Source organism: Cannabis sativa, chromosome 6 (genome assembly GCF_029168945.1).
Source record: "Cannabis sativa cultivar Pink pepper isolate KNU-18-1 chromosome 6, ASM2916894v1, whole genome shotgun sequence".
NCBI classification, from domain to species: Eukaryota; Viridiplantae; Streptophyta; class Magnoliopsida; order Rosales; family Cannabaceae; genus Cannabis; species Cannabis sativa.
The window spans coordinates 63,819,307-63,891,395 of record NC_083606.1 but is presented as its reverse complement, the minus strand read 5'-3'; the positions used below and the strand labels follow the sequence as shown (position 1 = coordinate 63,891,395).

At 32.5% G+C, this 72,089-nt stretch overlaps 3 protein-coding genes across 4 annotated transcripts; 1 reads left to right on the top strand and 2 right to left on the bottom strand.

Moving 5' to 3' along the window:
- The first annotated feature begins 41,170 nt into the window (after positions 1-41,170).
- LOC133039001 (uncharacterized) lies at positions 41,171-42,273 on the top strand. Its single transcript, XM_061117771.1, has 4 exons — positions 41,171-41,430; positions 41,510-41,686; positions 41,788-41,898; positions 41,986-42,273. Exons 1-4 carry the CDS (start codon positions 41,300-41,302, stop codon positions 42,257-42,259), a joined length of 693 nt encoding a protein of 230 aa, XP_060973754.1. The 5' UTR covers positions 41,171-41,299; the 3' UTR covers positions 42,260-42,273.
- A 1,966-nt stretch (positions 42,274-44,239) lies between these two features.
- On the bottom strand, positions 44,240-49,968 carry LOC115694829 (glycosyltransferase BC10-like). 2 transcript variants are annotated; one of them, XM_061117391.1, is made up of 11 exons: positions 49,767-49,968; positions 48,527-48,995; positions 48,328-48,426; positions 47,397-47,497; positions 47,189-47,260; positions 46,991-47,081; positions 46,389-46,469; positions 46,153-46,212; positions 45,918-46,040; positions 44,654-44,692; positions 44,240-44,510 (listed from the first exon to the last, which is right to left on the bottom strand). In XM_061117391.1, exons 2-11 carry the CDS (start codon positions 48,875-48,877, stop codon positions 44,382-44,384), a joined length of 1,146 nt encoding a protein of 381 aa, XP_060973374.1. In that variant the 5' UTR covers positions 48,878-48,995; positions 49,767-49,968; the 3' UTR covers positions 44,240-44,381. The 2 variants fall into 2 exon arrangements, with proteins under 2 accessions (XP_060973374.1, XP_030477779.1); XM_030621919.2 differs by lacking the exon at positions 49,767-49,968 and having other exon boundaries at positions 48,527-49,077.
- Positions 49,969-56,688: 6,720 nt separating this feature from the next.
- Positions 56,689-58,587, bottom strand: LOC115724822 (peroxidase N1). The gene is made up of 2 exons (XM_030654169.2): positions 58,074-58,587; positions 56,689-57,415 (listed from the first exon to the last, which is right to left on the bottom strand). The coding sequence occupies exons 1-2, from the start codon at positions 58,473-58,475 to the stop codon at positions 56,831-56,833; spliced, it is 987 nt and encodes a 328-aa protein (XP_030510029.1). The 5' UTR covers positions 58,476-58,587; the 3' UTR covers positions 56,689-56,830.
- Positions 58,588-72,089: the final 13,502 nt, after the last annotated feature.

Sequence of the window (72,089 nt, the reverse complement as noted above, 5' to 3'; positions counted from 1 at the left end):
CTAGGTCCGGGGTCAGATTCACGTTCAGGTCAGAGGTCGGGTTCAGCGCCAGGGTCGTGGGGGGATTTGGGTCCGAGTCTGATCGAAGTCCAAAGTATTGATTAAGAAAAAAACTGTTTAAAAAAATATTGAAAGTGATTTTTTTTTTTTGTTTTTAAAATTTTGATTCTCAATTAAAAATTTGAAAAGTAAAACAATTTTAGAGAACATATTTTTAAAAAATAGTTTCATTTTTTCAATTTTAAAAATAAAAAACTGATTAAAAAAATGTTACCAAACGTCACCTAATTAACTTTTTCAAATCTTATATTAGAATAATCTTTCGGTCTTTCATTTTATTTTAAAATGTTATAGTCATTTTACTAAAATATAGTGTTAAAGTCATTCTATAAATAATATTTCAATACTTTAATTTAATTTCACTGAAATTATTTATCTTAAATCTACAAAATGTTACGTATATATTATTTCAATAATTGCATTAGTTAATTAAATTAATAATTAACTCTTGCAAAATAATTAGAATGCATGTATTCAAATAATGCAATGTATAATCTAAAATAAGATTTGTAGAACTTATATCTTATATATTATTAATTTTGTTTTTATACAATATTATCTTATTATACAATTCAAAACATATAAAATATTATATTACATAAATAATTAATTTGACTAAGTTATAATAAACGAGACACATGCAAAAAATTTCTAAAATATATACAGAAAGAGTACTAGAGAAGTACATAATTTTATGCTACAACAAATTAATTAAAATAATATAAATGATATTTTCAGTTGTAATATCGAACGCTATATGTACGTAAAAATTACAGAAAAGAAATAGTACATAGATGATGAAAGTGTTAGACTATAATGTAATATATGTAATATAGTATATACAAACGATATGAAATGCGGAAAATAAACTGTAATCATATCGATAATATATGTAATGAAAGGATCAATATACCTCCAGCCATTGATCTTTGAGCTTCAATCCCCGCGATAGCTTCGGTATTGGAGTTCGGGCTTCCTCGCTCTCTCAGCTCTCTTTAGATGGAATTTGCTGAATGAATTCAGAATGAGTCAGAAGCTCGGGGACCGAGACCCTATATTTATAGGTGAGATACTCCATCAGTATCTGCGCCACATTAATTGTCAGAATATTTTGACAATTAATTCAGGAAATCAAATCAGGTAATGAATATAGAAATCTGACCATATATAAAATATTACATAATTGATTTTGTCCAGATTCAATGAATATAAAATATTCATTTATCAGAAAATCAATTATTTATTTATTTCCTTAAATAGAAAATCATTTCCTTAATTAGAAAATAATTTTCATAAATAAAATATTCTAATATTTTCCCACTTGGTCAGCATTTAAACTAAAATATTCAAACCCAACGTTCCTCATTATATAATAAACATACGAATCATAGCGACATGTCCTCATTATGAATCGAGTACTATCTTCCATGTATTACAATACATTTACTATATAACAATGTACTTTATGTGGCAATGTACTTAAGTGAATAAACCCTAAACCTTATGTTTATTCAGGTCCTCTGAAATTTTTCTCAAATGTAAAATTAAGATGCGCATAAATATGAGAAAAAATCAAAATAAGAGTTTCATTGATAATAACTTTATTTGTACAAATTACATAAGGGAACCAAGTCCCATGTTCTCTACATGATCCTTGAATTTATGAGGTGGCAAGCCTTTTGTCATAGGATCGGCAATCATCAATTCAGTGCTAATGTGTTGAATGACCACTTTATTTTCTTTAACACGTTCTCTAATAGCTAAGTACTTAATGTCGATGTGCTTGCTTCGACTTCCACTTTTGTTGTTCTTAGCCATGAAAACAAGAATGAATTGTCACAGAACATCTTTAGTGGCCTTGCAATGGAATCAACCACTCTAAGGCCTGAAATGAAACTCTTTAGCCATACACCATGTGATGTAGCCTCAAAACAAGAAACGAACTCAGCCTCCATAGTAGAAGTAGCAGTCAAAGTTTGTTTGTTACTCCTCCATGACACAGCTCCACCAACAAACATAAACACGTAACTAGATGTAGATTTACGTGAATCAGTACAACCAGCGAAATCTGAGTCTGAGTAGCCAACTACTTCTATATTGTCAGTTCGTTTGAACATCAATTTGTAATCCTTAGTACCCTGAAGATACCTCATAACTTTCTTTGCAGCTTTCCAGTGGTCTATCCCTGGGTTACTCTGAAATCTTCCTAACATTCCGACAGAATAAGCAATGTCGGGTCTTGTGCACACCTGAGCATACATTAGGCTTCCGACAGCAGAAGCATAAGGAATGTTCTTCATTTGTTCTCTTTCAAAATCATTCTTTGGGCACTGGCTCAAATTTAATTTATCACCCTTCACAATTGGAGCAACGCTCGGTGAACAATCTTTCATATGAAATCTTTCTAAAACTCTGTTGATGTAGGCTTCTTGAGATAAACCTAAGATACCTCGGTATCTATCTCTATGAATCTTAATGCCTATGACATAGGATGCTTCACCCATGTCTTTCATCTCAAAGTTCTTTGAAAGAAATTGTTCACTTCACGTAGCAACCCTTTATCATTGGATGCAAGAAGAATATCGTCCACATATAAAACAAGAAAACAGATTTTACTCCCACTTTCCTTCAGGTATATGCATTGATCCATGACATTCTCTTCAAATCCAAAGGAAGAGATGACATCATGAAATTTTAAATACCATTGGCGGGATGCTTGTTTTAATCCATAGATGGACTTCTTGAGCTTGCATACCAAATCCTGACCTTCACTAGAGGAGAATCCTTCTGGTTGTTTCATGTATACCTCCTCCTCTAGATCACCATTCAGAAAAGCAGTTTTTACATCCATTTGCTCCAGCTCTAAATCAAAATGAGCAACTAATGCCAAGATGACTCTTAGGTAATCTTTCTTTGATACAGGAGAAAAAGTCTCCGTATAGTCAATTCCTTCCTCTTGAGTGAATCCTTTAGCAACAAGTCTCGCTTTGTACCTCTCAGTGTTGCCTAATGAGTCTTTCTTAGTTTTATAGACCCATTTACAGCCAATGGCTCTCACCCCATTAGGCAACTTTACAAGTTCCCAAACTCTGTTGCACCTCATAGAATTCATTTCATCATCCATAGCATTATACCACAATTTTGATTCTCTACTGTTCATAGCTTGTAAAAACGTTTCTGGATCATTTCCAATTCCAATATCAGATTCTAATAAATACACAACATAGTCTTTGTAAATATTTGGTTTGATAGGTCTAGTAGATCTTCTTAAGACTTCACCAACAGGCTCTTGGGGAGCGACGGTAGTTCGACAAGTTCAGCAGGTTGTTCAACAGTTGCAGGCAACTCTTGAACATCTTGATCTACTGGATTATCATTACCAACTTGTGGATCTTCAGTGATTGGTAATGGTTGTTCAACATTCGTTTGAACTACAGGAGTGTTAACCATTATCAATCTTGCTTTTGAAGTGGAAGGTTCTGAAGGATCTTTCTCAGGACCTAAGTCCTTTGATTGATCACTCCCACTGATCAAGGCATTCTCAAGAAATTTTGCATTCCTTGATTCCACAATTCTTGTGCTATGAGATGGACAATAAAACTTGTAACCTTTAGACTTTTAGCCGTACCCTATAAAGAATCCGCTTATGGTCCTTGGGTCCAGTTTCTTCTCTTGTGGATTATATATTCTGACTTCAGATGGACATCCCCAAATGCGTACATGATTCAAACTTGGTTTCCAACCTTTCCATAATTCAAAAGGAGTTTTTGAGACTGCCTTTGTTGGAACTCGGTTTAATATGTACACGGATGTCCTTAATGCTTCAGTCCACAAGGATTTAGGAAGGTTAGAGTTGCTACTAAGCATACTCCGCACCATGTCCATTAATGTTCGGTTTCTTCTTTCTGCAACACCATTTTGCTCGGGTGTACCGGGCAAGGTGTAATGGGCAACAATCCATTTTCTTCAAGAAACTTCGCAAATGATCCAGGTGCTTGTCCATCTTCTGTGTATCTACCATAATACTCACCTCCTCTATCTGATCTCACTATCTTAATTTTCTTGTTGTATTGTTTCTCTACTTCAGCTTTAAATATCTTAAAGACATATAATGCTTCACTTTTATTATGAAGTAAGTAGATATACATGTAGCGTGAGTAATCATCTATGAATAAGATGAAGTATTTCTGACCATGTGACTCCATATCTGGACTACATATATCAGTATGTATGATTTCTAATATTTCAGAACTCCTATGGACACCAGCTTTGACAGACTTGGAGGTTTGCTTTCCCTTAATGCAATCCACACAAGTATCAAAGTCAGTAAAATCTAAGGTATTGAGTACCCCATCTTTTACCAACCTTTTAATTCTATCAATGGAGATATGTCCCAATCTCCGGTGCCACAATGTACAGGAATCCTCTTTCATAACACATCTTTTAGTGCCAGCGTGAACATGCATAACATTATTAGTGGTATTATTTTGTAAATTAAGGCAGTAAAGACCATCAGACAAAATACCATTTCCAACACATTCAGATTTATAATATAAATTGAAATATTTGTCTGAAAATGTAAAGGAAAAACCAAAGGGTATAAGTCTTGAAACTGAAATCAAGTTTCTAGAGAAACTTGGTACATAAAAGGTCTTTTCTAACTTTAAAACAAAACCATTACTTAAAACTAAATTGCATGTTCCAATAGCTTCCACATGTGAGCCCATCTTGTTTCCAGATAAGATGCTTTGCTCACTTGCCACTGGCTTCCTTAGATTTTGAATATCCTGCAAGGAATTTGTTATGTGAATTGTTGAACCGGAATCAATCCACCATGTGTTAAGATTAACATTAGCCATATTAGATTCATAACATACTAAGGAAATTGGATTACCTTTGTCATCCATCCATTTCTTGAACTGGTTGCACTCCTTTTTCGCATGTCCCTTTTGTTTACAAAAGAAACATTTGATGGAATCTTTCTTTATGGCAGCCTTGGGAGCCACGGGCTTTTTCCCTTTGTTCTTCTTGAATGGCTTGCGTTTCTTAGGTTGAGTGGTCAGGTGAACACTTTCTCCTTGCTCCTGTAGGAGCCTGGCTTCCTCTTGAACACACATGGTCATCAATTCATTGATAGTCCATTTTTCTTTATGTGTGTTGTAGGAAATTTTGAAAGGCCCATACTGTGGAGGAAGATTGTGAAGGATGTAATGAACCAGGAAGGTATCAGGAATGATAACGTCGAGTTTCTTCAAATGAGCAGTGATGTCCCTCATTTTAGAAATGTGTTCTCGAACTCCTTTAACACCGGTGAGTTTTGTGGACGAGAACTCTTGGATGAGGTTGATGAACAAAGATTTATCTGAAGTGTCAAATTTCTCATCCATCACTTTGATAAAATCTTTCACCTTCTCAGGTGGCTCCACCGATCCACGCATTCCCATAGGAATTCTGGACATAATGAACATGATGCAAAGACGATTAGATTGCTCCCACTTTTCACGTAGTGCAATCTCAGCAGCAGTGCTAGTATCAGTGATAGCAGCTGGTTCATCTTTCCTTATTGCATAATCCATGTCAGTGCAAGCTAGGTGGAGAAGAACTCGTTCCTTCCAGATTTTGAAGTTGTCACTCCTAAGCTCAGGGATTTCACTAGTGATTTCAGCATATTTAGAGGTGGATGAAATAGCTGCAAGAATAGGATTACAAAAATTTAGATGTTAAAAGAAATTGAGGCTTTAATGAATTCATGTTTTACCAATGTAGAAACATGATGAAGATGAAAATTTTATTAAATCTAAAATTGCCTGTGGGCTAAATTTTAAATCTAATAAAATTATATGAACTTTATGATAGATTTAATGAAGTATTTAATTTAGAAATAATGGAGGAATGAAATCTATCTTTAATTAAAATTTGTGATAACACTATTAAATCAAATCCTCATAACTCCCTATGGGGTAAATTAAGAGAATTTAACTTAATATATTATCCTAATTAATTATAAAAATATAATAAAATTCCTGTGGGGTAAAATTATTATATCCAAATAATTAATTACAAGTTTTGTCCATTAAGGTGAATTTTAATTAATATATAATTTTATATAATTAAAGATGCTGTGGCTACTCCCTAATTATTTAAAATTATATTTTCACTTTAGACATTAGGTATTGGGCTCTACCTAAAAGTAATTTCGTTATTAACATAATAGACAATCACTGAGATTAGTGCTCCTAGTGTGGTCGTCCGAAGATCATTAAAAACTGTTCTAGATATGAGCATTTGTCTCAGGTTCATGTTTTCTTATGTCAAACCACAAAATTACTTACGTTTTATTCATATTTTATTCATTTTATAAAGTTTTATGAATATTTTACGAATAATTTCATGAAGTTTTATGAAACTTAATTGCTAAATAAAATATTCAACCTATTTTAATGTTTGAATATTTCTAAATATATCTAGCACTATAAAAAGAATTTATGTATAACATTTAAATCATACAAATCTAAATTAATTGCATTAAACATAAATTTGTCAAATAAATACAAAATAATACAATTAATGTATCATTATTAATTAAATGCTAATTCCTTAATATGAAATTAATGGCAGATTTTTTCAAAATTAATTTAGACAATAAATTGCATAAATTTGGTAATATATAATTAAATGCACAAATTAGCACAATTTTTACATGCCTAAATAAATCATGTAATAAATTACCAAATTAAACAAATTTTCATTTTCAATTTATACTAGATATATGTATTAAACAAAAATGGAAAATTAACTAAATGCAATTTATTGAATAAATTAACACAAAAATAGGAAATAATTAATATTCCAAATAAATAAAAAATTATAAAAAATTCGGAATTTCCCCCCCCCCCTTTTTTTTTTTTTTGAAAAAATCACACTGCCAAACGACATGTCGTTTTTGAAAAATCAAAACGACACGTCGTTTTTTCCAAGTTTGAAGTGGCTGAAAATGCATGCAAAACGACACGTCGTTTTTCCACAAGGGGCAAAAACGACACGTCGTTTTCTCTCTGAAGGGCTGCTCACAAGACGAAAAACGACATGTCGTTTTTCACAGTGTGAAAAACGACATGTCGTTTTTAACAACGACAACCGCAACAAAGCCTTTCAAACGACACGTCGTTTTTGAAAAATGACACGTCGTTTTTTGACAAACAACACGTCGTTTTTGACAAACGACTTGTTGTTTGCGTATATGTAATATAGCATATACAAACGATATGAAATGCGGAAAATAAACTGTAATCATATCGATAATATATGTAATGAAAGGATCAATATACCTCCAGCCATTGATCTTTGAGTTTCAATCCCTGCGATAACTTTGGTATTGGAGTTCGGGCTTCCTCGCTCTCTCAACTCTCTTTAGATGGAATTTGCTGAATGAATTCAGAATGAGTCAGGAGCTCGGGGACCGAGACCCTATATTTATAGGTGAGATACTCCATCAGTATCTGCGCCACATTAATTGTCAGAAGATTTTGACAATTAATTCAGGAAATCAAATCAGGTAATGAATATAGAAATCTGACCATATATAGAATATTACATAATTGATTTTGTCCAAATTCAATGAATATAAAATATTCATTTATCAGAAAATTATTTATTTATTTATTTCCTTAAATAGAAAATCATTTCCTTAATTAAAAAATAATTTCCATAAATAAAATATTCTAATAGAAAGTTTTTAAATTTATAATAGGGCAGTCCAGTGGCGGACTCAGAATTTAATTGGAGGGTGGGCGTAAATTTTTTTCATATATAAAAATATTCTAAAAAAATAAGTAAATATAAAGAAAAATACAATTCAATATTTTAATTCCCAACTAAAAAGATATTAAATATCAAGCACTAAAAACCTCCTAATAGACAAAAAAAAAAAAAAAAAAAAGCAATCTAAAACGATATTCAAAATATATAACATACTTAATATTCTAAAATTTTAGCAAATATATCAATTTTTGAGCTCATATCTTTAAAGTTGTCCTCGAGAAGTTTTCATTTGAAAACGATGAATAATAAGCTCGTTGTCAATAGCATTGTATACATCCTTTTTGAGATATACTGTCAAACTATCATTCAACTATTGATCTCCCATTTTGTTGCGGGCAATTAAAATAATTAATTTTTTTAGTTAAGAAGTAAAAGAATTTTTTTTTTCAGCATGGGCTTAAGCCTACACTGGTCCTTCATTGAGTCCGCCAGTGGGGCAGTCAGTGTTAGGTGTCCAAGCATATAGTTCATTTGGTAAGCCGTATTAGATCGTATTGTAATGTATAATATTACATTAAATTATATTTTATATAATATTTTTATGTAAAACTATATGTGTTATTAATTTTTATATGGACACCTAAATATATAATATTTTAGTATAAATTAAAGTTTAACATAGTATTATATAATCTAATTCAATATAATACAATACAATACACACGACGTTTCAAACGAACCTAGTTCTTTATAGTATTTATTAAATTAACATATAAAACCCGACCGATATTGTAATGTAGCAGCAATAAGATATATGTCATGCTTGACACTCGGGCTAGCTCTAAGGGTAGATAAGTTAGGAGTGCGTTTCCGGTCTATGAATGCTTAAGACCCTAAAATTGTAAAAAAAAAAAATATTAATATATAGATAAAATATTAAATAAAAAAAAACTATAGCAAAAATTGTTTAGTGTAGTGGTAAAAAGTTTTACTTTAAAAAAAGAGAATGGATCAATTTCCAACTTCTACTTTTTTATTTTTTTAAAAAATATTTAATGTAGTTATGAAGAGTTCTTAAGAGTTTTTAAGAGTTTTTAAAAGTTTTATCATTACACTAAAATACTAGAAATATCATTTTCATAATAGTTAAATTATATATAGGGGTTCTAAATTATATACCTTAGGACCGATCGTTGACACTTTAATAGCCCTTTAGTATTTTTCTTAAAAATATATGTATGGTTGCATATAGATTAGCCATAGAATTTGTTATTTCAAATAAAAAGGATATAATTTGAAATAAAATAAATTAGGGTAAATACCATTTTGGATCCTGTGTTTTGCAAAAGTTACTAACTGGTCCCTGTGTTTTGTTAAATGACAAAATGGACCCTGTATTTTTCAAAATAGTAAAAATAAGACCTTGAGCTTAATTTTTGACAACTTTTTTTTTAATATAATCAACTTAAAAACAATTCCTAATACGAACAGATACAGAAAATATAAACAATTTTGTGATAATACTTTTAGATCGGATTATAATTAAATTTTATTTTGATAAAAAAAATCAATTTAGGGTCCTATTTGTACCATTTTAGAAAGTATAGGGTCAATTTTGTCATTTAACAAAACAGAGGGTCCAATTGATAACTTTTGTAAAACACAGGGTCTAAAAATGAATTTACCCAATAAATTATTGAAAGAATTTTCTAGGGAAACTTATGGCGACCTGCTATATACTATATTGTATTACTTTTTTGGGCCCCTAAATTTTTTGAGTAATTGTTCTAAATTATATTTCACACAAAATACATATCTTGTCTCTTTTTCTGAGTACTTGGCATACAATGAAATTAAGACGTAGCTATTTTACATACCTTGCAATATTGATCGCCAGTATAGTTATATTTGGAGATGTAAATTAAAAGTACTAGTAATTCTTTGAGAAGAAAATCATTGTTTCTTCTATATCTTTTATATTTATATATATATATAGAGGCGGCATATAGCAGAAATACTTATCTGGATTGTATGATATATATTTGATTTAACTTGATGATGATATGTTTGTTCATTACGCACACAGAACTAGTCAAATATAACTAATAATGTCGTTTTTCTCTGATTTTTTTTTTTCGTTTAATAAAATGTGAGGTTTGGATAAAATGATGCATGATTTATATTTATATATTATATCTCACGTAATTATCAAATTATTGTCACAATTTTCAACGATGATATAACTCTTAAAGTTGGATTATATATATCAATCTGTTATAAATATAAGGCTGGTACACTTGTCGGATGAAAGGTCGTGCATGGCGAGCTAGCTAATAATATATAATATATATAATACAGATAATTAAAAAGATGACTATCACATATAAATTAAATTATTTATTAAATGCTAGTTGAGGGGTTGGCTTAAGCTGATTGGGTAATTTGGGTACATACAGTAGTGTGTTATATAATGGTTTTCTTTTATATAATTATTTGAATAAACAGTGTATAACCATATAAATGTCGGAGAAAAATGAGTTATTAGTACTGATAAGTGTTGTTACCTCATAATTAATTATTGTTGTCCCACCCAAATATGAAAAACAAGTAAGATGTATTATCCAAAAGATAATGAAATAAATCATTTTACCCAGTAACGTACGTAAATTGGAAAACATTATTATTAAATGAAAATAAATATAGTTTGTTGGTAGTTATATATAGAGGGTGTTATAGTTGGATATATTAACGGTGTCCAGCATCTTTTAAAAGTAACACCCTAATAATTAGATGGAATTTAATACTTAATTATACCAAACAGCAGTATAACACGAAAAAGATGCTAAACACCGGTATCTTTTCACGATTCTCTTATTATATATTATATATATATATATTTATGATGAGGATCGGGCTTCACTTTTTGATGATCGTAATTAAAGAAAATTAATTAACTAAAAGTGTTAATTATATTTTAAGTATGTTTATAAGTTATAATTATAATTTGGGTTGATTACATGCAGCATAAAACTTTGATTGAAATCTCATTACATATTTGACCCACCCCCACTCTTCTACTTTGGATGGCCTCTCTAGCTATTATTGTGTATAATTTGTTCATATATTTAAGAATTGAATCAAATAATGTGACACTATCCCGAAGACCTAGGTACCACTTTTTTTTTTTTTGGGAAATGTCCTACGGTACCACTTGTTAGATGACAAAGAATTGAGAATTGCTAAAGGACATTAATAGTACCTAGCACCCTCCTATGTGTCAATATCGCTATTGGTCCAATTAAGTATTGAGTCCCATATAATTTAATATAATAAATTTTAAGGAGTATTGCTAGCCAATCGCAACGCGACATGTCGTAAAGGTGCTAGACACCACTGGTGCCTAATAGCAATGCTCCAAAGAATTATGGATTTATCTCAAAATTAAATAGGAATACTCCAGAGTAATTTATCACTATAAAAAATAATTACTTTTAGTGATAAATTTTTAGTCATAACATAATTTTTTTGTGGCTAAATATGACTTTTAGTCACAACAAAAAATTACTTGTGACTAAAACATAGGTTTTAAATACAAGTTGTCGCTAATTTACTTTTAGTCACAACAAATATTGTGACTAAAAGCACATTTAGTCACAACAAATTATAATTTTTGTAATTAATACCTTTAGCTGCGGATCTTTTAGTCACAACATAAATACTACTCTTTTACTTTTAGTCACAAATTTTATTGTGACTAAATAAAAGTAAAATTTTTTGTAGTGTATATTCTTATAAATAATTTAAAAAATTTACATTTAATCTGTGTACAATTAATATTAGAACAACAAGTACTAATATATATATATATATATATATATATATATATATTAGACTAATTAAGAATTAATTCTGTTCCCAACAAATCGTACCCGTTAACTTTTCAAGAGGTTAATTTTTTGTTTTCAAACTATTAATTAAGATTGTTAGATTCAAGAACTTTTATCTAATTTTATTCAATTTTATTTTTTGAAAAATTATTCTGCTTCAATAGAAATACCAAATCTAGAAAGACAACTCTATAACAAAAATAATACAAGGATAATGATATTGATAAAATAATATTACAATTCTATAGCGTAAATGCACATAATATAGACACTACAAGAAATATTATTTAAACGGGCGCATTTGGCCAAATGCACCAACAAAATTGCTAGCATAAAGAGGCTCCTACGAAGGGCCTTAGCATTTGCCGACGCAATTGTATGCTGGCAAAACCAACCTATCCTGAATCCTGATGACATTTGATTTAAATGGTCTTGCAATACTATATAAGACATATATGGACAGATCATGCTTTTTTTTTTTTTGAAAAAAATAAAACTATTTTATAGCAATATATAATAATATGAGTAGCTAGCAAAAGTAAGTGTCAACATATATATGTATTATATTTTATTTGATTTATTTTTCACTTTCATCTAATTTTCCAATTCGTAGATAATTGTATTATGCTTGTGTTAACTCATTTTTAATCCATTTTATTGAGTAGTTAGAATAATTTCAGAGAAAAAAAAAAAGTAGATTTAAGGTTTTTTATTGGAAGGATGCAAAAAGCTCATTCATGAGTCAGTTTCACCAATTTAACTGAGGCAATGGGGATACATGAAGTGCTTAGCTAGATTAAAGGTCATTAATATTAACATGTTTCTCTTGAATCTGATTGCTTGGTGGCTATACAAGCTTTGCGAAGTTCTATTCAGATAATTTCTATTTTTGGCCAAATGATAAATGATTGTAAAAGTTTAATCATTGTTGATGTACACAATATTTCTGTTAATTTTGTTAAATAATCAATTAATATAATAACTCATATTTTTACTAAAGCCTTTATATTATATCCTGATTATCGTTTTAGATTGAAGGATGTTCCATTTAATTGATTACCTTATTTAGTAGCTGAAACTTTGATTTAATATTAAATCTCGCATTTTCATTCAAACAAAAAAATTGTATTGTATCATATAGTACTTAATATTTAGTTTATGCCAATCATGTCAATCGACTTTGAGTCTACACCTAATTTTTTCAAACTCATAAATTTTGTGTCGTTTCATCGTGGAAAAACCTACTTTGCTGCCACCCTTACTTTATATGTATAATGGAGATAAAAACAATGTCTATCATATCAATTAAATTAATTTAATGTATCTTTTCATGTTGGCTTAAGTTGAATAATGGGTGTATACATCATGAGGGATGAGGGTTTGTGCTTATAATAATGAATCAAAAAGAAATTAAATTGTTCTTTTTAAGTAAAACGAAATTAAATTAATAATTGCTTAAACAATCATGTATAAACAATTTGTTGAAGAAAAAAACAATTATGTTATGATTAGTAATGATTAAGCATTTAAGTATTCGCATTTTTGAAAAGAAGTCATATATAGCTTACTACTACGACTCTTTCAAAGTTGAAAATTTCCATCTCTCAATTAAAAAAAAGAAAAATCAAAACACTGAAGACTGAAGCTAGGTCTAGAGGCCTCTCTCATTTTTATTTTATTTTATTTAGAATGTTATTTTATGAGAAACCGTGTTTTTGCAAATGTCAGTTATATATAGGAAAATATAAGACTGTATGCGTCTGCAGAAGCAGAAAGTAATTCTGCTACAGCAGAAACAGAACATGCAGAATATAAGATATTTACAGAAAAATAAATAACTTGACACAAGAGATTTATACGTAGTATCAGTGTTCTCTCGAACACTCCTAGTCCACGGGGCCATGCCCAGAGAATGAAATCAATTAATAAAGTATCAAAATTACAAAGACAATTGACTTAAACAAGTTTAGACTCCCTCTAAAGTATTGCCGCAATCCTTTGTAATCCACTTTATGAATCTGACTTCTTGAAACACCTTCAAGCCCGAACTCCCTTCGTCTTTGAAGTGTGAGTGCTTACTTCCTCCCAAAGTAAGGCTTCAACAAGTCTTCTCCCGAAGACCAAGTGCTTACTTCCTTCCGAAGTAAGGCTTTATCAAGTCTTCTCCCAAAGACCAATCTCTTGTTCAATCAAGTAGTTCTTCACAACCTCTAGGACAGAGTAAGAACATAAATAAACTACTAGAACCTAGATGAACAACTAGGCTCTCACAAAACAAAGAAAACTCTCTTCTCTCAAAAGATAAATGCAAAAAATGAATGATGGAAGAGCTGATTCGAATGGTTGCTCTCTAGGCTCTATTTATAGAACATAGAAACCTTAGAGACAACCACAAGTTCGAATCTACAGCTGTACAAAAACTTTTCTTAGAAAACACGATCTGCTACATCAGATTCGGATGCTGACCCAGCAGATCAGACCAGAAACGGGAAACTTGCTATAATCGGGTCCGATCCTCTATCAATGCTTGATTCCTGCCAAAAACAGATTAGATATTCTGATTGTATCAAGATACAATCGAAATCAATAAGGAAAATGCAATAACCAAAGTTTCCCTAAAAAAGACAATTTTCCAAAAGAGAATTTCTTCTCTTTTAAGAAGTTTTCAACAAAGGAAAGTTCAGCTGAAAGTGCAACTTTCCTAACAAGGAAAAGAGCAACTAAAAACCGAATTTATAAGGTAAGAATCTGAATATGAATGCACAACAATCTTACCATAAAAGGAAAAATTATTTTGTCAACTAACTTGCCAAAAAAAGGACTTTACAATCTCCCCCTTTGGCACTTTAGATGAACAAAATAATTTTTAACATAAAGTACCTGCAAGGCAAAGTTAGCAAGAGCAAAAGAAACTACTCCCCCTGAGTAACACAATCGAATATCACAAAAAAACCAAAAAAATAAGCTAACTTTAAAAAATATGTTCACAAGTACTAACCACAACTCCCCCTGGAAAAAGGGTCCAGAGTTGGGCAAACAAACAGATTAAAAATAAATATTTTTCCCCCTTTTTGTTTATCGTAGTGCCAAAGTAAACAAAGAAAGATAAATATAAATATGTTCAATCAAAAGCAAAGAAAAAACAACAACTTAGTCTCGGTAGAGTTTAACCAAAGAAGTCAACTGCTTGGACATCTCATGCTGAAGTTCTTCCATTGCAGTAAGACGATTGTTCACGTTCTGAACTTCAGTCTTGACTTCCAGGAGTTCTGCTGCAGCAGAACTTGAACTTGCAGCAGCAACAGCAGCAGCTCCAGCCTTGGGCCGTTTTTGAAACACACCATCAAAGTATTCCGAGGGTTGGAATGTAGGTCCAATGATAGGGGGCTCAAGTATTTCATGTGATTGGGACACATTCTTCTGAGAAGATAAAACCTTATAGATTAGATTTGGAAATACAAGTTTAAAGGTGGGCTTTTTACCTCTTCGGAAAGAAACAATCTGGTTCAGAATGTGTGAGGCCAAATCAATTGAAGCTCCAGAGGTGATGCGGTATAAGAATGATGTCTTGAGACACTACGGTCTTGTTGGAGTTAGGAACCCAATTGCTTAGAGCAAACCGCAAAAGAGATGCATGAACAAAAGTGAGATGAGTGATTCGAAGACTCTCTCCTGGTTTCAATTCTGATCGAGCACCCGTGAGTTCAGAGAGCATCAACTCACGATCCATGGACATCACTGCATTGGAGACATTCTCGGGCAATTGCAAAGCTTGAGCAATGTCCTTTTCAAAAAAAGAGAACCAATGACCCCTAACATAAACTCTTCGATATAGTCTAGAATTCTCATCAAGAAAATCATCAGTGAGATTAGCATAGAAATCCTTAACAATGTTTGCAATGAACCCAGTGAAACCAGTGAGAGTGTTTTCCCATTGATGAAATTGAATAAACTTTACAATCCCATAAACCCGATGAGCATGCAAATCATAGTTCCTCTCACTTTTAAACTTACGGGTTGCATATAAATTCCAGTCATGTTCATTATCACGATAATAAAATCGAGGGCAGTGAGAAAGAGTTGAAGGAACATTATCAGAAGAAGGCTCTTCCATAGGCTGCTTGCCTTTGGCAGCAGCAGAAGCCTTTGCTGCAGAAGCAGATTTTGACAGAGGAGGTTCTGGCTCGAGTTCTGTGTCCTCACTGTCTTTCTCTGAATGAAGAGATACGGATTTATCTGAAGAGACTTCCATTGGATCCTCTTCTTCTGAACTTGAACTTGAGGAAGCCGAGGGAGGATTGGTCTTGAGTTTCTTCTTGGCTGGAGGGACTGCCTTACCACGACTTTGAGAAGTTCGAAGTTCCTTTTCAGCAGAGGCTTGTTGGGCTCAAGTTCGAGTAGAAGGGCCTGTTGGAGTGGAGGCAGGGACTAATGCAGCAGGAGGAGGAACTGCCAACGGTGGAGGAGATTCCTTCGAAGATTCTGATGATGAAGTCTAGGTTCGAAGAGGTCTTACCGATTTTCGAGCCACTTGCTTGGGAGGAAGTTTTGGCTTCTCGGTTTGAGATTCCCGCTGGGGAAGCGATGAATCTCCAGGCTTTGCAACAGTAGGTGGATGAACTGAAGTAGCAGGGGGAGCATTGGAAGGAGTTGCAACGATTTCTTCCAACTTTTTGGTGTGCCCTAGATTCTTGGTTCTCACCATTTTGGATCTGAAAGAGAAGATGAACAGAAACAACACAAGGAACAAGAAAATAGGTTCGGGTAGGTGGTGAGTTAAATGACAAAGATTGGTTTTTATAACCTTGGAAGCAAGACAAGAAAAAGGAAACCAATTTTGAAAATTTAAATGGTAACCGCCAGTCTATGAACAAATAAAAGGAAACCGCCCACTCCTCAACTCCTTTCCCCCTTTTTTTTTAAAAATAAAAAGAAACTAGAATTACCAACACTATTTCCAAAAATAAGTCAATCTTTCAAGATTAAAGACACATTACCATATAAAGATTCATCTTTGATTGGAAACATATCAAAATAAATCAAAGAAGAATAAATGTTGATACTTACCATTTAAGCACAAGATTTCCTTAATCCATGAAACAAGTCACATGCCTCCCTCTCATTTTTATTATTTTTTTTATTAGAAACCAAAAATAAAATACAATGTGTACAATAAATATATGAGATTCTAAACAAGCAATGTAATCAAATATCATTGAAAATTGACAAAATAAAATACATGTTATGCTTTTAAGGAAAATAATTAATTAGTATCTCAAGAACAAATACTTAATTGATGTTGAGAAAAAAAATATGCATGTTACTAAAAATTGTGAACCAGGATTATCAATTTAATTTAATAGAGGAGACTTACAAATTTGAATACACTTGTCAGACATAAGTGTGTGCAGTGAAAATAGGATCATTGTGTTGGGTTTTATGCCATAAATAAAACTCCATTTCAATGTAATCTATTTTATTTAACATCAATAAAGAAACATAAGTATTTTTCATTCATTTGTGTATGTTTTGGTTCACTTTATCAATTGCTTGTCTATTTGATTTATAAATTCATCTTAAACCCTTTTCACATACTTGATCCTGTTTATTGTGTTGTCATCACATTGGAAAGTAAACATGACTATGTGAATAAAGTTTTCTAGATTTATCAGACACAGGGTTTTAATATGATAATCTACAACAAGAGTTTACTTGAATTTGGAGAAATGCTATGTTCTTTCCAGAACATTGGTTAAAGTAAAGCTCGGGTTGGATGCATAGAGTATGCATCGGAAGGGACCGATATTGAACTTTGACTTAGATTTAATAAAACTTACCGTAAAATCTATTCAAGTCAATATCGCCTAGTTGATCCTAGATCAAATGTTCTTAATCCTGTTATGATTAGGCTCAATCTTGAAAGGCTATTCGTGTTCTTTGATTTGTTAGTTAAGCCTACTTTTAGGTCAGGGTGATACGTACATTTTGGGAGCACGGTAGTGGAATTGAGTGGGAGCGCTAACATAAACATGGAATCTATAGCTTCTATCTGGTGAATAGTAAGCAAAGGATGATCTCCTTGGTGCTTGACCAAACGAACATAAATGGTGGAGTACTCATTTCACATAAGCTGAAATATCATTTATACGGGGTCAAGTGTTTTAAGGATAAAATACATAGTAGGGTGTAACTGTAATCTAATCCCTTTACAGTGTAGATCATTCATATAGAGGATCATTGATCACCTTAGGATTATAACAATGGATAACTAATGATGCGTCTATATGGTGGAACATATAGAGCATTCTATATACTGAGAGTGCAATTCTAAGTTCTATGCGTGGATTCAACGAAGAATTAATAAGTTAGTGAATTTTAGTGATAAATTCTTGATGTACTTATTGGAAGCTCGGTCATATAGACCCATGGTCCCCGCACTAGTTGAGATAATATTGTTGGTAAGACTCATGTAATTGGTTTTGATTAATCAATTATAATTCTCAAATTAGACTATGTGTATTTGTGAAATTTTCACTAAGTAAGGGCAAAATTGTAAAGAAAGAGTTATTAGGGGCATTTGTTAATTATGATACTTTGTATGGTTCAATTAATAAATGTGATAAATGAAAATATTATTTACTAATTATTTATAGTTATTAAATAGTTAGAATTGGCATTTAAATGGTTGAATTAGAAAATTGGCGTTTTTGAGAAAATTAGATACAAAAGTGTTAAAACTGCAAAATTGCAAAACGTGAGGCCCAAATCCAATAAGCCATGGCCGGCCACTTTTATAGGAGTTTTACCTCTGATATTTTTATTATTTTTAATGCCAAATAATTCCAACCTAACCCTAGTGGAATGTTATAAATAGGTAGTGAAGGCTTCAGGAAAAATATACACTTTTCATTCAGAAAAACCTGAGCCTCTCTCTCTACCTTGGCCGCCACTCTCTCTCTCTCTTCTTCCTTGAATATTTCAAAACCCCTTAGTGATTAGAGTAGTGCCCACACACAGCAAGCAATACCTCAATCATAGTGAGGAAGATCGTGAAGAAAGATCATCAGCAAAAGGAGTTTCAGCATCAAAGATTCAGAGAAAGAGATCCAGGTTCAGATCTTGATAATACTCCGCGACAGAAAGGATACAAGGGTTAGAGATCTGAACAGAAGGAGTCATTTAATTCCGCTGCACCAAATGTAAGGTTTCTTAAACTTTATATGTGTTTATTTCATCGTTTTAGAAAGTTCATATTTAGGGTGTTAATCAACATACTTGTGAGTAGATATAAGATCCTTGTAAAATAATTTTCAACAACTGGCCTCAGAGCCATGGTAATTGATTTGCTTGCAAGAAATTTGGACTTTAAAACGATTGTTTGATGTTTTGGATGGTATCATGTTGTATTGAGTGTTATTTGATGATTGATTGATGTTTGTGAATTTTCGTGAAAAATAATTGAATATTTGTTTCTGGAATATTTTTATTGGATAGTATGGAAAGAATTAAGCAAGTTACTTTTTTACAGAACTCAATTTCGATTTAATTTGAATTAGTTATGATTTTTTGAAGATTCGAAAAAAGATAAGGTTGCTGAATCCCCCCCTGCGCCCGCGGAAATCGTGCGTGACACTCATTCCGCTGAGGATTCTCGGCCCAGCACCCATGCACGTGCGCGGACGGGTATGCACAGCATCCCGTCCGTACATCTTTTAATTTTTTCGTTTTTCTTCATTTTTTCATGCTTTTTCATGTAATTAACTTTCGATTTTTTGTGTAGTTCTGTATTTATACATTTACTATTCGTAATTCAATTCTAATTATCATAATGACTTAATTTAATATTTTTTAAATTTAATTCATGATATTAGTGTAATTTGAATTTGAAATAGTCAATATCTATCATTTTTGCTTAATTATCTATCTTATTTTTAAATTTGATTATATCGTATCTTATTTTTAAATTTAAGGTCATATTTTAAATTTTTAATTTAAATCTTTTTATTAAATAATTTGACCTTATTTAAATTTAAAATAAGATAACTATAATCATGTAATTTTAAATAGATGTAAGATATTTTGTTAACTTTTAAATTTTGTTATTTTATTTATTTAAAATCTGAAAAAGATATTCATTTATCTTTTTTAATTTTTTATTTAATTTTTATTCATAAAATAACATTTGATTTTTAAAAGTAGTTAGCAAATTTTTAAATGATATTTAGGTTGGTTGAAACCTAATTTTTCAAAAATTGTATGTTTAATTTTAAATTTAAATTTTTTAATTTAATTTCGAATTTTTTTTCAATTTTTTTTTTTAAATTTCGAAAATATTTTTTTTTATTTTATTTAATTAATTATTTTTCAAAATTATTTATTTAAAATTAAATAAATCCTACATCCAACTATCCAGCTAACCTTGTTGCAGGAGTATGTGTTTTAGCTTGTTTGTAAGTTTTTAAAACCTATTATTGCTTGATTGCAAATAGCCATGGTTAACTTGTTGACAGATCCAATTATCTGATTTTAACTCATGGCTCCCTTGGTCAAGTACATAATTTGTAACAGGTATATTTACAATCTTCTTTCATCTGTGTATGACCTAGCAACATGATAGGACCCATCCAAAGTGTGCCTGTGTGAGCCTATGTGTTTAATTTCATTATAGATGCATATAGGTTGTTGTTGCTAAATAAAATGTCATAGTTCTTGATAGATTTTATTTAGGCCCATTTAGTTATTGGACCTATTCAATTAATAACAGTCGTTCATTTTAAGGTTAAATTCCTCTCTTTTGGGCATTGTGTGAGAGTTGGGAGCCATAGTAGTGGGTACGACATACTGAACCCAGCACCCCGTCACATGAACCACCCCAATTGTGAAGGCCCATTTGCCTAATTTGAATAACTGTACTAGGTTAATTAAATTAGTTTAACCTAATAAAATTGATTAGCAACATAATTAATTTCATTTTATTTTGAAATTAATTTAAGAAAACCATAGTTTAAAGAATTTTATATTCTAAGCTAAACTATATGTATTTTCTTGTATTTAATTAAATATAGAATTATAACCATCTAGATTCTTTCTGAAGCTTAATTTAAATTTTTCATTAAATATTCCTATTTAAGTTGATATTTAGTTATCTACAACTAACCAACTTAAATCTGAATATCTTTTGGATTTAAAATTTCAAAATTAAGTTGAGGAATTTTAGGCATTGGTTACTAAGATTCTTTAGATATTTTTTAAGTTAATATCTTTTCGAATATTAACTTAAAATGAAATATTTTCAAATTAAGTGGTTACATCTTAATTTTAATTTAATTAAATCTGATTTGAAAGATATTTAAGTTAATTTTTTTTATTCTTCTAAAACAACTTAAACAAGATATTTTCAAATTTGTTCCATTATATTCGAATTTATTTTTCGAATTTAAATAAAAATTGAAATTTAATTAAAGTTGATTTTTTATTTAAACCAACTTTGATTTGTAATTTTTCATTATTATAATATGGAACTTGTTCGATATTTATTCGAATTTATTTTTCGAATTAAATAATAATTGAAAATTAATTGAAGTTGATTTTTTTTTTAAAACCAACTTTAATTTGTAATTTTTCATTATTATAATATCGAATAAAATGATTATACAAAATACATATATTTTTTTTAAATAATGAGCTTTTAATCAAGAGACATTCGATCTCCATTGTTGGTTTTACATCGCGTTTGTTTTAGTGAGTAATCCTCCCTAATGGAGGAATGTTCATTAGCAATTTCGCACCGTTTAATCTCGAAAGATAAGTAGTTTGTAAGTGTTCTGTATGGTATGGATCACCCTAATGGTGGCGACCATACTTGACTTGCAAATTATGAAACAATGGTGGAAGCTCATAAGATAGAATTGCCTTGACTCTCGCCTAAACGGGACAACGCTGAATTCCAATCTTGATCGAATAAAAGGTTGCTAGAATGGTTATCATTTTAGATGAGCTGACAACTCTATTCAATGGATGATGCTTTGACTCTCGCCTAAACGGGACACTATATCAGTTTGTTGAAAAACCTTGAAAAATAAACTATGTTAGATTTAGTATTCCTATAACATATGTGATTATTTGTTATTTTCTGAACCGTGTATGAATTTATGAACCAAAATCTTACTTCTGTTTTATTGATGTGTTGTAGTGTCATTATGAATAACCTTCACCCCGATCCTCTCCTAGTTAATATCTTAGCAAAAGAACTCTATAGTGTGAAAATGCATCCTGGTAGTTGCATAAATTCGCACCTATTGATGATGAATCTGAAGTTCCAAAAGGCAAATCTACTAGGAATTGATTTATCAAGAGAACAATGGGTCCAACTCATCCTTAATAGTCTTCCTCCGGAGTATTATGAATTTTTTATCTCTTACATGATCAACAACTCAAACTCCTCCGACATGGACAAGCTCGAAGCAGAATTACGAGCCCATGAACGGAATCTGATTGCAATAGGTCCCCCTGGGTTTGCAATTCATAATCAGAGGAAAAGGAATAGGTATGAAGGATCAAGCAAAGCTGCTTCTTCAAGCACAATTATCAGACATAATCTTCTATGTTCGAATTGTAATGAAAAGGGACATCAAGAAGAACGATGTCCTAGGCTTCTAAACAATTCAAATGAAGGTAATGCTTTTGTCTTTGAATCATGTGTTTTAGAGAACGACAAATCCGTCTGGATTGTTGATTCTGGGTCTACTAACCATGTATGTTCTTCACTGCAGTTGCTTGAAACTTGGCAAAATCTGCTTCCAGGAGAGTTAAAGCTTAAAGTTGGCAATGGCGAGTTAGTATCGGTCAAAGCTAGAGGAAAAGCCCGCATCAAGTTTCAACAAAGATTTTTAATTTTAGAAAATGTTTTATTTATTCCAAACTTTAGTAGAAACTTGATTAGTGTCTCATGTTTGCAAACACAATCTTATATATTGAATTTTTCGAGTACAAATTGTTCAATTTCTCGTAATGGATTTCAAATATGTGTTGCTACCATGGAACAAGGCCTTTATGTTTTGAGACCGAATACACAAATCTCACTTAATAGTGAACTTTTCAATGTAGCTAAAGCTAGAAACCTCAAAAGAAAAGAGATTGATAATGATGATCAAACTTATCTATGACATTTACGTTTAGGTCATATAGGCTTTGATAGACTCAATAGGCTAACCAAAGGCGGTCCATTGAAAAATGTCGTCTTAGGTGAACTGCCAGTATGCGAGTCCTGCCTAGAAGGAAAAATGACTAAACCTTCTTTCTCTGCAAAGGGAGAGCGTGCCAAAATGCCCCTAGGGTTAGTGCATTCCGATGTCTGCGGACCTTTGAATGTCAAAGCCCGAGGTGGTTATGAGTATTTTGTCACTTTCATTGACGATTTCTCTAGATATAGTTTTCTTTACCTAATGCAAAAGAAATCTGAAACGTTTGAAAAGTTTGAAGAGTATCATGCTTTGGCCCAAAACCAATTAGGTAAATCATTAAAGATCTTGCGAAACTGATAGGGGTGGAGAATATATGGATATGCAGTTCAAAGATCATTTAATTGAACTTGGAATTGAATCCCAATACACTGCCTCAGGCACTCCACAACAAAATGGAGTTGCAGAAAGAAGAAATCGCACTCTTTTGGAAATGGTTAGGTCTATGCTGAGTTATTCAACTCTGTCTACGTCCTTCTGGGGATATGCTATTCAGATGGCAAATGAAATTTTAAATGTTGTTCCATCTAAAGCAGTCCCTAAGACACCCGTTAAACTTTGGAATGGTCGTACACCTAGTTTACGCAATTACAGAATTTGGGGGTGCCCTGCTCATGTCTTAAGAAAGAAAGAAGGCAAACTTGAATCTCGTACCGAAGTATGCATGTTTGTCGGAAATTCTAAAGAGACTAGGGGTGGACTATTTTATAGTCACAAGGATAACAAAGTGTTTGTTTCTACAAATGCTACTTTCCTTGAAGAGAACTATATTAAAGACAACAAACCGAAAAGTAAAGTTGTTCTATAGGAATTGCTATCAGATATAAGTCCTTCCAATGTTCCGTCCTCTTCCACTCGTGAAGAAGACAATCCCACTCCCTCAGTTGAACAAACTGAGAAATCTACTACTAAAGTTTCTGTTCAAAAGATCACCGCACCTCGTCGTAGTGGGAGGGTTTCAACAAAACCAGCTCGTTATGGCTTGAATGGTGAAATCAATATGGTCGTAGGTGACGGTATTGATGACGATCCATTAACCTATAAACAGGCAATGGCTAGTCCGCAACGGAAACGATGGTCGGCCGGCATGGATTCAGAAATGGATTCCATGAAAAAGAACAAAGTCTGGGAATATGTAGACGCACCTGACGACTATCATCAGATAGGATGCAAGTGGGTTTACAAGAAGAAAAGAGGAGCTGGAGGCGAAGTCGAAACTTTTAAAGCTAGACTTGTAGCCAAGGGTTATACCCAAAAAGAAGGCGTGGACTATGAGGAAACTTTTAGTCCTGTTGCCATGCTCAAATCCATCCGAATTCTTCTCTCCATAGTTGCTGCTTTCGATTATGAAATCTGGCAAATGGATGTCAAGACTACCTTCCTTAATGGGGTACTTGAAGAAACCATCTATATGGAGCAACCAGAAGGTTATGTTCTTCCAGGGCAGGAAAAGAAAGTTTGCAAATTAAATAGGTCTATCTATGGACTTAAGCAAGCTTCTCGCTCTTGGAACAAAAGGTTTGATGAAATCATCAAGACCTACGGCTTTCTTCAGAATGAAGATGAACCTTGTGTTTACCAACTCAAGGAAGACCAAGTAGTAGTATTCCTAGTCCTTTATGTTGATGACATTTTGATCATTGGAAACAATGTCAAAAAAATGACTCACATCAAGGAATGACTCAACACTCAATTCGATATGAAAGATTTGGGTGAAGCTGCCTATGTTCTTGGTATTCAGATTATCAGAAACCGGAAGAACAGATCTCTTGCTCTCTCTCAAACAACCTACATAGACAAAGTCTTAGAGAGATTCTCTATGAACAACACCAATGGGGCAAACATGCCTTCTAGATATGGTATTCGTCTATCTAAGGAACAGTTTCCGACTGATCCTCAAGAGATAGAGGACATGGCGAAAATTCCCTATGCAGTTGGAAGTCTAATGTATGCAATGCTATGCACTAGACCTGACATCTGCTGTGCAGTTGGAATCGTGAGCAGGTATCAGTCTAATCCAGGACATGAACATTAAAATGCAGTTAAGTATATTCTGAAATACTTAAAGAGTACAAGGAATCTTGTGTTAGTCTACAAGGGTGGTGCTTTAAATCCCATAGGCTACACTAATTTAGATTTCCAGGCAAGTCTTGAAAATAGGAAATCTACATCTGGGATGGTATTTACTCTTGGGGGTGGAGCAGTGGTTTGGAGAAGTGCAAAACAAACCGCAATATCGGACTCAACTATGGAAGCTGAATACATAGCTGCAGCCGAAGCTGCTAAAGAACTTGTCTGGCTAAGAAAGTTCTTCACCAGTATAGGTGTTGTTCCTGGAATGGAAAAGCCTCTGGTACTACTTTGTGATAACAATGGAGCAATAGCAAACAGTAAAGAGCCACGAAGCCACAAGAGAAGCAAACACATTGAAAGGAAGTATCACATTATCAGAAAATACGTGGCAAGAGGGGATGTACTAGTTGAGAAAGTTGACACAGAGGACAACCTAGCTGATCCATTTACCAAAGTCTTGGCCGTGACAGCATTTTAAAAGCACCGTCAGAATTTAAGATTAATTGATATGTACTAATTAGTTTTATATTAGTGCAAGTGGGAGTTTGTTGGGTTTTATGCCCTAAATAAAACTCCATTTCAATGTAATCTATTTTATTTAACATCAATAAAGAAACAGAAATATTTTTCATTCATTTGTGTATGTTTTGGTTCACTTTATCAATTGCTTGTCTATTTGATTTATAAATTCATCTTAAACCCTTTTCACATACTTGATCCTGTTTATTGTGTTGTCATCACATTGGAAAGTAAACATGACTATGTTAATAAAGTTTCCTAAATTTATCAGAAACAGGGTTTTACTGATATGATAATCTACAACAAGAGTTTACTTGCATTTGGAGAAATGCTATGTTCTTTCCAGAACATTGGTTAAAGTAAAGCTCAGGTTGGATGAATGGAGTATGCATCGGAAGGGACCGATATTGAACTTTGACTTAGATTTAATAAAACTTACCATAAAATCTATTCAAGTCAATATCGCCTAGTTGATCCTAGATCAAATGATCTTAATCCTGTTATGATTAGGCTCAATCTTGAAAGGCTATTCGTGTTCTTTGATTTGTTAGTTAAGCCTACTTTTAGGTCAGGGTGATACGTACATTTTGGGAACACGGTAGTGCAATTGAGTGGGAGCGCTAACATAAACATGAAATCTATAGCTTCTATCTGGCGAATAGTAAGCAAAGGATGATCTCCTTCGAGCTTGACCAAACGAACATAAATGGTGGAGTACTCATTTCACATAAGCTGAAATATCATTTATACGGGGTCAAGTGTTTTAAGGATAAAATACATAGTAGGGTGTAACGGTAATCTAATCCCTTTACAGTGTAGATCATTCATATAGAGGATCATTGATCACGTTAGGATTATAACAATGGATAACTAATGATGCGTCTATATGGTGGAACATATAGAGCATTCTATATACTGAGAGTGCAATTCTAAGTTCTATGCGTGGATTCAACGAAGAATTAATAAGTTAGTGAATTTTAGTGATAAATTCTTGATCTACTTATTGGACGCTCGGTTATATAGACCCATGGTCCCCGCACTAGTTGAAATAATATTGTTTGTAAGACTCATGTAATTGGTTTTGATTAATCAATTATAATTCTCAAATTAGACTATGTTTATTTGTGAAATTTTCACTAAGTAAGGGCGAAATTGTAAAGAAAGAGTTATTAGGGGCATATTTGTTAATTATGATACTTTGTATGGTTCAATTAATAAATATGATAAATGACAATATTATTTAATAATTATTTATAGTCATTAAATAGTTAGAATTGTCATTTAAATGGTTGAATTAGAAAATTGGCATTTTTGAGAAAATCAGATACAAAAGTGTTAAAACTGCAAAATTGCAAAAAGTGAGGCCCAAATCCAATAAGCCATGGCCGGCAACTTTTATAGGAGTTTGACCTCTGATATTTTCATTATTTTTAATGCCAAATAAGTCAAACCTAACCCTAGTGGAATACTATAAATAGGTATTGAAGGCTTCAGGAAAAAATACACTTTTCATTCAGAAAAACCTGAGCCTCTCTCTCTACCTTGGTCGCCACTCTCTCTCTCTCTTCTTCCTTGAATATTTCAAAACCCCTTAGTGATTAGAGTAGTTCCCACACACAGCAAGCAATACCTTAATTATAGTGAGGAAGATCGTGAAGAAAGATCATCAGCAATAGGAGTTTCAACATCAAAGATTCAGAGAAAGAGATCGAGGTTCAGATCTTGATAATACTCTGCGACAGAAAGGATACAAGGGTTAGAAATCTAAACGGAAGGAGTCATTTAATTCCGCTGCACCCAATGTAAGGTTTCTTAAACTTTATATGTGTTTATTTCATCGTTTTAGAAAGTTCATATTTAGGGTGTTAATCAACATACTTGTGAGTAGATCTAAGATCCTGGTAAAATAATTTCCAACACATTGTCCTTGGCAAGATTTTTATTTTTGCCTTTTTCAATTTGATCCCGCAACTGGATGCTATCACACCATACTGAAGGTAGCCCTTTTCTATGGTAGTGCATCCTCATCATAGTTGCTAATTACAATGTTCCAGCTTACTCAAAAGATGGCTTTCACACCTTCGTATGGGTAGCTCTATTCCAGCAAGGGGCCTGACAAGACTGAAACAAAAATTGCTCAACTCTGTATAAGTACATTATTTAATCCTAGGCACAAATAAAGAGTAACATGAATCTTTTAATACAGCATCACAAAGTATGATAAGAATGAGATCCTAACTAATTATAATCCAAAAGCATAAGCATGATTTGTCAAAATACAATGATAGAAGATTAAAAGCTAGAGAAGAATCACATAACAATATTGTACAAAAATATGAACAAGAGAGATTTAAACAATGCAAACTCCGAAAGACTTTTCGAGGGAGTCAAAACGACTTGCATCTAGGGCCTTTGTGAAAATATCAGCTAATTGTTTTTCAGTATCAACATATTCTAATTGTAAAGATTTATTTTCAACAAGTTCCCTGATAAAGTGATGCCTTATATCAATGTGCTTTGTTCTAGAGTGTTGAACAGGATTTTTGGAAATATTTATGGCACTAGTGTTATCACAAAAAATAGTCAAAACACCCAATTCAAATCCATAATCAATCAACATTTGTTTCAACCATAACAGTTGAGTACAACAACTGCCAGCAGTTATGTACTCAGCTTCGGCAGTGGACAAAGAAATGGAATTTTGTTTCTTGCTGTGCCAAGATACTAGATTATTCCCAAGAAAGAAACACCCTCCACTTGTTCTCTTTCGATCATCAGCATTGCCTGCCCAATCTGCATCACTAATACAGGCAAGATTAGAATTAGTATCTTTTGAGTACCAAATTCCATAATCAAGAGTGCTATTAACATATCGAATAATTCTTTTTACAGCTGATACATGAGATTCCATAGGATTACTTTGATATCTAGCACAAACTCCCACACTGTAACAAATATCAGGACGATTAGCAGTTAAATACAAAAGACTTCCAATCATGCTACGATAAAGTGTAGTGTCTACCTTTACTCCATTCTCATCTTTTGTCAATTTCAATGTGGTGCTCATTGGAGTACTTACTTGCTTAGCCGATTCAAGACCAAATTTCTTGACAAGGTTCTTAGCATACTTACTTTGAGATACAAATGTACCTCCTTCCATTTGTTTCACTTGAAGACCCAAAAAGAAAGTAAGCTCACCAACCATGCTCATTTCAAATTCACTTTTCATTTGGTCAACAAAAACCTGCACTTCATGGTTAGATGTAGAACCAAAACTATATCATCAACATAAATTTGAGCAATGATAAAATTAGATTTTATATGCTTGATGAAAAGAGTTTTATCCACACTACCTCTTTGATAATCATGAGAAAGTAAAAATTGAGTTAACCTTTCATACCAAGCTCGAGGAGCTTGTTTCAAACCATACAAAGCTTTTTCAAGTTTGTACACATGGTCTGGAAATTGAGGATCTTTGAATCCTTTTGGTTACTCAACATAAACTTCCTCATTCAAAATACCGTTTAGGAAAGCAGATTTTACATCCATTTGAAACAATTTAATATTCAAAATACAAGCAATACACAAAAGTAAACGAATTGATTCTAATCTTGCAACAGGAGCAAAAGTTTCATCAAAATCAATAACTTCTACTTGCGTGTACCCTTGTGCCACCAAACGAGCCTTGTTTCTCACAATTGTACCGAACTCATCACTTTTATTTTTAAATAACCACTTTGCTCTAATTATATTTATACCTTTTGGTCTTCGAACAAAAATCCATACCTTGTTGCGAACAAATTGGTTGAGTTCCTCTTGCATTGCATTGAGCCATTCCTCAAAGGTCATGGCTTCCTTCACATTTTTCGGTTCATATTGAGAAACAAAACAAAGAAAGTTGATCAGATTAACATACCTTCTGCGAGTTACCATGATTTCTTCAGGATTTCCAAGAATGAGATCTTTTGGATGATTCAATTTGACTCTGGTGCTTGGTTCTTTCTGAATAGAATCAGTGATGATGTTTGGATGAGTCAAAATAGATGGTTCTGGTTCTCCAGTCTCAGTTGCAGCAGCAGATTCGTCATTTGCAGCATCAGAAATGGGTTCTGCTACATCAGGATCTGCTTTTGCTGCTTCTGGAGGAGCATCCATGAAACTATCTATCTTGGCTTCTGTGGAAAACTCTGAAAAATCTTTAAAATCATCGACAACCACATTAGCTGATTCCAAAACAGTTTGAGTTCTCATGTTATAAACACGATAAGCTCTACTATTTAAGGAATATCCAATAAACACACCAACATCACTTTTAGCATCAAATTTACCAATATGCTCACGATCTCTATAGACATAACACACACATCCAAAAACATGAAAATGACTTACATTGGGGCACTTACCTTTCCAGATTTCATAAGATGTTTTTGAGGTACCTGGACGAATAAACACTCTGTTTATTATATAGCAAGCTGTGTTAATAGCTTCAGCCCATAAGCGCTTTGTCAACTTCTTGCTATTTAACATCACTCTTGCCATTTCCTGCAATGTTCGATTCTTCCTCTCAACAACTCCATTTTGTTGAGGAGTTTTGGGAGCTGAAAATTCATGAGTTATACCTGTAGACTTGCAAAAATCATCATACACAGAATTTTCAAACTCCTTACCGTGATCACTTCGAATTCGAACAATTTTCCCAATATTACAACCTTTCTCAACTCTTAATCTCAAACAAAGAGTTTTAAAGGCATCAAAAGTGTCAGACTTTTCTCTTAAGAAGTCTACCCAAGTGAAACGAGAGAAATCATCAACACAAACAAAGATATATCGTTTACCATTCAAACTTTCAACTTGGATTGGACCCATAAGATCCATGTGAAGCAATTCCAATACTTTTGAGGTATTGATATCAGACACAAGCTTGTGAGTGATTTTTAATTGCTTCCCAAGTTGACATGGTTCACACTTACCAACACTTTCCTTACCAAGCTTGGGAAGTCCTCGAACAATACCTGCATTTGACAATTTTTTCAGGTTTTTATAATTAATATGCCCAAGCTTGGCATGCCACAAATCTGTGGTGTTGTTGATAGCTGAATGACAAGTAAACACAGGGGTTAGAGTGTAGCAGTTATCATTGGATCAAAATCCTTGCAAGATTCATTCATTATCATCATTAAGGACATAGCAATGATCACTATTAAATGAAACAGTAAACCCTTGGTCACAAATCTGACTAATGCTAAGTAAATTAGCTCTCATTCCTTCAACTAACATCACATTTTTCAGTCTAGGTAACCCTTCAAAATTTAGAGTTCCCATACCAACAACTTTTCCAGATAAGCCATTACCAAAAGTGACTTCTCCACATTGCATAGACCGAATGTTAGTCAAAAATTCCTTGTCACCTGTCATATGTCTAGAACAACCACTGTCAAAATACCACATTTGAGATGCAGCAGTTTTATCAGAAAAACTAGCTAGACAATTTTTCTTCACCCATATTTGTTTCAAACCTTTATGTTTCTTTTGAGATTTTTCCAAATTACCAAAATAATTTGCTTTAAACAAATTTTTCAACGTGAAACATTTAGGTCTGATATGTCCTTTTATACCACAAAAATTACAAGTGGGAACAAATCTTTTTACCTGAGATCTTACTCTTTTAGAAAATTCTGGAGATTTTGCAACATCAGAAACAGTTCTTGCTACAACAGGCTGTGAAATTGTTGCAGCAGACTTTGTAGCCTCAGAGTGGTTCGTTGGAACACTAGATTTTACAAACTTTGTGACTCCAGAACTTTCCATCCCATTTGATCCAATGCCTACGAAACCTCTTTGACCTGCATTCTGAGCTTTTTCAAAAATAGAAGATCCAGGGTTAAGCATTTGAACATTTTTCTTAAAATTTTCAAGTTCCTTTTTTAAGAGAGTGATTTTTTCATCTTTATCACAAACACTTGTCTCATACTCTTTTATTTTCAATTCACACATTTCAATTTGATGAGACAATTTTTTATTCAATTTATTCAACTCTCTATTTTCAGAAGCAACCTGAATCCATTTTTCATACATGACTTTGTATGATTTAGCAAGAGATTCTTCACAGATTTCAGACTCATCTAAATCTGATTCCTCTTGTTCGGTGGTATTATTCAAACATACCAATCTAACTTTCACCTGTGAATCACACAACACATTAGTCATAACAAAAGTTAGGGCAACATTTTCAAAATTATCTTCATCACTTTCGGTTTCATCATCACTTCAAGTGACATTGAAACTTTTCTTATTCTTTTTCAGGGTGTTTGCACACTCAGCTTGAATATGCTCAAAACCTTCACATTCCCTGCACTGAATTCTCTTTTTGTTAGAGACAGATGGTTTAATGAAAGTATTACCTTTTGAACCGTTCGAAATATTCTTTTATTTCCCAGCTTTTTCATATATTTCTGAAAATTCTTAGTTAATAAAGCAATCTCATCATCACATTCACTATCAAAATTTTCATTATCAGCAACTTTCAAAGCAATACTTTTACCTTTATCAGCAATGGATTTGGGTTTGTCCTTTTGTTTAATCTGTTGATTTAATTCAAAAGTACGTAGGGAACCCATCAATTCTTCCACCTTCATTGTGCTAAAATCTTTAGCTTCCTCCATTGCCAAAAGTTTAGTATCGAACCTTTCTGGAAGAACTCTAACAATTTTTCTCACAAGAACAGAATCATCAAGCTTTTCACCCAGAGCAAAATATTCATTAGTAATATCAGATAATTTTTCATAGAATTCAATTAAGGTTTCATTATCAGACATTCTAAGCTCATCAAATTTAGTTTGAAGCATGATAAATCTAGATCGCTTCACATCAGAAGTTCCCTCAAACTGAGTTTGAAGGATCTCCCAAGCTTCCTTAGAAGAAACACAAGATGATATAAGTTTGATATAACCTTCACCTACACCATTAAAGATAGCATGCAAAGCTTTGCTATTGTAGGCTGAAAGTTTATCATCTTCAATAGACCATTCCAGTTCAGATTTTATAGTAGTGTTACCTGAAGAATCTGTCTCAACTGGAAGAGACCAACCTGATAAAACCATCCTCCAAGCTCTCTCATCTTGAGATTTGATGAAGGCCCTCATTCTAACTTTCCAGTAAGGATAGTTAGAGTCATTCAGCAACGGTGGTCTAGAAATAGAACGTCCTTCTGCAAAAAATGACATTTTAACACAAAAACGTTATAGGACCACACTAAGAGTTTAGTGTCCCGCTCTGATACCAATTGAGAAACCGTATTTTTGCAAATGTCAGTTATATATAAGAAAATATAAGACTGTATGCGTCTGCAAAAGCAGAAAGTAATTCTGCTACAATAGAAACAGAACAAGCAGAATATAAAATATTTGCAGAGAAATAAATAACTTGACACAAGAGATTTATACATGGTATCAGTGTTCTCCCGAACACTCCTAGTCCACGAGGCCACGCCCAGAGAATGAAATCAATTAATAAAGTATCAAAATTACAAAGACAATTGACTTAAACAAGTTTAGACTCCCTCTAAAGTATTGTCGCAATCCTTCGTAATCCACTTTATGAATCTGACTTCTTGAAACACCTTCAAGCTCGAACTCCCTTCATCTTTGAAGTGTGAGTGCTTACTTCCTCCCAAAGTAAGGCTTCAACAAGTCTTCTCCCGAAGACCAAGTGCTTACTTCCTCCCGAAGTAAGAATTTATCAAGTCTTCTCCCGAAGAACAATCTCTTGTTCAATCAAGTAGTTCTTCACAACCTCTAGGACAGAGTAAGAACAAAAATAAACTACTAGAACCTAGATGAACAACTAGGCTCTCACAAAACAAAGAAAACTCTCTTCTCTCAAAAGATAAATGCAAAAAATGAATAATGGAAGAGCTAATTCGAATGGTTACTCTATAGGCTCTATTTATAGAACATAGAAACCTTAGAGACAACCACAAGTTCGAATCTACAGCTAAAAAATTTCCTTAGAAAACACGATCTGCTACATCAGATTCAGATGCTGACGCAGCAGATCAGACCAAAAACGGGAAACTTGCTATAATCGGGTCCGATCCTCTATCAATGCTTGATTCCTGCCAAAAACAGATTAGATATTCTGATTGTATCAAGATACAATCGAAATCAATAAGGAAAATGCAATAATTAAAGTTTCCCTAAAAAAGACAACTTTCCTAACAAGGAAAAGAGCAACTAAAAACCGAATTTATAAGGTAGGAATCCGAATATGAATGCATAACAATCTTACCATAAAAGAAAAAATTATTTTGTCAACTAACTTGCCAAAAAAGGACTTTACATTTTATTTACATGTTATTGTCATATTTGAAATATACTAGGTTTATGTTACGTTCAACGTATAATTATTATTATTTTAATTAAATTTAATAAGCTCATATTAAGTGCAATACATGTATGTTTAATTTTTTTAATTAGGTAATGTATTTTTTTTTTTAATTTTTGAAATGGAGTTTGAGATTTTGATTTTTAAGAAAAAAAATTTAGCTATTACTACATTGGTGTGTCATTTAAATGTGATTATATATATGTATGTTTTTAAAATTTTAAATTTGATAATACATATATTGTAATTTTTATTCTTAACTAAAACTCACATAACCAAATTTGAGTGTGTCTATATATAGATTGGATTCGTAAATTTGATATAAAGGTTCTTTTTTTCCATATTTTACGAAAAATATGGTGTGTGAATTCAATTTAAAATATAAAATAAATAATAATAAAGTTAAAAATATTGAATATTTATAATATTTTAAATTTAAATTTTTTTATATAAGTTATTTACATAATTTTTCATTTTATTTTAATTTAAAGTTAAACCAATAAATTTAAAAATAAGATTAAAAATATCATTAATATTTTAGGTATTTTAAATTAATATAAAAATTTATTTATATAAAATATCTATATAATTTTTATTTTAAAATATATATAATAATATTATTATAAAATTAATAAAGAATATTCTATTAAGTAATTGGATATTCTGTTAAAATTAGCGTAGAAACCAAAAAAAATATTGCTGAATCAAAAATTCTATTATATAGCCACAATTTATATAGAATAGATATAACTATAATAGCAGCCACATTGATTATTATTTTTACGAATTTTTTTCATCTCTAAAATTTTATAAATACAATATCTCATTTTATTATTTTTTTTTATTTACATAAAATATATATCTTTAATTATATATTATATTTTTAAAATTTTTTCTTCTAATTTATATTCTTAAAAAATATACCTATCAAACAAAATAAATTATATTATAAATATTATAATAAAAATTAAAATAAGAATTATGTGAAATTTTATTAGAAAAAAATAAAAAAAATTATACATGATTTAAAATAAATTATAAAAATAAAATTAAAATAAGTATTGAAATTAATACAAAATAATACAAGAAATTTTTTTAAAAAAATATTAGGAGCAATTTTTGAAAATTATTTTGAGTTTAATTTTTTAAATATTACTTATCATTTTGTAGGGTGTACTTTGCATATAATATTAAAAAAAATGATATTATGCATACTGCTCAATATATCAAATAATCTCAATCATATATATTTGCATACAGGGGCAGAGGTATGTAGCAGCCAAAGGTGGTCTTTTTTTTTCTTTTTGAAAGAGAGAGGACATCAATGTGCTGTGACGACGGAAAAAATATCATCGCCTCTGCATACAATCAAGGCAAACAGGCAGCCATTCTTCAGAGAACGACCCGACCCGAATCCACTTGAGAGCAAAACCTCATTCTTAAACTAACGATACCAAGAGTAATTAATCCAAAATCACGTGTTTAGTTTTTTCCTTTACTCTCATCTAATTTATTATGAATTTTTTGTAATATTTATTTCCTTGAATTATATTTTTTCTTTTAATTTTATTATAATGGTCTAAAAGTAATAAATTAACCTTTCGTTTTATCTTTTGAAAGTTCAAAATTCTCGTGAGAAAATTATTTGTTCACAAGAGAATAATTATTAGTGTGTAGTTCTCAATGATTGATTAATTTGAATTTCAATTCATATTCTTACCATTACATGAGAAGAATTTTAACTGATGGAGGAGATTTACTTATTTTCATAGGTTCATGTGAAATTGTGTATTCTTTCTTTTTCTTTTTTATTTTTTAACAACCTAAGATGACTTATTTTGGTTAAATTGCACGGGATTTGATAGCATGAAAGGTTGTCTCGAATGGGTATCTCTGGTCATTGTTAATTACACCCCTTTCTGTGGGAGAATACAACGGTTAAAATATAATTAATAGTTAAAAATAATTTTTTAATTGAGAATATTCTGTTAAAAGACACAATAATCAGTTAAATACGCAACAAAAAAATTAAATATGCACTTATATAATAGGTAAGATATGTATCAATATAGAGATATAATTTTTTATTAATTTTTGTTGATGAAATAGCAACTTTATTGAAATATTAGCATTTTGAAATACAAAAGGACTTTTAAATCAGCTAAGACATTATGCTCAAAGATGCTACAACCAAAGAGAAATCGAGAATGTCTAGCAATAGCATGAACTACTCGATTTGCTGATCATCTAATAAAACGTAAGTGCACATTATGTAAAGAAGATAACAAAGATTGACAATCCTAAATAAGTAAACCAAAAGTGGAGGACATGGCTTGGTTACATCGAATGGCCTGGACAGAAAGTAAACTATCAGTTTCAATCTCTACATTAAGCCAATTCTTGCTCTTAATCCAGCTAAGAGTTTCTTTAATTCTCAAGGCTTCCACAACCTCAGCTGGATAAATGCCTCCTTGAAAGAACGTCTTGGCTTCTATTAACTTCCCTCAGTTATCCCTTGCCCCTAAAAAAAACCATACGGACACTCTTGATTTTAAAAAGCAACATCAACATTAATCTTGATTTGATTCAAACCTAGTTTAATCCAAAACTCAGACCCATCACCATTATTTTCAATCAACAATGATAATAGAGTAGAATTGTCCTGAGCCTTCTTCCAATGATCAAAAGTAACAGATGCTAAAGCAATATTATCTGTTACGATAGAGGTTTGTTTATCCCAAACAGCTTGGTTACGGGCTTTCCACACTGCCAACAAAGCATGGCAACACGACAAATCAGGTCAGTATCAATGGTATGCAGCAGAGCCTCAAATCAGGTACCAAACAACACTGAGAAATTAATGTTTAGAGGTGCATCGAACACATACCAGCAAGCCTTGACAAAATCACAAGTGAGTAGGGCATGTGTGGTTGTTTCAGCATGAGTATTACACACAGGACACTTAGCTGAAACTTGCACATGTTTAGTGACGAGATTAAGACATGTAGGAAGACATTCGGAGATGGCACGTCATAAAAAATTAATGACTTTGGGTGGGATCTTCAAGTGCCATAATTTTTGCCAAAAACTAGTGTTGTTGGGGCCTAGATTTTTTGGTTTTGCTATTACAGCAGCAAGTAAGCACTATGGACAGTAAAAAGTCCCGATCGTTCCTCTACCCAAGACCAGCAGTCAGCTTTTGCAAAATCACATAATGGTATCCCTAAAATCATACTAATATCTCGTACCGAGAATAGGTCATTAACAGCAACAAGATTCCATCTTTGATCATCAACTTAAAACAGAGAGCTAACTGTGTTATTGTACAGACCAGGATGTGTGGAGGCAACGAATCTGTTGTCTGAATTTGGTAACCATGGTTGTCCAAGAATATTAGTAGTAGCACCATTGCCAATGATACATACAACACCTAAACAAACCATGTCTTGAGCACCCCAAATGCTAAGCCAAACAAAGCTTGGGTTATGTCAAATGTCAGCTGAAAGGAAATCAGAATTAGGAATATACTTAACTTTAAATACTCTTCCCACAAGAGAATTAGGTTTACACAACAAGCGCCAACCTTGCTTTGCAAGCATAGCAAGATTAAAATCATGTAAGTGTCTAAAGCCCATGCCACCCTCTTCCTTTAGGGCAGCCAGTCGATCCCAAGACATCCAAATAACATGATCTTTACTAGAGTTTATCTTCCACCAAAAGCTTGCCATTAACTTTTCAATTTCATTACATGTCCCAATGGGAAGGAGGAAAACACTTATGACATATGTAGGCAAAGATTGGAGAATAGTTTTGATGGGGATTTCTTTACCTGCACGAGAAAGAAACTTCCCTTCCTAGCTATATTAATACGAGAGATGACCTTGTTCTTGATAAAATTAAGTATTGTATTTATATTACGAACAATAATATTAGGAAGACCAAGATAAAGGCTACCTTCAGTAACTTCAAGCATGCCAAAGATTGAACAAATCTAAGAACGAGTGAAAGTATATTGGGGCAGAAAAAAATAGAGGATTTGGAGCTATTAACCTTCTAGCTAGATGCAGTTTCAAACAGATAAGAAATGTGTGAATACCATCAGCAATGCTCCTAGTTGCTTGACAAAAGAGAAAACTGTCTTTGATAAAAAAAAACATATGCGTAATCGACGAGACGCATTGAGCCACACGACAACCTTGAATAACCATATTGGCCTCGAATTTCTAAATTAAAGAAGACAAACCTTCAGCACAGATTATGAAAATATATATGCATAGAGGGTTCTGAATACCATGAGAAGGACAAATAGGGCCCAGCACATGGCCCCATGAACGACCTTATATCGTACTGAAGATACACAAGTCATAATAAGCTCAATCCATTTCTCAGCAAAGCTCAATCCATTTCTCAGCAAAGCCCATATGGTCCATAACAGCTCATCAAAGAAAATCCCACTCAACACAGTCGTAAGCTTTGCTCATATAAAGTTTAAGACAATGAAGTCCTTCGTCTTTCCAATCCTTTTATGCTTGAGGTATTGCATGACCTCGAAGGCAACTATTATATTATCCGAGATAAGACAACACGGGATAAAAGCACTTTGAGTGTCTGAAATAATCTGATCAATGAGTCCCTTATTGTTATTATTATTCTTACACTTGAAGTTTTTTTGGTCTTTTAACTTTTTTTTTTACTAATGTATCTCTATTTAGTTATAGCTTTTCAATTATAATATAATTAGTTTGTCAAGCATATTCTTAGATAGAGATTTTACTATATTGAGAAATTTATCGTACACTCCCTAGATTTCGGTACATTCTTCATCTATTTTGGCATCTAATAGAACTTTTTAGTCTATTTTTTTTCATGATCGGTTATTTAGAATTACTTAAAAATTTTTTAGAAAATTTTAAATAGTAATAGTGCTAAAATAAAATTTAAATATTTTATTGCACGTGTGACTATTTTATGATATATATACGTAAAAATAATTAAGTGTTTGAATTTTATTTTCAGTATTCTAAGCTATTTGAAATTTTCAAAAAAATTTACAATGATCTTAGAAAACCATAACATATGCAATTATAATAAAAATTGATTGAAAAACTCTTCTGAATACCGAAATATTTACCAAAATGTATTTTCAGAGGCTGCAGTATACATTTTGTCATATATCTATTCTATATAAAGTGTGCCTATATAACAGAATTCTTGGTTTATGAGAAATTCATGGGTGACTTTTTATTTATATTAAAAATAAAATGGTTTATTAATAAAAATAAAATAGTTTATGAGAAATTTATGGGTCCCTTTTTATTTATGTTTAATAATATAAATAAAATATTAAATCCCATTAAATTTAAAAAAAATACAATTGGGTTTTGCTTTGTATATCTACGATTGGCTTTTCTAAATATACTTATGTTATTTAGTAGGATTTTATTCTAAATAGGAATTTACTACTATTTATATATTATATTATATATATATTTATATTGCTAAAGAATTTTTCTATTTGTTTTTTTTTTTGGCTCGATCAGGTTATAATTGTTTGCCTCCACATCTGAATCTAAATATATAAAATGTGGCTATATAAACGAATTCTTGGTTTATGAGAAATTATTGAGTGACTTTTTTTTTAAAAAAAATATTTTCTTTTTTTATATAAAATGTGGCTATATAACAGAATTCTTAATGTTATTATTTATTTTTCTATCAAAATGTTAACAGAATATTCTAATATTTGACAGAATATTCTGATTAGTAAACTTTAATTACAATTGATTAATTTCAGCTAAACAATCTTACCAAAATTTAATCTAACAAATTTATCTCTCTAGAGCAAAAACCCTAACTTCCAACACAACCTTTACCAGTTTATAACCTTAGTTATAATTTCTTAAGCTATATTTTATAATTTTAATTTTCATTTTAAAATTTGAAAAATACTAATGAAGACAACATGCTACATGCTATTATACAAAAGTATTGCATTTATATATCCCACGATGTTTCAAAAATACTTTGGAAAGTTCATCTTGAATTAATTATTAATATGCACTACTACAAATATTCGTTTTCGCGACGATTTTAAAAACGAATTTTTTTTGGAACCGTCGCTAAAAAAATTAAGTAACTGTTCAAAACCGTCGGGAAAAATGAGCATTCCCGACGGTTTTGAACAGTAGCAACAATAATAGGCGACGGTTATTATTAAAATAATAAATATACGAAAAAAAATAATGGAGTACACCTGACGGCTTAAAAATGTCGGGTATAGTATAGCCGACGGTTTTAAACCGTCGGCTATACTATACCCGACGGTTTTAAACCGTCAGCTATACTATACCCGACGGTTTTAAACCGTCGGGTATACCCCATTATTTTTTTTTTAATTTTAATACTTATTAATATTATTCCCCCCCCCCCCCCCCCAATTTTTCAGCCAAAATAACCTAGTCATATACAGCCCCATTTCATTTGCCGCCCACTCTCTCTCGTAACCCCATCTCTCTAGCACGTAGCTCGGCACTACCTCTCCCCTCTCGTCAATTCTTCGTCGACGACGGCACTGCCCCATCTTCTCTTCGTCGGTTCTCCGTTCTCTGTCGCACGCGTGGTCTGAGGTGGTCGACAACGGCACCAACCCTCTCTTCTCTTCTCTTCGTCAGTTCGGAGTTCGGGTATGTTATGGCTGTCATTTGGTTAATTTTGTTTTATGAAGAAATGAAATATCATAGAATACTGTACAATAATAGAGATCGTCTACTACTCCAGTTGATGTTAATCAGGCCACTTTGGGTAAAATACTGTACAATAATAGAGTTATTGTGGTAAAAATTTCACTAGAATTAACTAAAGAAATGTATACATTACAGATTACTCACAAATTAGTCACATAGCAACATGATTATAATATATGGATACATATTCTTTTAGTTTGATCCACAATTTTGGCTAAGCATTCAAACTGGTATAGGGCATTTAGGAATTAAATGCATTCAAATCTGTCTTTGTCTTTATAGGAATGTAAACTAATTTTTATATATCTCCAATGAATCTAAAGGAGATATCTGTTTTTCGTTGGAAAAATATAGTCCCAATAGAAATATATAATGTCAAAGCTTACATACATTACTAGCATAAATATTTTGAAACTACCACCGTCAAAAACTAGTAAATCTCCTACCCTTTTTTTTCTTTTTTTTTTGTTGAAAATAAATGGTCTGTGCAAGTACAGTAAAATATTTATATTTAAAATGGTATCCAAACCAAAATTTTGATTCATAAGTTTCAATGTATTTGATTCATAAATTGGAGTGGACTATAATTACAAACTGAAAAAATGGCGACACACCAATATTATGGATTTCATCCATGCTCCAATTCCAAGTCCAGAATGAGCTATTTGGGGTCGCAGATGACTCTATTTGGCTTGCTAAGAGTGACATTCAAGAATTGTGCACCATGCAATACTTGGGAGCCCAACAAATAGGAGTTTGGTGCAAGTATGATTTATAACTCTTAATAATAAACTTGCTATTGTTCTTTGGACAGCAACAGTTATTAATTATGACATTTTATCAGGTACCTTAAAGAAAGACTGTTGGACATGGGTGGGTTGAATCGAGTCTATGAATTTTTGAATCCGGGTGCGATTGCCACCGATGCAGGGGATGAGAGTAATCGTTGCCAAGCACTAGTCGCTCGAATGACTAGGATGACTAATTCAGAGAAATGGCTTATTGCCCCATATAATAATAGGTATATGTAGATGTAAACTAAATAATTTCGATATTTTTAACTCTTCATAAAATTTATTATTATGTATATGTTAACAGTTTTACACTTATTTGTCCGAGCAGGAAGATGTTTCACTGGATGCTTGTAGTCATCCAGCCAAGTACGCAAACGGTGGCGTACTTGGATTCAGGCAACGACGACATCCCGAATGATTTGAACTTTATTATATCCACGTAAGTTCTATATCAAACATCCTAATATGTTAGCGTGTTCTTTATTTATAAATTTATATATGCTAATTAAATTTACTTTTTGTGTAGATCGTTCACAATGTATAACCGAATGGTACGACGACCTGATCGACCTACCCAGTGGATGACTCCTATTTGTCCTCAACAACCCGATGACAAACAGTGTGGATACTACGTCATGAAATTCATTGAAAGTTTCATGGTCGTAGAAGATCCAATACAATTGTTGACCCGACAAGATAGGTTCTCCACTCCGTACACTAATGATGAGATAAATATTATGCGTGATCGGTGGATTCATTATGTGAAAGCGGAAGCGAAGCGACAACAGTTACCGTGTTAGACAGTGTGTATACATATACATATTTAGATGATATTAATTAGCTTTAGTTCAATTATTGTGACTAGACAAAATTTTAAATATATTTAGACGTTAGTTTAATTGTTGTGACTATGCAGATTTTTACAAAATTTAAAAATTAATGTAGGAAAAAAAACTTGCAGAAAATTTGTTTTTTTTTCCTATTTTTCAAATGTACCGACCGAAAAAAACCGTCGCTAAAAAAAATTCAAAAACGAAACCAGCATATAAGGCACGTTTTAAAATCGTCGCATATAACTGGGTATAGGCGACGGTTTAAAACCGTCGCCTGTAGTATCAGGCACGGTTGAAAACCGTCGCCTATACCCAGTTATAGGCGACGGTTTTAAACCGTCGGGAATCCCAGATTAGCGACGGTTTTGAACCGTCGCCTATTTTGCCCAATTTACGACAGCCGAATAGGCGACGGTTATAGAAACCGACGATAATACTTTAAACGACTGTTTAAAAGCGTCGGGAAAACCCATTTTTGTAGTAGTGATGTAATAAAAGATATTAGTTATTATATTATTACTTCAAACAAAGAAAAGTTCTAGCGGTGCTTCTACTTTCTAATCATCTCTTGGTTTCGCGCAGAAAGTCATATTCATGTGTTATGTGTACGTTAAATTTTGGTTAATAGGACAAGGAAGAGAGTATAGTCTTACAGAACTTGAAATGTGAACATGAGTTGTCAGTTTATATATAAGCTTCAATTTTGGCTTCTTTAACCAGCTGCCACACATAAGTTACTTACTCTGAATTTATAACCATTTACAATTTTTTAACACTCAAAAAGTTACCGAGTTTGTTTTCTATAGCTTTACTTATTAAGGTAGAAAAATATTTTTGGATTGACTCCTCTATTCCGTTTATTAAATGAATTATTTTCAAGTTGACACATTAACTTAAAAATGACACAATAATGACCTACTACAGAGTATACACTTATATTCATTTTATTTATTGAGAATCAAAACTTTATTCTTCTTTACTAGATTAGCAGACACACACAATATTTAGACATTAACACAGGACACAATATTTTAACTCAAACTCAGAAACACTTAGTCGAAACTTGAATGAATAATGCCACTCTTTTAAGTTTTAAGACTGTATATGACTAGGCAATTTTGGTTATTGTATTATCATTGCTGCTACATAGTTGATCATTTTTAGATTTTTGATGTGAAATTTTGTATTGTGAGCTTTTTAGAGTTTCTAATAGATTTCAATGAGTAATAGATTTATATAATTATACTTGGAATAAATTTTGATAATGTTGTTTGGTGGATTCCTATTTTGTTATTAGGTAACATAATATTATTATTCGTTAGGTCTGTCACAATTATTAAGTGAGAATGAATCAATTTAAAAACCTTTCACTTTATTGAAAGGTGAGATTGATTTTAATATGAGCTTAATTATATTTTTTTATTTTGTATATCTATTGTTTTATTTGAAAACAGGTGAATAAATGACTACACTATATACAACAATTAAGGACATCACTCCAACTATAGAAAGTTGGAAGAATAAAATGAGAGTATTGTTAGAAAAATTTGAAAAGCGGACAAATAAGAGTTCACCACTCAAATATCAAATACTTAATGTTAGCAGACAAAAAAGTATATACAATCAGTTAATTTACTGTTGGAATTGTCAATACTCTACTAATAAATGCTATATTTTCCGAATTTTGCCTGTACACGCGTTGCAACAAATTATTATTTCATAAATATATTTTTTTTTCTTAAAAATGAACCGGTAATGATGTTGAACCTAATAACTAATAATAATATATTTTTTTAATTTTTAATTGTATCACTTTTTAATAACGTATAAAAAACTAACATAAAATTTAGTATACGTGACTCGCACGTAACTTTTTGCTAGTATATATATATATATATAAATATATATATATTCGTATTAATAAATCTTGTAATGGATTAAACCTTCAAACAAATAAAAAATCTAATTTAATAAACATTGAAAGAATAAGAACAAATGTAACCACTCCAACAGAAATAGCATATATCTTAATTGTCAAAAGAATTGGTGGGTAAAAATTTGAAGAAGAAGAAGAAGAAAGAAATTGAATCTAGGCACCAGCATAATTGGAGAAAAGGTTAATTAGTTTATCAAGAGTTTCAGGGTAAAACTTTCTGGCAAACAAATAACAGGGTCTCTGCAACCCATTCCACAAGCAAGGTCTTGTCATTATTGTCCTCTGCACCATATATATATAAATAGATGATATTAATATTAATAAAAAATTCTCATATAATTGAACATAAACAAATGAAGGTTTCTTCTAAAACTCTTTCTTCTATTAATTTTGCTGAAAATAATGGTATGAGGTCGATTTTGTACCTGGCTGTCGCTTGTGACATGAGTGCTCTCATCAATAGACTTATAAATTTTGGAGAGAAAAAAAAAATTAATAATAAGAATAATGATTAAAACACACTCAAAATTAGACGTAATTATGTGTTCTCCATTAGAAAATTATATGACTATTATTTAATAAGTATCATAACGAATATGTTGAATGTGAATGTTAGGGGGGGTAAAAATATTTCTTCTCTACAAGCATGATCTATTAATAAAAATTATATATTTTTTTATAGATAAGAAAAATATAAATTTTATTGGGACATAAATAAATATATAAAAATAAAAATATTTTTTTTTATAAAATAAATATAAAAATATGTGAAATAAAACATAAAAATTATAATTTTACAAAGATAAAAATAAAAATATATTATTTTATTAAACATTAAGTGAGGTCCACTCTCCTCAGCCAATTGAAAATGTATGATAGCCAATCAATAAATGTAGACATATATATATATATAGAGGTTAAATATTATTTTGGATCTATATTTTGTAAAAGTTACCAATTAAATTTTTTATTTTGTTAAATAGAGTCCGAAATAATATTTACTCATATATATTCATTGATTAAAAAAAAAGAAAATTTAAACTCTTTTCTTTCCATTTTATAAACTACTTTCTATTTAAGCACCAATAATGTCCTTAAAATAAATTAATAACATGATCAAAGTCACACATTAATTAATAACATGCTCATTGTTGCTCATTAGCATTTGACAAAAAAAATGCTCATTAGTCCATAATTCTTTTTTAACCTTTAATTATAGTGTATAATTTTTTGAAATTTAAATTCTGTTCGACAGTACTTTCATTTTAATGAATATGTATTATTTTATCATAAAATATTTTTTTTGGGAGATTTAATTTTATAAAATTATGATAACAATTGTTTTTAAAACACAAGATTAGAGCTAAATATAGACATAAATTCTCTAAAAAAGATACACATATAAATAATTTAATATTAAAAGATTACATAATAGAAGTAAAATTATTAGTAATAAAATCAATTTCAATTTCATGCTCTTGAAATTAATGTGAGAATATATATATATAATTTTTTTTAGTGAAAAAAATGGCATATATTATAGATTTTTTTAAGTGTATTAGAGATATAGTAGTGTTTAGTATTTGAAATTAATATTTAGGTTAACTTATTAAAATTATATATTTGGTAATTAATAACATTTTTGTTAAGAAGAAAAAAAGAAGATTTAGAATTTGGTGAGATATATACCGTAATGTTCTTGAGGAGCTCAAAAGAAATATCTTGAGCCCTATAAGCTCTAGGATGCCACTTGCCTTCAGACCAATCAACATGGGTTACTGACCAATTTGCAATCGCACCAGGGTCTTTCATCTGAGTACGTACAAATTGAAAATACATATATATTATTTATTATAATAAAGTATGTATCTTTAATGATAAAGAAATAACCAATTATGACAATTGATGTTATATATAAACTCACATGAAGAAAGGTTTGCAAATAATGCTCGTCCGAGTAGCAGTTGCGGCCATTCATGTTTGGCTGACACAATAATGTTATGCAATAATTTTCAAATTTAACCAAATAATAATAATGATGATTATGATAAATTTTCGATTTTAAGTTTATAAGTAGTCTCTGCTAATTTATTTTACTTGTAAAAATATCATATAATTGGTATTAAAAAAGAGAAAGACATTAATTAATTGCATATATACCCTGCAGAAAAGTTTGAACTTTCTGTGGTACAAGCTGTCTGCCATAACGATAATTGCATGTTGCCGTTTCAAAGAAAACCACTGTACAACACAATACAAAAATAGTAAAGACAAAAATCCCACTTTTGTAATCTTATGGAAAACATGGACATATATATATTTTCTCTTATTGAATTCCACTTTTTATTATAGGCAAAAATAAATTATTGTAACTAAATGTAATTTTTAATAAAAAAATAAAAATTATTTGTGATATTTAAATTATAGTAATTAAAGATAAGTTGTGATTAATACATTAATCACAAATTTTTTAGTTATAAATGACGATTTATAGAGGCCTGACCTATCTTAAAAACTTAAAAATTAAGATAAAGTGACACTTTAACTCAAACATCATAAAAGATAATATATCACTATAACTATAATAAGTGACAGCTTAACTTATCAAACATATAACATGCAATTACTGCTATATTCTAATAATAACGAGTTCTTCATATTTTTATATTTTAAATAATGTTAAAAACCGTTAATCAATTAAGGAGTGCACCTTATCAAATAACAAATTGTTGTATAAGAATTTATGAATGAATTAAAAATACCTGTGAGCCCTTCCTAAAGTCTTGCTTTACAACTTCAGGTAACATATGTTCTGAATACCTACCATTACCATGAGGACCAGGATCCACAAAACTACAAAACATACACACATTGGTATATAACAAGAACTTTAATTTATCCAACTGAATAAGAAAACAAATGATCATGATGATGTAAAGTTATGCTTAATATATAATTACCAATCAACGAAGCTGACATTGGTGAAGATTAGATAATTATACACGTAGTCGAAGTTATGCACTGGTACACAACTGATATATACCACCACCAACAACAAGTATTAATTACAGATTAATAACAAGTTAAAATAATGAATATAATTAATTAACCAGAATCTATCTCATAATTCCCACAGTCTGATCAAACTTGACAATTAATTTTGTGTACCTGTCAGATAGCAAGATAAAATGTTCGTTGTCAGGATCTAAGAGTGCGTTCCCCAAAAGTCTCTTCTCTGCCTCTATCATTGAAAATTTTCCCCACCCCACCTGAAAATATAAATTTATATATATATATATATATGCTATTATATGACACTCAATCTCATTACATTACATGGGATATCTAAAATCTATACATTGTTGTAACTATAAAGATTAAAAAGCGGCATAAGTACCTAAAGTTTTAAGTTTGTAAGCGGCATAAACCCAATATTTATTTAGTGGTATAAGTACCTAAAGTTTTAAGTTTGTAAGCAGCATAAACCCAATGTTTATTTTTAGCGACATAAGTACCCAATGTTTGTAATAAAATTGTAATTTTTTTACAATTTTGTCAGTACAGACTTTATTTTAAATTTATTCAATGAACATTTGGAAGTAACTGATACTTATTGTTTCTGTCTAGACCCAATAATCAAGAATCTAAACCTTATATGTGGTCTGTGTTTAAGAAAATAACAAGGTTTGTACTGACGAAATTAAAGAAAAATTATAGTTTTATAGACACTGGGTACTTATGCCGCTAAAAATAAACATTGGGATTATGCCACTTAATAACTTAAAACTTTAAGTATACTTATGCCGCTATTTACCCAACTATAAAAGAAATAATAAATTTGAAACTCGGTTTTAATTAACGAGTTAATAATTTGTGGAATGGTGATTAATACTTAATTTGAACAAACATAGATTGATCTGATTGAACAAATTAAACAATTGTAAGATAAAATCTAATGAACATAAATCAAACGTAATTTATAGTGAGATCATAAGCTTTTAGCGTACTTTAAATTATCTATGTGACACTTCCAAAACTGGTATATATATTGTTTCTATTCTCATTAAAAATTAGTCTAGAATAGAAGAAATACAAGTACCTTATCACTACGTATGTCTCGACCAACAAAGTGAGGACTCACATGAGTTGGACTTTCTTTTGAAGCGTGTACATAAACACTAAACCTATCCTCATGGCCCTGCCAAATTATATAATAACAAAAATTAATGATATATAAATAAGAAAATTATGAAATATATATCATCATAGTGTGCATTGTAATTATACATGATGCTTACAGAAAAGAACTTGTCCCAGAGTTTCTCAAAGGGCAATGAACTTGGAGTCATAAACATGAAAGCAATTTTAGGGTTCTTAGAGTGAATATTAGGGATCCTTAGAATCTCTTTGATCACTGCCTGAGAGGCAATCTCACCATCAGTCAAATCTCTAGACAGAAGGAACAAAGGCTTTTGAAAGAATGAACCACAGCCGTTGGATGAGAAGATGAAACAACCCTCAGATGAACTTCTTGGTGCAAATAGATAGGCAAATATCAGAAATATGGTCACAAAAGGAACCATTACTAGAACCCATCTTGGCCTTTTGTTCAAGTGAATTGTTGACCGTACTTGTCTTGACATTGACATTATATTATACAAGCTTTCAATTGCTTTTGATCTCTTATTATTAGGAATTATTGACTAAACTCATGTTCACTATTATACATATATATACCACTTTCCTTTGTCTATTATTGCTCCACTGCTGAAAAACACATATCCAAATTAACACACATAATTAGTGTATATAAATATGAATAACTTCTAAAAACCAAATAAAAAATAAAATATTCATTTATGAATCAATTGCTTTCTTTTGTAGGTTTTCATTGGCACCCCGAATTGATTATAGGAGCTTTTTTATTTTTATACTTTAAAACAGTTTTTTACAACCTAAATCACAATTAAAGAATCGTAAAGCAACCAACACAGAAATTACTGAAAAAACCACTTTAAAAACTCACATGATGTAATTCCCCTTGATAATATGTAGCTAGGTACATATTTTAAACTATAATGGCATGTTTTATACATAATAGACTATAGGAGTCGAAAAGAGACAGCTTAAAAAGTAATATAATATAATAAAGGGAAACACTTTAAAGAGAACTGATATTAAAAATTCCTTCCAAAATTCTGGAATTGAAAAATATAGAAAGACTTTATTATTAGGTCGTATTATCGAATATATCACTTAGTTAAACATGTCATGACTACTGTAGAATAAAAAAAGTGGGATTTTTCTGTTCATTCATGTATGATGCATATATATTTCCATATATGGTCACTTACATAGATGCATCATAGATTTTAATTCCATTACAAGAAAATTCCACGGCCAAGAAACATTGATGATCATTAATAACAAAGTTACAAGGTTAATTGAAAACCAGAAAGATAAAAGCTGAGGAATATTAACAGAAAATTACATCCCTGTATCAAAATAAAAAGAAAACATTAAATTGAAAAAACGTACCTGATATAGTATTATGATTAAGGTAATAGTTAATGAGATTGGAGAAGACAATGCAAAAAAATATTTTTTTCTTGGGAAGATTCAGATCTGAAGAAGGAGACTGTTTCAGAGTAAAGTGGCTATCTACTCTGGGAATTTGCACACGTAATAATTAATTTTTATTCATTAACATCCCTAGTCAAATTAACTTAATTAAATTATGATAAAAAATTAACTTAATTAATTACATTTTCTCAAAAAAAATAACAAAATAAATAAATAAATAATTACATGGTTATATATTCTCATTTCAAAAAAAAAAAAAATTAGTTATATATATAGTAGAAGGGAAATTTAATTTTCTATACTTAAAAAATTTTAATATTTCATTTTTAAACCAATACATTTCAAACTAAGAAAAATATGATACTTTTATCTAAAACCCAGAAATATCCCTCTCATAACTCAACCCCATCTCTCTCTCTCTGTCTGAAATCAAAAAAAAAAAAAAAAAAAATTCCCCGGAGTCCGACCATCGGACCCCACTCCTCTTTTCCTCTCTCTCAAATCGCAAAAAAAAAAAAAAAAAAAAAAAAAAAAAACATGCGGTCCGATGGTCGCACCATGGGTCCGATTGGTCGGACCCCATCGGATCCCATGGTCCGACCATCGGACCGGTATTTTTTTTTTTTTTTTTTGCGATTTCAGAGAGGAAAAGAGAGTGGGGTTGAGGGGGTGCGAAGTTTGGGTGGTCCGAGAGAGGGAGGTTGGGTCGAGGATTTTGTGCGGGTGGTCAGAGGTGGTGGTGAGGGTCGGAGGTCAGACGTCGGAGGTGGTGGTGAGGGTGGGCGGTTGTGGGATGCGAGAGAGAGAGAGAGAGAGAGAGAGAGAGAGAGAGAGAGAGAGAGAGAGAGAGAGAGAGAGAGAGAGAGAGAGAGAGAGAGAGAGAGAGAGAGAGAGAGAGAGAGAGAGAGAGAGAGAGAGAGAGATGATGCAGAGAGAGTTTGAGGGAAAGAGAGAGAATGGGTTTGAATTGTGAGGGGGGTATTTTTGGGGTTTTGAAAAAAATGTCATAGTTTTTTTGGGGGAGTTCTATTTACACCCCACAAAATGATAAGTACACCCCATTATTAAAAAAAATATAAACTTAAATAATTTTTAAAAATTACTTTTAATATTTTTTAAAAAAAATTTTCTCACATTATTTTATGTTAATTTCAATACTTATTTTGATTTTATTTTCATAATTTTTTCTAACTCATGTATATTTTTTTTTTTAATTTTTTTTAAGAAAATTTTATATAATTTTTTTCTCATAATATTTAAAATATAATTTATTATTGTTTGATAGGTATATTTTTTAAGAATATGAATTGGAAAAAAAAAAGTTAAAAAAATTTAGTACAATTAAAGATATAAATTTTATATAAAATAAAAATTATTAAAATGGGGTGCCTTTAGAAAATTTTGGGGTGTAAATAAAATTTCCCTTTTTTTGTTGGGGAGTTATATTTACACCCCATAAAATTATAAATGCACCCCATTATTAAAAAAAATATAAACTTAAATAATTTTTAAAAATTACTTTTAATATTTTTTTAAAAAAAATTTCTCCTATTATTTTATGTTAATTTTAATACTTATTTTGATTTTATTTTCATAATTTTTTCTAACTCATGTATATTTTCTTTTTATTTTTTTCTAAGAAAATTTCATATAATTTTTTATTTTAATTATTTTGTCATAATTTTTAAAATATAATTTAATTTTGTTTGATAGGTATATTTTTTTAAGAATATAAATTGAAAGAAAAAAGTTAAAAATACGTACTACAATTAAAGATATAAATTTTATATAAAATAAAAATTATTAAAATGGGGTGTACTTAGAAATTTTTGGGGTGTAAATAAAACTTCTCTTTTTTATTTTGAAAATTTTTGGTTTAATAATAATTTTTTTTTAATTTTTTAAGTATATAAAATCAAATTTCCCTAGTAGAATTCTGAGAGAGAATGAACACAGGAGATTTAAGTGGTTTATAGACTAATAGTTTATGAGCGAATTATATTAAGATAAGATTCTTGTAGAGCTTAAGGGATTCAATAAACTATCTTGGGATCTTATACATGCTTAATACTAAAAGTTAGATCCTTTTTTACAACTGATACCCTAATCCCTAACCGTGGTAGCGATTTCATATGGGCCCAATAGAGTGGACCGGTTACACTTAGGTGCCGTTTGGTAACACATTTGTTTTTTAATATTTTAATCACAAAATGAAAGTAAAACTTTTGTTTTTGAAAAACAAAAATACGTTCTGTAACCACTTTTATTTTTTAATTTTAAAAACATAAAACAAAAATGTGTTCTGTAAATTCATTTTTATTTTCATTTTTTAATTTTATTTAAGTCGGGTCTAGATCCGGGATCAGATTCGGGTTTGGGTCAGAGGCCAGGTTCAACGCCAGCCGTGGGAGAAGGATTTGGGTCCAGATCTGGTCGGAGTCTAAAACATTGATTAAGAAAAAAAATTATTTAAAAATATATTGAAAGTAATTTTTTTTTTTTAAAAAAATTTTAATTCTCAATTAAAAAATTAAAAAGTGAAAACAGTTTTATAGAACATATTTTTTATAAATATTTTCACTTTTTCAATTTTAAAAATAAAAAAATAATTAAAAAAGTGTTATCAAATGCCACCTTAATTAATTAGCTTATAGTTATCTTAAATTAAAATATTATTAACTCTAATTAATAAATGTAATCCTTTTTTTTCCATTAGCCTCTCGTATTGAGTAAGTAAGCTACAGTTGCACTATAGCCCGATGGACGGGGCTACATACTCCATTCTATTGAATAAATAATGAGAACCAACTAAAATAATAGTTTGCAATCTCATGAGTCAAATTTTTAACTTTCTAATTCCCAGATCGTTTGACAAATAATTATAATCAAATCAAATGAAAAAAATTATAGCATCACAAATTGACCTTAAGAACACCTATATTCTGTTTCATTCATTGCTCAGAACACAATAGTAGAAACTGTTACAGCAGGTTCATTCAATCTCGTAGCTTATTGAGCACTCAACTATTTTGTAAGGTACGTAACTACACTACTAATACTACAAAAAATAGCTACATTTAGTGACAATTTTTTAGTCACAAAAAATTTTAGTCACAACATAAGTTTTTTGTGACTAAATGTGACTTTTAGTCACAACAAAAAGTTACTTGTGACTAAAACATAGTATTTAGATACAAGTTATCACTAATTTAGTTTTGGTCACAACAAGTATTGTGACTAATTAAAATACATTTAAGTCACAATAAACTGTAATTTTTGTGACTAATAATTTTAGCCAGGGATCTTTTAGTCACAATATAGGAATGATGGTTTACAATTAGTCACAACTTTTTTACTTTTAGTCGTCACAACTTTTTTACTTTTAGTCACACGTTTTGTTGTGACTAAAAGTAAAAAAAAAAAAAAATTGTAGTGTAATAACCCATTCAGTCGCAGAGAACTTGTTATTCCCAACCACTAATATTGATTTGATGGCGAGCCAACGAAGAACAAAGAAGAACCATCAACAAAAAAAAAAACAAAACTATGTCACACATACAAAACTAAAACACTCAAAATCATGTCATAAAAACAACACAAAAAACGTTTAAAATTATGTCACAGAGACAAAACTAAGACACTAAAACCACGACACAGACAAAACTAACCGCAGTAGCAAAAATTGAATTACAATAGCAAAATACAACCTCGATCAAGTCAAACCTAAGCCCAAGGAAGGCCAACATGCCTGGCCAGAGAAAAAAGACAACCGTCGATAGCTATAGATATAGGAACGAGAAACTCTAATTTTTCCCCCATTATTGAACCTTCAATTTTTTTAATAGAATAGGGCCTGAGATTCTTTTTTATTATTTTTCATTAAAAATTTGTTTATTGTCCCCTTTCAATTTTTTTTTCATTTTACCCCTTACAAATACTCTATGCCTTCGTCCCTATAGGTGAGTGTTGGTTGCAATTAGGGATGAAAATCTCACCAGTGGGTATAAAAGCCTCGCGGGTACCTACCCCTAATGGGTTAGGGATTCTCTATCTAAATGGAGAATTTAACGGGGACAATGACAACTTTTCATCCCTAAATGTTAAACTGGTGGGGATGGGGATAGCACCTCCCGCCTTGACGGGGACCCTAACTTGCTACTAGTTTCCAAAGAGGTCGAGAGGGAGAGAGAGTGTTTGTCTAATTTTTCTATTTGAATAAATGGTAAAAAAAAACTTTAATAGTTATCTAATATATTTCATTAAGATAAATTCATATTAATTCAGCTTAATATAATTCACTAAAGGAAAAAAAAAATTATATGGTAAAAGACCATTTTGCCCCTTACTTAACCAAAAAGTAACCTTGCCACCTAGGGCCATTTTGTTCAAATCTAATACCACAAATATTTTCGACATTCCCAATATCTATCTAAATTGCCTCTCTATTTCTAAAATACTAAACCATACGAAAATATGAATCTATTGGCCAAACGTCGTGTTTCACTATTATGGGACATAAAATATGAAAAATATGAAATTCCATATATAAGATAAATAGCACACCCAGAATTTAAATATATCTCCATAAATTCGTAAATCATAATTGAAACTCTATTTTCAAATTAAACTCTAATTATCTTCTAATTCTTGTATTAAAATTAAGCGGTCATTACAATTGTTCACCTAGTGTAGCTAGCTCCCATTGTTAAGGGTAATAAATTGAATTTAAGCCAGTGTCCAAATAATGATTTTGAAAGAGAATAAATGAAGAACATTCTTTATGCTTCTACTATCAAAAGCCTATTGTATGCTTAAGTGTGCATAAGACCCAGCATTGCCTACTCTGTCGGAGTGTTAGGAAGATTTTATAGTAATGGGGATAGACCATTGGAAAACTATAAAGAAGATTATGAGGTATCTTTAGGATACTAAAAATTACAATCTTATGTTCAAACGAACAAGAAATCTAGAAGTAGTTGGCTACTTAGATTCAAATTTTGCTGGTTTTACAAATTCACGCAAATCAATATCTGGTTACGTGTTTATAATTGCTGGTGGAGCTATCATGTAGAAGTAACAAATAACCCTTGATCATTATTTCTACTATGAAGGTTGAGTTTGTTTCTTGTTTTTAGGCTACATCACATGGTGTATGGTTAAAGAGTTTAATTTTAGCCCTTAGAGTTGTTGATTCGATATCAAGGCCATTAAGAATGTTCTGTGACAATTCAACTATTGTTTTCATGGCTATGTACAACAAAAGATGAAGTCAAAGTAAGCACATCGACATTAAGTACTTAGCTATTAGAGAATGTGTGGAAGAAAATAAAGTGGTCATTCAAGATATTAGCACTGACTTTATGATTGCCGATCCTATGACAAAAGGCTTTTCACCACATAAATTCAAGGATCATGTAGAGAACATGGGACTTGATTCTCTCACTACAAGAAATGTTACTTTTACCGGCGCAATTTGCTATTGTGCTAGTAAAAAGGTTAAAGTTTTACCGGCGCACATTTGTAATGGCAAAAGTCTAACTTTTACCAACGTATTTACGTGCTAAAAAAAGTAATTTTTGCTAGCACTTTTCATTTTGCCCCGATAAAAATTCTAATACCAACGTTGATTTGCAAATCTCTTTTGCCAACACATCAAATGTATATTCTTCTTTGCCAACGCCATACTAATTAAACTTTTATCAGCGCATAAATGTGCTGGCAAAAGTGACATTTCTTATAGTGCCTTATAGAACTTGTATAAATAAAGTTATTATTAATGAAACTCTTATTTTGATGTGTTCTAATATTTATGTGAATCTTAATTTTTTATTTGAGAAAATTTTAGAGGACAAAAATAAACATAAGTTTTTAGATTTATTCGATTAAAAATATTGCCACATAAAGTACATTGTTATGCAATAACTATATCATAATACATTGAAGATAATAATCACCATATAATGAGAACTTATCGCTATGATTAATGTGTTTATTATATAATGATGAGGAACATTGAGTTTAAGTAGTAGACCTAAATATTGACCAAATGGGAGAATATTAGAATATTTTCTATATGTGTACAAAAACGTATGAAGATAATATTGATATTCTCATTGACTATATTTGATCACAAATTAAATGTGATTAAAATAAAGATTTTGATTCACCAAATAATTTCTTTCTGAATTAATTGTTAAAATATATATTCTGACCATTAATATACTTATGGCGCATCTCATCTATAAATATAGGGTCTCGGTCCCTGAGCTTACTACTCATTCTCTGCAAACTAAAAAATCCATCTAAAATAGAGTAGAGAGAGCTTGGAAGCCCGGATACTCACACTAACTAGTTTCTTTTTCTTTTGTAGATCCGAAGTTCGCGTGGGATTGAAACTCAAAAGATCAATGGCTAGAGGTATTTCGATCTCTTTCGTCGTATTTGTATATGATCGATTTTCTTTATTTGTTTGTATTATAAATCGAGCATATATACTTTATATTGTTCATATATTAATGTCTTATATAATTGTGATCTTGCAATCTTTTTGTTTGACTTTATTTTAGTTTTTTATTAAAACAATTCAAGAATTAGGTAGCCGATTAGTTGGTTTGTTTTTACGATTCTAATCCTAGTTGTATTTCCAACGGGGGAGATATCCTGATTGGACTGCAAATTGCTATTAAAAGAACTGCATTTCAAAAAAAAAAAGTTAAATATTTCTTTCAAAACTTTATTTTGGTAATCAAAAGCATCAAAATATAACTTTAATTGTAATCCAAAATCAATATATAAAATCGATGGGTTTGTTTTGATGGAAAAGTGATAGTTTCGGTATGTGCTTAAATAATTATTAAAAAAGACAAAACAGAGATGATGAATAAGAAATGAGATTATAATCACAAATAACTTTATTAATAAAGACTACACATGGTGTTCCACCATAGATAATAGGTCATTGAATCAATTATAAACAACAAACAAATGAAAGAAATGAATGAATAAAATGTGATCATGAGTTAATTGAAAGCAGTGCAAAGCCTTCGAATTTCACCGTCACTGCCAGTTTTGACACCAATGTTGCTCATCTTGACCATAGATTTTCCAAACTCAACATTGAAGTTCAAGCTCCTCAATCCTCTCTCCCCCAAGAACCGTTGGACGAAGGGCTTGGTGGAAGGATCAGTCCACAGCTTCTGATCCGACTCAACTACTCCACGACCATTTCTCAAGTTTCTGAAGAAAGTAGCATCAAAATTGGCTGCGCTGCCCGTGTCCATATCAACCCGCTTGGCCCCATCGCCGTTGTCCGGGCAAAGAGCTCTGAGTTGAGGAAGGAAAGAAGGGTTGATTGTGGGATCGGCGCCGTTTCCGGTGGTGGTGAAGTTGTAGAGTCTGTATCTGAAGAGTTGGCATGCAGTGGTGCCAATGGTGTGTCCACCAACTAGGGTGACCAAATCTTGAGTGTTGAGCCCCTTGGCTAAAAACTTGCCTTTCTGTAAATCAATGGACTCCCTAAATCCGGGCAAGTTGTTAGTGTCGCTTGCTGATGAAACGAGCCCATCTCTACGCCCAGTAGGCACTTTCCAGCTGAAGCCTTTTGTCTGTAACAAAATTAAGCATAACATTATCAAATCATGTTATTATTTTTTTCCAAACATTTTGGAAACTAGAAATAACATAATATGAGCAATATTCAGTACAAAAAACTGCTACTTTTAATGACAATTTTTTAGTCACAAAATGAAAAATTTAGGATTAAATGTGACTTTTAGTCAAAAAAAAAAAAAAATTATTTGTGACAAAAATATACCATTTAGACCTAAGTTGTCACTAATTTAGTTTTAGTCACAACAAGTATTGTGACTAAAAATTAGTCACAACAAATTATAATTTTTGTGACTAATACTTTTAGTCACGGACCTTTTAATCACAACATATAGGAATAATAATTTATAATTAGTGACAATTTTTTTACTTTTAGTTACAAGTTTTGTTGTGACTAAAAGTAAAATTTTTTATAGTGATTATGGCACATTATAAAGAGAAAAATGCTAATGAGGATCCATGGTGTGCCACCTGTATGAGCTATCAATTTTATATTTTGTCCTATTTATTTAATAATGATTGTAAAAAACGGCTAATTATTTATACAACCTCATCTTCTCATAAGGGTGTTAGGGACTACGATGGCTTATAACAATGCTTCATTAATATATGAAAGTTCTAATATTGTATTTTGTATTGATGTGATGTGCTTACCAAGACGACAGAGTCACGAGCAGCGAGAGCTAGAATATCAGCACAAGAAACGACACCAGGGCATGCAGCTTCAACTTGTTGCTTAGCATCGTCTATGACATTGTAGCCAGGTATTCCACTATTGGGTGGAGCAGTCTTTTCAGTTGCTGCACCCTCGATAAGGATTGAACCGTCACAGCCATGGACAAAGCAGTCGTGGAAATGCATTCTCAAGATTCCTGGAGCTATTCGAGGATTGGATTTAAAATGAGTCTCCATGGTTGATCTAACAATGGACTCTACTTTGGGGCATGTTCTTGAGTAGAACCCAACTCTAGTGCCCTGCCCATTCACTAACGTCCCAACTAAACCAAGTGACATTATAAACAAAATCAACATGACTTTACTATAATGGCCCTTCATCTTGCGAATATTATATAGATGTAATTGTATGATATAATTGGAAGGATTTTGAGATGTTAATGCTGTATTTTTTAGCTAGTTATTAGTTTGGTTTGTGGATATTATGGGTTGAGGATATCAAAGATTATATATAAGACATGGGTTTGAAGGTCAAAGGCTTTTAAAGCTGGTCAACTAGAGGAGGTAAGAATGAAAAGTCAAAAAAGCCGGCCTTAAGGTCAAATGCTCAAAGCTTGGAACTGATCAATAAAAGAGGTATATATATATATGTAGAGTGTAAGTAGGTATATATAGCTGGAATCTGCAGTGTACGTGTACTGTTTGATTGAATCAAAACTGGTGGATTCCATTCCATTAATGCTTTTGCAATTTGCATGGTTATGTACGTAGTTTGCGCGTTTGGTCAGAAATATTAGCCCAATTATTATGATTAGTAGTACTATTTATTATTATCTTTTGATTTTTATTATTATCGTTTGGTGCTTATAATTAGTTAACAGCCCCTCAACAGAGAAGGAAGAAGGATATAACTGTATATTCATGATTATATTGTATATAAAAGAATAGCAGGCCAAACGCCAGAAACAACCAATTAATAAAGTTGAAAAGTAAAACAAACAAATAGAGAAGAAGAAGATAATCTTCTGAACAAAAAACCAGAAGAATTAGTCGAATTATGTACAATTGTACGCGTATGTGTGTCATTTCTTCAACATATAATTAATATACAATTAATAATGTGTGACAAAAAGTGAAAATATAGAAGTAAAATGTATCATATACATAATAATATTGACCGTTTCATTTGTAAATTTTTTTTTTTTATTTGAAAGAAAGGGAGCCCGCTAGAGAGAAAGAAACTCAAAAAGATTACAGGGGTCATCTCCAATCCAAATGGCTACTTCATCTAACCCTAGAGCCCGGTGCGCTAGCTTATCAGCCAGGGTGTTAGCCTCGCGATAGACATGGGAGAGCCGAGCAGCAGGGAACTGAGATAAAGTATTCTTGATTTGGCTAATAAGGTCACCAAAAACCGAAATGTCTTCTTTATGGCAAGACAGAGTATCAGTAATGGTTTTGCAATCCGTTTCCACCTCATGGACTAAAAAGTGTTCATTGATGCACCATTGAAGCAAAGTGAGGAGAGATTTTGCTTCCAGGGTGGGGACCGATCCTCCTCCGAAGTGAGGCTGGGCCAGGGGAGCAACTACCAGGCCGTCGCTGTTTCTAATGATACCACCGAAGCCCGCTTTCCCGTTGACTTTTGAGACTGCTGCATCCACATTTAGCTTGAGAAGGCCCGCAGCTGGGGGGGACCAAGAAGGAGGAGCCATTATCTGACTGGGGCGGAGGGAGGATGTGGGAATTAGCTGGGAGGATTGCTAATCTTCCAGAAAGCTTTGAGCCAAGTTGAGAATTGCATGATTTGGGTCGAAAGCTTGACCTTTTAGAGCTTTGTTCCTGTTAAACCAAACAAGCCAAGGAGTACAAAGAAAAATCTCTACATCTTTTTTGGTTAGAGAAGTGTAAATCATATCAGTAACGTCATGAAACAAAATCTCTGAAGAGTTAGTAAAAATGTAAGGATAAAATTGCGTACCTTTCCAGACTCTTCTAATACTCCGGCAGTAAAATAATGCATGAGAGACCGACTCTTCCGATCCTCCACAACGGTCACAACCCGAGGAATGAATGATTTTCCTATGAGCTAGGTTTTTGGCAGTGGGAAGGGTTGAATTTGTGGCTCGAAAAGAAAAGTGTTTTACCTTGGCGGGAAGGGAAAGGTGCCATAGATTTTTCCACCAAGGCGAGGGAGAAGAGGAGGAGGGGATATCCGGGGGGTGTGGAAGAGAGGCTGAGATGGTAACCCGATTTAGCAGAATAGATGCCTGATTGAGAGTGGTCCCAAATGTGCTCATCGGGGCAGGGGCTGAGGGGGAGGGGAATGGAGAGGATCTGCTCAACCACATGAGGCGGAAAGCATCTTTGCAAGCTAATTAAGTCCCAAGATAAGGAAGGCGAAATGAACGAGGCAACTTTATCAGGAACAGGGGAGAGGGTAGGAACCTGACGGAGACCCGGGATCCAATGATCGCGGATCGTGAAAGTGTTCTGCCCATTACCTATTTTTGAAATTATTCCTTTGTGCAACAGCTCTTTTCCCCAACAAATGCTACGCTAGACGAATGAGGGTGAGTGCCCTATCGAGCTATCAAGAAAGGATGAGTGAGGAAAATACCTAGCTGACAAAATTTTTGACACCGTTGAGTTTGGCTGTTTGAGGATGCGCCAGGCTTGCTTAGCGAGTAAGGCTTGGTTGAAGTGGACCAGGGAACGAAAGCCTAAGCCACCTTCCTTTTTGGATCGACAAAGTTTTTTCCAGCTTTGCCAGTGAGTTTTGGGACGGTTATTATCATTGACGCCCCACCAGAAATTGGCCATAACAGATTCGAGAGAATGACAAGTGGCCACCAGAAGACAAAAGCACGCCATCGAGTAAGTGGGAATGGCCTGGATGACAGATTTAAGCAAAGTTTCCTTGCCCCCTTTTGAAAAGACTTTATTCTTCCAATTATGGAGGTGACCCCAGACCTTGTCATGCAGATAATGGAACAGTTGCTTTTTCGTTCGCCCAATGTGCTGAGGAAGGTCTTGGTATTTTTCGAAGGAAGACCGCACCGGGATACCCGTAAAATCGGATATCAAAGTTTGATCCCTGAGCTCAACATTTGGGGAGAAATACAAAGAGGATTTATGGAAATTAACCTGCTGTCCCGTGGCCCTCCCATAGGCCTCGAGCACCTCTTTGAGGATATTGCAGGAACTAATGGTGGCTTGACAAAAAAGGAAACCGTCATCCGCAAATAGGAGGTGAGAGATAGCAGGGGCTCTTCTAGCAACTTTAAAGCCTAAAAGAGCTCTCCTTCTTTCTTGTTGGTGCAAGAGGGAAGAAAAGCCCTCCGCACACAGCAGAAAGAGATAAGGAGAAAGGGGATCGCCCTGGCGAATGCCCCTGGAAGGATTGACACTGCCTAAGACTTTGCCATTTAGGTTGAATTGGAAGGAGGCGGTGGAGATACAGGCATAAATCAGATGGACAAACCTGGGGGGGAATTGGAATTTCCTGAGAATAGCTACTATGAAAGGCCATTCCACACGGTCGAAGGCTTTAGCCATGTCAAGCTTGATCGACATCCATCCCTTTTTCCCCCGCGTCTTAAGCTTGATGGAGTGCGCAACTTCTTGGGCTATAATGATATTGTCAGAAATGAGTCGGCCCGGGAGGAAAGCGCTTTGGTGTGGTGAGATTAGAGTATTCAGAACAAGTTTCAGCCTATTGGCGATAGTCTTAGAAATGATTTTATATATGATATTACAGAGACTGATAGGCCGAAACTCAGAGATGTACTTAGGCTGATGGACTTTGGGAATGAGCGTGATAAGGGTGTTATTCAGAGGGGCCACATTCGCATTTCCATTGAGGAAACTGGAGGCGGCTTCAAGCACGTCTTTCCTAACAGCATGCCAGTTGGCTTTGTAGAAGTGAGAGTTGAAGCCATCCGGGCCAGGGGCTTTGTCCAAAGGAAGCTGAAAAAATGCTTTCTCAATTTCGTCCTGGGAAAAATCCTCACTTAAGAGGGATTTGTCGGAGTCTGAGAGAGAGCAACTAATGCCTTCCATAGCTATATTCACGTCAGAATCGGTGGGGTTTGAGGAGGTGAAGAGCTGATTGAAATGAGACTCAATTTCTCGAATAATTCCTTCCTCGTCAGAGACCATGCCACCATTTGTCGTATGGAGTTGATGAATTTTGTTCGTTTTTTTCCTTTGGGAGGCAAATCGGTGGAAGAACTTCGTGTTCTTATCCCCTTGAGCCAACCATTGGGTACGAGCCCACTGTTTCCAGTAAGCTTCTTCCTTGTAGAGTAAAGCATCGAACCGGGATTGAAGATCTTTTATAGTTGCTATAGTACGGTTGTCCCAAATAGGGGTGGACCGGGCTAATTCTAGCTCTTTCTCCAGCTTACTGATTTGCTTTTTGAAATTGAAATTTTTTTTGTGATTCCAATTGTTGAGCTTTTGAGCGCACAAGGATTGGGTAGCGATGAGATTAGGGATAGCTTCCTCCGCTGTTAAGGGTTTAGTCCAAGACTGATCGAAAATTCTATCCCAGTTCGGGTCCTGGAGCCATACATTCTCAAAATGAAACCACTTACTATGATTCCTTGACCCAGTTCCCGGAATGGTAGATGTGACTAATTCCAAGGCTCTGTGGTCAGACCCAAAGAAACCCAAGTGGTTAAGAGCGGCATCAGGAAAAAGATTTACCCAAGGACTGTTGATGATCCCCCAGTCCAACCGCTCTTGGATATTTTTTGGGTGGGCCACATTGTTGTTCCAGGTGAGAGAGGGCCCCACGGGGTCAATCAGGGAAAGATTAAAGGAGTCCAATAACTGTCTAAAATCCGAAGAAGGGCCCCTGTCAGGATTACCCCCTTTTTTGTCATGGGAGAAGAGGAAAGCATTAAAATCACCAATGAGAAGCCAAGGGTCACGAGGATTATCCCGACCGATCCTTTTCAGGATTTTCCAAGTGTGAGGTTTAAGAGAGTCGACGGGAGAGCCGTAAAAGCAAGTGAGGTGAAACGAAACATTAGTAATGGCACACAACACATAACAATCAAAATGACTTATAGATTGAGAACATAGAGTGATTTTTACATCATTAGTCCATAACAAAAGTAAGCCCCCGCTTCTACCAACCCTAGGCATTTCTAAGCCCGAATCAAAATGGAGCTTGGTTTTCACATAATTAATAGCATTCTTTACAAGCCGAGATTCCATAATAAACAAAATAGTAGGACTACTAGTAGACACTAAACGGGATAGATTCCGGAATGCACGATCACTCCCCATTCCACGTGCATTCCAGCTCACAATCTTCATGGGGGCGGGCAGGCCTGCTCAGGGGCACAGCCTGCCATACTAGTAGAGACTTCGTTGGCTTGTGGATTGTCGGAGCGGGAGCGCTTGATTTGATGCCTAAGCTCCCCGTTGACCATCTCGGTCTGCCTTTTGAACTTGTCTTTGGAGTCGGGCTTGTTCCTTTTCCTTGAAGCTTTCGAGCCCGAGGGGGTGGCCACTCGTGGTTGGTAGGTGAGATTCATGGCTTCGAGTTTTTTGCTTGTATCCAGGAGGGGGAGGTTGTCTGGAAGAGGAACATGACAGTATTTGGAACTGGTGGAGTTGGAGCTGCTAGAGTTTTGGGGTGTGATAGTGTGACTCGGGTTGGAGATAGGAGAGGCTTTTTGGACACTGGAGTTACTCATTGTGGCATTGAGGAGAGCAGTGTATGAGGGGTTAATGGTCTCGGGTTGGGTGCTGATGGTTTGGATAACGGTGTTTGTGTTTGCATAGACATCAGGTTGGACCATGGGAGGAGGGTCTTGAATGTAGGGTGTGGGGCCGGATTTGTATAGGCCCACTTGTTGGGATTGACCGTGGGAGGGGCCTTGCTCAAGAGAGCCGTAGGTGGGAAATGGAGGGGAGTTCTCCGGGGGGCAACACAAACTGCACTAGCTGGGTTTGAGGTCATGAATGATGCCACCGGGGGGTTTGTAAAGTTAAGCTGTTCATTGCATAACAAAGCGTTAGTTGTAACCTTAACTTTACCCATGATAGTTTTGATATCATACCTTAGTTCTGGAGGAAACGGGGCTTCATCACAAGCTTTCATGTAATCCATGCACCCTTTGTTGTAGCTATGACCCATTCGGCCACAGAAGAAGCATATGTCCGGGAGATTTTCATATTTCAGTTCAAGCCAGACCACTTTGTTTATGCCGGAGAAGTGGATAGGTAATCCTCGTGGTAAAGGATGGGCCACATCAAACATGACCCTAAGACGAAAGTAGGGTCCCCAAGTTTCTCGAAGCGAAGGCCTATAAATTTCCAAGAGGTGGCCAAGGGAGGATGAGACAAGAACCGCCAATTCTTCGGAGCGTTTAAGGAAAGGTGTATTGAAAACTTGAACCCAGAGAGGAATTTTCAGTAAGCTATCCCCATTGAGTACATCCAAAGAATTCGGGATGTCCATAAGGATTGCTTGGTTGAGATAAGTCCAAGGTTGCTGCAGCAAAACCCGACGCCTATCCCCGTCACAGCCAAACTCAACAAGGAAGAGACCATTGGATCGGTCAGTGATGGTCACGGGGTTCCGAGAGATATTATTCCAATATTTGGTCATTTTCTCTATGAAGTTCTTGCGGTTAAAAGATTTAACCGTGTGAACTTTGACAACAATGAATAAAGGGATGGGTTGGATCTCAGAGTCAGGAGTGTTGGTGGGGGCAGGCTCATGGAGGGTTTGAATGGTGCATTCGGTCTCTGTGAGGTTGAGAGTAACAGATAGTGATTTGGTTAGCTCATCCATGATGCAAGTGAATAAATAGTGACTGAGTTCGAATGAAATAATATTAATGTAATAGGACCGTGTGAATAAGGTAAAATGACGACTATAGAAAGTCTGAAAAAATGACCCTGAGCAGAATATGGTGAGCCAAAGACAAGGGCGAACAAGAGTGTATTTGAACAATAATATTCAAAAAACTAAAAGCAGGGGGACTATGAGCTAATAACCAACGAACTGTGGAAAAATATTGACCCGAATAATGCAACGACTGAGTGAACTTAAGACCAATACAATACCATAACAGAAAACTTGAGAGATCAGAGAGAGAGATACTGAAGACAGTATGCAGAACTGGACTCGGTTGTGTACAGTGAAAGAGAGACCTGGGGGGAACTAATTGGCTATTACAGTGAATAAAGTATATATATATATAAACAGAAATAGTTAATATTGGAAAGCTTTTGCAGAGAATAAAGCTTAGATATGATAGGAATGTAGATGCGAAACCAAAGGGATGTTCTGCCCTTATATAGGAAAAACATTTTGAAATAGTTATGAACAAATTTGGTAACTATCACATCTGTAGCATTTACTTTCGAACAGAGTTGCTGCACAAGAGGATTTCGAATTGTACCAGGCAGATCACAATTGCAGACTAACATTAATGCTATATTTTGAAAAATTTGGGCAAAAGGAATTAAACCTTTTCTGGAAATTAATATAAAATCATTTTCTTTACCCAAAATCCCTTTCTGGTATCGGTTGTCCTGAGGTAATTTAATGGGAAGTCCAAATTTGTATCTAAAAGACCCTAAGAAAAACCCTTTTCTCTGATGAGATTTGACAGTGAATAGGAAAAGATGATCAAAAGAGTTAATACCTGTAAGAGAGTGATTAATGCGTGTACGGTTCAATCGTCTGGGAAACTGGCCGGAGTTATGGTTGATACGACTGGAGTGGTTGGGACGGATCGTTTTGATGCAGCTGAGACGGCTTGGACGAAGTCGAGCTGCTCTGAGTGTCGATGGAAGATGGATCGGAGCCACCTAGATCGAGGGATCTGGGGCTTGGCAAAGGTTCCACTGAGTGGGAACGCGTAGGGGATAGGTGTGAACTCATTGTAGAGGAAGGAGGAGGCCTGTTCAGACTTTGCATGTCGAGAGGGAGAAGAAGAAGAGTCTGGAAATTTTTTTAGAATAACGAATAATCAAATTCGTACTAAGGTATTTACTGTGTTGCAAATAATATTGATGTTTCATTTGTAAAATGGTCGGTTGAATAATGTAGCAAAAGTTATTTAATATATGCAATGACATGGAATTAATATCTCATATTAAAAAGTGGTTTCATATGTGTTAAACTAATTTAAATTTAACACGCTAATTAATTTTTTATTAATAAAAAAATTAAACCTCTAATAAAGTCAACAAAAATAGTTAACATATTTAATATAAATTAAATTAATTGATGTGTCAAATTTTAATAGATTTAACATAGCTAGTATGGAAAACTAATTTTTAATAGGGGATCTTGATTCAATGACATGGGTGACATGGTATTTAAAAAAATCATATCTTTATATAGTGATAACTTTTTAGTCACAATAAAAAAAATTGGCTAAATGTGATTTTTAGTCACAATAAAAAATTAATTATGACAAATATGATATTTAAATACAAGTTGTCACTAATTTAGTTTTAGTCACAACAAGTATTGTGACCAAAAACATATTTAGTCACAACAAATTATAATTTTTGTGATTATTACTTTTAGTCACAGACTTTTTAATCCCAATGTGTAATAAGAATGACAATTTATAATTAATCACAACCTTGTACTTTTGACTAGTTACAAATTTTATTGTAATTAAAAGTAAAAAATTTTATAGTATAAATCTTAATTAGATAAATAATGTGTTTGGTTTAATTTAATCTTTAGAAAAATGACTAGGGAAATTTGATTTTTTATGCTTACATTTGGTTAAAAAAAAATTTCTAAACAAATAATAACTAATATTTGTAAAATATGACAATTTTTATGATATTCCTAAAATACCCCTATTTACATCACCCCATTTACACCATCGGACCACCCATCGGGCCACCTATCGGACCATCCATCGGGCCACCCCATCGGGCCACCATCGGACCACCCATCGGGCCACCCATCGGACCCATCGGACTACCATCGGACCAAATCTACTACCAATTTTTTTTTTATGTTTTTGTACATACAAAAGTAGCATCAGGTGACCATCGGACCACCATCGGACTACCATCGGACCCCATCGGACTACCAATTTTTTTTTTTTTTTATGTTTTTGCACTAAAAAAAAGTATGGAAAATTTGAGAGGGGTATTTTTGGGTTTTAGATAAAGTGGTCATATATTTTCAATGATGATATGTATTAGTTTAGAAATAAAATATTAGGTATATGTAAGTATAGAAAATCAAATTTCCCAATGACTATAGCACAATACCATGAGTCTTTTTGATAACATTACTCCTCATGGCAATATGCTATAATAACATGTTTTTTTTTTTTTTTTTTTTTGAGTGAGCTGGCAACAACAAGGAGATCAACGTACAGGCTTGGGCAAACACAACGAAAGAAAAAAACAATTAAATTCTCTTGTAAAAAAAATAACACTCCAGAGAAGAAGAGAGAACGTAAGTTAAGATACACATAGAGAATTCAGTAAGTGATAAAAGTTGATCATTTTTTAAATATCCTTAAAAAAAAGCCAAAAGCCAAAATATGATGATAGATTTTGAAGTTATCAATTTTTTAAAACATATGATTTTTAAATATCTTAGTTTTTTTAAAAAAAAAATCTAAAAGTATAAAAATGCTATAGCAAAAAATTTTGGAGTTATTATTTTTTTGAAAATATTATTTTCAAATATCTTAATTGAACAAAAAAAAAAAACCAAAAATACATTACTCACATGATGAAAAAAAAAAAGCCAAAAAGCATAAAAAAAAAAAAAGAATTATTAATTTTTTGAAAAAATATAATAAAAGTTAGAAAATTTTGAAGAAAATAAATAAAATATATATATTTTGTAAAGGCCGCCTAGTCTTAATTTGGAAATTAGCAGATATTAGGGTTTAATTATGAAAATCATTTATTAGTACTGAATTAATTATTTATAATGATTTATTTAAATTCAGAATGCATTTTTATGTCACATATAGAAATTTTATAATTTTGCATATTTTGTGTCCGGCAACATTAGAACGCGGTGTATGGCTATTAGAATCACATCTTAGAATTTTTAGTATAGCATGACAATAAAGTTAGACTTTGGCAATGTCAAGATTTTTCGGGATTATAGAATTTCCCAATTACCCCTGCCTTTTTTATGACTTTTTGTGTGGGAAGGGCAAAATGGTCATTTTACCCATTTATGTTTTATCTTTTGTGGTTTTTAATTAAAGTTAAAAATCTGATTTATTTGTTATTCTTTGGCTGAAAGTAAATTAAAACAAAACCATCTTCTTTCATTATTTCATTTTTGAAAAATTAGGAAAAAATTTGGAAAAAGTGTCTCTCTCTCTCTCTCTCTCTCTCTCTCTCTCTCTCTCTCTCTCTCTCTCTCTCTCTCTCTCTCTCTCTCTCTCTCTCTCTCTCTCTCTCTCTCTCTCTCTCTCTCTCTCTCTCTCTCTCTCTCTCTCTCTCTCTCTCTCTCTCTCTCTCTCTCTCTCTCTTCGAAATCCACCTAGAACCAGCTAGGGTTGGGTGGTTATCTGCATTTTCAAGTTGGTTTCAGCAGGTATTAAGGGATCTTAAGCTCTATGTAAGCCTTTTGTAGCTCCCTCTTTAGTTTCTTGATTTTGAAGAAGATGGACTATGCATGTTTTTGAGTTTTTGTTACTGCTGGTGTTTAGTTTTGTTTTTTGAAGTTTAATTATGTTTAAATTGGTTGATTTGAGCATGTTTTGATAGGTAGTTTGTTGTTTGAGCAAGCTTTGAGTTTTTGAACTCAAGCTTGGCTCATTAATGGTAGTTTTGAATTCTGAGCTTGGGTTATTGTTTTATTGCTTGGAAATAGTTTATTGGGGTATAATATGCAGGTCTAGAAAGTTCGATTGAGTTTGGAAACAATTTGGTTAGGCTTTGAATGTTTTTGGTTTTTCTGGGTAAGACCGGCTAACCGGTTTTACAATGCTTGTCAAACCGGTTACCCAGATTTTGCAGCAGGGAAACTTGAAAATTCAGCTTGTCGTTTCGCGTCAGATTCAGGTTTCTAGTTGGTTGATTCCCTGCTAGTTTAGGGTATTGCCATATTAAGTTGCTGTAGCTAGGTTTTTGGTTTAAAACCTAAGTCTCGGTTGTGATTTAGCGAGTCACTTATTCGTGTTATTATCGATGTGATTTAGGAGCCTATAATTCGCTGAGCAGTTGTTCCACTCAGGTTGATCGACACACCTGAATTCAGAATTGAGGTAAGATTAGTATAATATCATGCATATGTAATTACACATTTAGTGTACATGTTGTTATTGCCTGTTAGATTACATTGATAGCAATAATAGTATACATAGAGTTGTGTTGATTACTAATAAATGTATGTTGGCTAAAATATTGATCGATGTTGTCACATCAATATGGCTAGAGTATGACTAGCATATTGAGTATAGGCTGACATTATGGTCGATAGTATTGTCTTATGAACATTCTAGACTCAGTACCGTGTTGGAGACAAGGATTAGGGTTATGATCGGGTGTATGGACGCCAGGTTATAACCCGGGTTCTTTGTATGTTTATGTTATGCTTTTCTTACTGAGTCTGTCGACTCACAGTGCTATATTTATGTGTAGGTAAGGGCAAGGCTAAAGCTGAGGACCCGTGAGTACGAGCAGGTGAAGATTGTACATGTCCGGGCGGTTAGGCCTGCAGCGTAAGATCTTTGAGACATCGAGGCTTTTGCTGTATAGTCGCTGGGCGACAAACTTTTGTATATGTGTATAGCAAACTTTTAAAAAGTATTTTGTAAAACGGATCCCGAAATTTTATATATCTAATACTTTAAGTTTCTAATTAAATAAGTAAATTTTAATTAATCATGTTTTCATTAAACTCGTTGATTAGCAACAAGCTGCACAGTAAGTTAAAAATCACGCTAACACGCCTAAGCTAGTTAGGGTGTTTCATTTTTTATATTGATTAATATTTATGAAGCTAATAAAAAATTAAAATTGAGAGAATTAATTAGGAGAGAACAAATAATCCTAATTAGAGAGATTTTTGAGTGTCACGTCACCGTCTTATGTCTCTTTTTTATATATATAGATAGATACATATATTAATATTATTTATTTTAGATTAATTTAAATATATATATATATATGAATATTAATATATTATTTGAAATATTATTATTTTTTATTGTTATTTTTAATGATGGGAGTATGTTCAATTTTAATATTCTTAATCTTTATATTTATCTTTTCATTGTTATTTTTAATATTAGGATATGTTCAATTTTAGTATTCTTAAATTTTATATTTATTTTTTATTGTTATTTTTAATATTGGGAGTATTTTGAATTTTAATATTCTTAAACTTTATATTATTTTCCTCAAATTTTTAAACCTTTAAATATTAGTTTTTAAAAATAATTAAAAAATTAATAAATAATTTCCTTTATTTATGTATGAAATTTTAAAAATACACATAACAAAAATATAACTAAGTATACTACAATGCATGTAACAATAAACTAACTAATATATATATATATTATTTTTGAATGAAACTAGCTAATATATAATTTGGCTCGTTTGGTACGCTGTATTTGGCCGTATTGTATTGTATTGTGAAATTTCGTATTTTAATATTCTCATTTTAATTATTTAATTAAGTGATTAATTAAATACGGAATAATGAAACTGGTTCCAAAAAACAATTTTTTCGTAGTTACAGAATACAACTCTGTAACTCCAGAGAAACCCAGAAAAACAAACAGTGCATAAAAGTAAAAACACACAAGATTTTTGTACGTGGTTTCAACAATCCTTTCAGATTGTTACTAGTCCACAGGGCCACGCCCAGAGATAAGATTCATTAGATCGGTATCAAAAATACAAAGTAATTGACTTATGCATAAATAGACTCTCTCTTATTGTATGTCGCAAGCTTGATGCATTCCACCTACTAACCGAATCTTGATAAAACTCCAAGAGCTTGAAATCCCTTCGATCATCTTGAAGAGTGCTTGAATCCTCGTGATTCAAGACTTAAAGGCAATCTCCCGAAAGCATGTACAACCTTCTCCCGAAGGTTGTGTGCTTGTATCCTCCCGATGCAAGACTTCAAAAGCAATCTCCTGAAAGCTTGTAAATACCTTCTCCAGAAGGTTGTGTGCTTGTATCCTCTCGATGCAAGACTTCAAAAGCAATCTCCCGAAAGCTTGTAAACACCTTCTCCCGAAGGTTGCACTGATGTTCTTCTTCGATGTAGGCTTGAATACAGACTCAAGATAATACAACTACAAATAAACAAAGTAAGAGTCGAGCAGCTCTTCTCTACATAACAAAGACACTCTTTCCTTAAGATATGAAAGTGAATGAAAGAGATACAAAACCTAGCTGCTATAAGGTGTATTTATAATCAATATACACCTTATTGACAGCTTACACACGGTCTGAACAAGACCCCAGCCCACTAGAAACTTCCCTAAAATAATTCTTCAATCAGCCCAGGAATTTCTATTTCTGTACCTATAGAATCGTGGGCAGTAAGTACAACTTTCCTTTTATAGAAAAGGAAAGTTTAGCTCCGGTTTTCTCTTAAAGAAATCTGATCTAAGAAAATGGAAAACTCACACAAGATCAGAAAATACCAGCTGGTTAGATAAAAAAGAAATGAGTAACCAAACTTACCATTTTTACCTTTTTTTCAAAAATAGGAAAGCTAGACAACTTTCCTTCCAAGTTTGAATACACAAAATAAGGAAACCATATTAAAACATACCAGCCGAAATATACAATAAATAATAAAATATTTTTGTCAATTAAATATGTCAAAAATAGAATTAACATATTGTATTATATTAAATCGGATTATATATCATATCTTTATATAATGCTATATTAAACTTTAATTTATACTAAAATATTGTATATTTAGGTTCCCATAAAAGTTAATACCACATATATTTTTATATAAAAAAATATTGTATAAAATACAATTTA

Excerpts from the sequence above, each read along its gene's own strand:
- LOC133039001 (XM_061117771.1), top strand. The coding sequence starts at position 41,300 with ATGCTCCAATTCCAAGTCCAGAATGAGCTATTTGGGGTCGCAGATGAC. Across the intron at positions 41,431-41,509 it reads CAAATAGGAGTTTGGTGCAA|GTACCTTAAAGAAAGACTGT; the intron begins GTATGATTTATA and ends ACATTTTATCAG. Across the intron at positions 41,899-41,985 it reads TTGAACTTTATTATATCCAC|ATCGTTCACAATGTATAACC; the intron begins GTAAGTTCTATA and ends CTTTTTGTGTAG.
- LOC115694829 (XM_061117391.1), bottom strand. The coding sequence starts at position 48,877 with ATGTCAATGTCAAGACAAGTACGGTCAACAATTCACTTGAACAAAAGG. Across the intron at positions 48,427-48,526 it reads TCTGGGACAAGTTCTTTTCT|GGCCATGAGGATAGGTTTAG; the intron begins GTAAGCATCATG and ends ATAATTTGGCAG. Across the intron at positions 46,041-46,152 it reads ATTTGCAAACCTTTCTTCAT|ATGAAAGACCCTGGTGCGAT; the intron begins GTGAGTTTATAT and ends GTACGTACTCAG.
- LOC115724822 (XM_030654169.2), bottom strand. The coding sequence starts at position 58,475 with ATGAAGGGCCATTATAGTAAAGTCATGTTGATTTTGTTTATAATGTCA. Across the intron at positions 57,416-58,073 it reads CTCGTGACTCTGTCGTCTTG|ACAAAAGGCTTCAGCTGGAA; the intron begins GTAAGCACATCA and ends ATTTTGTTACAG.